General features: G+C 48.6%; 1 protein-coding gene across 4 annotated transcripts; it reads right to left on the minus strand.

Annotated features, from left to right (window-relative positions):
- Positions 1 to 1,237: 1,237 nt before the first annotated feature.
- On the minus strand, positions 1,238 to 44,403 carry KCNA6 (potassium voltage-gated channel subfamily A member 6). Of its 4 annotated transcripts, none has more exons than XM_061418177.1 (3): positions 38,690 to 44,403; positions 19,184 to 19,327; positions 1,238 to 7,117 (listed from the first exon to the last, which is right to left on the minus strand). In XM_061418177.1, the coding sequence occupies exon 1, from the start codon at positions 43,403 to 43,405 to the stop codon at positions 41,819 to 41,821; it is 1,587 nt and encodes a 528-aa protein (XP_061274161.1). In that variant the 5' UTR covers positions 43,406 to 44,403; the 3' UTR covers positions 1,238 to 7,117; positions 19,184 to 19,327; positions 38,690 to 41,818. The 4 variants fall into 4 exon arrangements, with proteins under 4 accessions (XP_061274161.1, XP_061274164.1, XP_061274160.1 ...); XM_061418180.1 differs by having other exon boundaries at positions 40,744 to 43,933; XM_061418176.1 differs by lacking the exon at positions 19,184 to 19,327.
- Between the last annotated feature and the right edge of the window lie 27,380 nt (positions 44,404 to 71,783).

Raw genomic sequence — 71,783 nt, forward strand, 5'->3', positions numbered from 1 at the left:
TCCAGTATTCTTGCCTGGAGAATCCCATAGACAGAAGAGTCTGGAGGGCTACAGTCCATGAGGTCACAAAGAGTCGAACATGACTGTGAGACTGGCACTTTCACTTCTGCTTAGTTAGCACCAGAGCCTTGTGAACAACAACGGGAGGGCAGTGGGGACCTTCCGTTTCCTTGGAGATTTAGCTGTGCTAGCATCCACGGCAGTGACTGTTCCCTATGAGTGCGACAATCCCGGGTTAGGATCTTCACAGGGCTCGCCACCCTGGGGGTAGATGACGCGTCATTGTGTCCTAGGCCAGTGCCACCCCCCAGCTTGGTGTCCTGACCTGCAGCCTTGGTGTTACCCAGAGCCTGAGAGAAATGCAAGTTCCTGGGCCCCTTCTCAGACCTACTGTTTCAGTAACTCTAGGAGTTGGAGCCCAGGAATCTGCACTTTAACAAGGTATCCGGATGATCTGGATCCACAGTGAAGGGTGAGGAGGCCTACCCAGGATCACGCATGCCCCTGGTATCCTGCTCCCATTAATGTCTGGAGCCTTTCTTGACTATTCAGGCACTAGACAGGGACGTCCCTGATGGTCTGGTGGTTAAGAATCCACCTTCCAATGCTGGAGGCGCAGGTTCAATCCCTAGATGGGGAACTTAGATCCCCTGTACCTCAGGGCAACTAAGCCCTTGCATTGCAACTACTGAGCCCGGGCACTGAAACAAAGACCCAATGCAGCCAAATAAAGAAATAATTAAAAAACAAAAACATTTTAAAAGCACTAGACAAAAAGAAAACTGAAAAAGCACGTCTTCCTTATTCCAATCAATCATGCGTTGCACAGAACAGTGTATTAATTGGAAGGAATTTCTTCTCCTTGCCTCTAAGGAAACCTCTTCAACCCCCTTCCATTGTCATCCACTTTCTTTTGCACCACAACCAAGTCTGGGATGGAGTCTTGGTCACTGAGGCATCTTTAAGAGACAAAGCAGTGCCTGGAAATCCAGAGAAATGAGGACCCTGTCACCAAGCCGTGAGGCAGCATCACAGAGCCCAGACAAGCTGGTCCCAGCCCCTCAGAAATCAGCAGGACCAGGGAAGAAACTAGACAGCAGGCAAGTGATTGTTGACGCAGAAAATGGAAACCCCGGCCCCTGCTGTTGAGCTTTTCCAGCCTATTGCCGTGAAATGATCAATTACTGTAGACATCTAAGCGCAGAGGGCTCAGAATCATTTTTGATGAGTTCACTGGTTCTAGGAGGTCAGTTTAATTTTATTTTTAGTGGGATTTTTAAAAGAAGCTCACATGGGGAAGGACAATGACTTTTAACAGCCTTTAAACCACAGAAAGCAGAGAGTTGGTGGCAAATGAACCACAGTGCAAGAAGGCAAACTGAACAGACTGCTGTCCGTTGCGGGAGAGACCGTATAGGGCATCGAAACACAAACCTAACAACATAAACTTACACCTGAAACAACTTCAGAAAGAAATATAAACCCCTGTTTGACCGAGATGGAAACTGAGGCCCAGAGGTGAAGACTTGCCCTGGAGCATACAAGGTTATGCGCAAGGTCACTTATCCATACTTCGCCTCCTAACCCTGATGGCAGGTAGGCATTCTGGATAATTCAGCCTGGTGGGATTCCAGACAATCTCTATGACCAAGTGGTATCTGAACTGGAAAATCACTTTTCCTAAAGACAGCTGATCTCTTTGCCACGTCATCTACTGGCCCCTGTGGATAATTTCCCATCACTGACAGCAACTCAGGCAGAAGTCCCTGGGATGTCAGGTCTCTGAGTGCAGTTTTCAGGGCAGTTTGTGGCTGCTCTGTTGCCTCTTCCAGGAAGTAGGGGACACTCCCAGGCAGGGGACCCCTCAAGTTGCCCACTGGACTTCCCAGGCCAGGGATCTGGGAGCCTTTGGAGCCTGTGCTCTCCCTGCATCTGCCCTGGCTCTCTGAGAAGCACTGCCTTGCGCTCTTGCATGGATGGACAAAGGGGCGGCGGGGAGGGGGTCATCCCCACTTCCTGGACATCCAGCAACATCAGGACTGCTGGGTAGAAACCCTGGCGGCCCCAGGAAAGCAGTGCAGACTCTCAGCCCTGAATGGACTCAATCAGCAGGTGTGGCTAGACACGCAGGGACCCCTCAGAGTGACCGAGAGCCAGGAGGTGTCCAGCTCCCAGGGCAGCCCCGGGGTGTCCCATCCCATGGATGGGAGAAACAGAAGCAGTGGCCACTTGGGAGAACTAGTGGCTCCCTCTAGTGGCGCTGTCTGCAATGGCAGGTTACTGGGGACCAGAAAGGGAGCAGCAAGGACCTGCAGGGTAGGAACGGAGCTGGTGAGCGCAGTCCAGATTCTCACAAGTCATCTCAAGTAGTAGATTTTGGAGGAAGTTGTTTTCACCTCCAGAACAGGAGACTTCAGGCCTCAGAATCAGCAACAAGCACAAGGGCCCTGAGCCCTAACCTGACACTCAGAACGTCTCTTCCAGCCACTCACGGCCCACCGCGGACAAACCCCTGTCACTTTTCTGGGGTTGTCTTCCTCCACGTGTTTGTGGGGGGCAGTGCGTGCTTGTCAACCAGCTGATCGCCCATCCCTGAGATGCTCTGAGATCCCCCGACTCTCTGATGAGCCCACGGTCTACCACTCACCTACGAGGAAGCACAGCGTTGCTCATAATCTCCTACGCTTGGAGGGAGCCTGACAGTCACCCAGCACGTCCAGGAAGAGCATGATGACAGTCTGATGCACCTCGGCCTCACCTCTCCCACCACCAGCCCAGCATCATAGTCTGAGGTTGAGCTGAGAGATGGAGGAGGCCCTTCTGCCACCCGCAGGGCCAAGCATTCCAGGCTAAGGAGTCAATCAGGGTTTGCACTTGGAAGCCTAAGAAAACAAGACCCAGGAATTCTCCTCCTTAGAAGATCAAACTAGTCAATCCAAAAGGAAATTAGACCTGGATATTCATTGGAAGGACTGATGCTGACACTGAAGCTCCAGTACTTTGGCCACCTGATACAAGGAACTGACTCATTGGAAAAGACCCTGCTGCTGGGAAAGATTGAAGGCAGGAGAAGGGAATGACAGAGGACGAGATGGTTGGATGGCATCACCGACTCGATGGACATGAGTTTGAGTAATTTCTGGGAGTTGGTGATGGACAGGGAATCCTGGTGTGCTGCAGTCCATGGGGTCACAAAGAGTTGGACACGACTGAGTGACTGAACTGAACTGAGCAGGAGAAGATGTCTATGTGGCCAGCCCATAACAGTCACGACAGTGACTAACTTTCACTAACATTCACACATGTGCTGATAGCAGCCAGGCTCTGCTTCTGCGTTAACTCATGTGATCAGGACAACCCTGTGTTGCAGGCAATCCATCAACAAGCCATTCCTGCCTGGATCCCAGAACAGACACAGCCCATTGCCTCGTTATCACAATGCCTGTGGGTATTTGTTGTGGTTCTGTCACTAAATAGTGTTCAAGTGTCTGTGACCCCATGGACTGCAGCACGCCAGGCTCCCCTGTCCATCACTAACTCCAGAGCTTGCTCAAACTCATGTCCATCAAGTCGGTGATGCCATCCAACCATCTCATCCTCTGTCGTTCCCTTCTCCTCCTGCCCTCAATCTTTCCCAGCATCAGGGTCTTTTCCAATGAGTTGGCTCTTCACATCAGATGGCCATAGTATTAGAGCTTCAGCATCAGTCCTTCCAATGAATATTCAGGGATGATTTCCTTGCAGTCCAAAGGACTCTCAAGAGTCTTCTCCAGCACCACAATTTGAAAACATCAGTTCTTTGGTGCTCAGCCTTCTTTATGGTCCAGCTCTCACGTCTGTACATGACTACTGGAAAATCGTAGCTTTGAATATATGGACCTTGCAGGTAGAGATGCTTAATAAGAATTGAATACATATGATCTCCCTAAGCAAGATGAGAGGGCTTTCGTCTGCTGTCAGGTATCCGGAAATCAATTCGCTCTCAGTTACTCAAGTGATGGAGTTAAACATCTCAGAATTCTAAGTGGGAAGAGACGTGGGAGATGGCTGGGTCCGGTTCCGCATTTCTCAGGTGATAAGGACATGCAAAGTCTCAACATGTGTCATGCAGTGAGTTTAGTGGCAGAGCGGGAACTGGGTCCCAGGTCTCGGGACTCTTGGCCTTCAGCACCTGCTGCTCTGCTGTGTTGAGGAAGCTAAGCTGAGCTGGAGGGCAGCCCCAAGACCCTTCATCTCGGATGGCACAGTGGGCTCCCCGGACACCAGCCAGCACAGCTGAGCTCAGGAAGCAGCGTTTCTCCTGACACCAGCCCCAGCGCCTGCAAGTGGCTCGTAAATCAGATTCCTGCTATCTCACCTCAGAACAAAGACAAGAGTTTGATGTATGATGCTGGGCACCCAAAGCTGGTGCTCTGTGACAACCTGAGCAGATGGGTGGGGAGGGGAGTGGGAGGGATTCAGGATGGAGGGGACACATGTATGCCTCTGGCCAGTTCACGTTGATATATGGCAAAAAGCCATCATAACGTGGTAATTATCCTCCAATTAAGATAAATAAATTTAAAAAAAATGAAGACAAGAGCCACCCCAGGAAATGGTGCATCCCAAGTGCAGACCAATGGCAGAGAGCAGGGCAGTCTGAGGGCGACCTGCTGTCCATTTCTCCACGCTGGACGAGGCCTCCATGGCCCTTCCAGGAGCCAGGAGAGAGGTGTTCTCAGCCTCTCTCTGCTGTTTCTTCTTTTCTCAGATCGATTTCTGGGTCTCCTACTGGAGCGCCCCAACCATCCCACCATTTCCTTCCCCAGGGTCTCAGCCTCAGGCAGTTCTGGTCTCCCATGTATCCACTCCGGCTTGGCTGCCCTGGGAGGCGACAATACCTTGATTGCCAAGGCCAAGGCCAGCCAGGTCCCCAGCCTTCCCAGCAGGGAGAGACTAGAATGAATCACAGAAATGCAGACGCAGCCTGTCCTGGACATGGGGTCAGGGAGACAGATGGTGGGGGCAGAAGCAGCTGACCCTCACCCATCCACCAGCGGGGGCAGTGGGGCTGGGGGCAAAGTCAGGCTGTGATGGGGGCAGAGTCTGGAGGGTAAGGTCACCCTTCGTCCCGGCTTCCGGGAGGGGGTTGCGGGGTCTCCAGCACAGCCACAGAATCCTCCAGCACAGTCCAGCCTCTGGTGTTTCGTCTCTCCCCCACAGGCTGGAAGTCATCCTTGCCTTCACTCTTTCTCTTAACCCCACACCCAATCCCTCCTGTGGGTTCTCTTTTCAAAGTTATGCAGAATCTCTGCTTCTCATCACTCCCCTCCGACTGCAGACAGCAGAATTCAACCACCGCTCTCACCTAGGTTATCCCACCAGCTTCCCAACTATAAAGTCTGTTCAATTTTAAGTCTGATCACATCCCTTCTCCACTCAGAACCCTGGAGGAATGGCTTCCCCTCCAAGTCCAAGTCCAGGCAAAGTCCTTTCAGTGCCTCCAAGGCCCTGCCTGGCTGGCCCAGCCTCAGCGCTCAGCTCACCTTGACCTCGTGTCTTGCGGCTCACTGCCCTCCGGCCACGCTGGCCCCCTTGCGCTCCTAGAACACGCCGGCCAGTCTCCCACCCCCAGGCCTTTTCACCCAGATCACCTCCCTCATTCCTTGACCACTTCTGCTCTCCACTCGAACATCCCCTTCCAGGTCAGCCTTCTCCTGTCTCCCTACATTAACCTGGTCTCCAGTCCCCTACTCTGGCTTCCCAGGTGGCTCAGTGGTAAAGAATCTGCCTGCCAATGCAGGAGACACCGATTCGATCCCTGGGTCTGGAAGATCCTTGGAGAAGGGAATGGCAACCCACTCAGTATTCTTGCCTGGGATATCCCATGGACAGAGGAGCCTGGTGGGCTACAGTCCATGGAGTCACAAAGAGTCGGATACGACTTAGCAACTAAACAAGTGCTAACTGAGTATATTAACCAGAGCCTACATTCATTCATTCACGACCTTACTCATTCACCGGATCCTTTGTGAGTGACGAGTCCACGTCTGGGGCTTTACTAGACATCAGGTGGCCATGTGGCTGAGAAGATGGTCCCTGCTGCCAAGACACCTGCAGTTTGGTGACCCAGCACTCAGATCTGGGAGGGCCCAGCATTAAAGCAGACAGTAACCCTGGCAACGCCTAATTAGAAAAGTAAGCCCAAGGCAAGAAAATCAGCCTCATGGGTTTTGTTACCAAGAAGACAGGACACTTGGATGAGTGGGCGCCCGTGGGAATGTCCCCCCTAGAGCACCCTGGACGGACGCTGCCAGGAGGGAGGGAGGTGAGGAGGAGGGACGTCCGGAAGTGGAATCGCTCTCCTTCCCCAGGGCACAGGCCAGGAGTGGAGTGGGTCACACACGAGAAAGAAGCTCCTGCCTTCCTGGGAGACCCCGTGCACGGCTTCATCACCTGGCCTTGACATCCGCCTGCAGGCAGACCACTCCTTGACCACGGGTGGCACACCTGGCCTCCTTGGAGAACGTCCCCTGTCCAGGGTGGGATCACCGCGGAGGGGACTCAACCACTTTTCCTGATGCCACCCACTTTTTGTGGGTGGCCCCTGGGATGCTGGCCAAGTGTCCTGGCACCTCGGGTACCTGCCTGCCTTTGTCACGACTACTTGATGCATCTGCTCAACTTAGCTGTGGGTGTTTCACACAGTGAAACACGCAGCCTCCGAGACTCCGGCTGTATTTATTGTGAGTCCTCCATGGCCACCCTTTTCCTGGACGGTCCTGCAGCACAGCCATGCGCTTGCCGGCGTCACTCGACCCCTGACCCCTCCACACCTGGTTTCTTCTGTCTGCACCCTCAGTTCTTCTGTCTCACCTCCCTGCCCCAGCCTCAGCCCAGTATCCCAAGTCCCATCTTTAAATGCCCATGGGTCCCATCCCAGTTTTTTCCAGCCTGATCATGGCTCATGGGAGGCCACTGGAGGAGCGTCAGGCCTGTCCACCCTAGGAGCAGGGGCGGGGGGTGTCTCGTCTTCTGGAGAAGTTGAGGGTCCCGGTCCTCTTTGTCCAGCCGCTATCAGAAATACAGGTGTAGTTCTCCTGGTTTGGAACTCTGGGCCAGCCTCTTCCTTAGTTCCCTGCCAGGGACAAATCAGAAGAAAAGGAGGTGAGTTAGTGATGGGAGGCTTGGCTGCATGAGGAGCAGCCCCAGGAGACCTGGGATGGAGCTCCAGCCTCTTTCTTGGTTTCTCTGCATGCTGGTCCCCCGCCTGCCCCATCCCTGGACTCTTTGGTTCACTCACTCCCACCCCACCGGCTCCACAAGAGTCCCCACAGCCCATCAGTAACTGCTGAGCCCTGAAGGGCTCCTGCAGAAGCTGCCTTTATACATGGCCACAAATACTCCACCTGTAACGGCCCCTCAGTCTCCAAACTCAAGTCCAAGCAATTCATTCAACTCCCAGGCCCAGGAAGATGAAGCTTCATACAACTTATCAGCTGAGCTCCCTTCTTTTGGATGCTGACACCGTTCTCCTGGGTTCCAGGGCTTGTCTTGACCCTTGGCATCCATCAGGCACACCATCCTTCCCTGAAAGCGTTCTTGCCACAGCCTGGCTACCCACCCTTGGCCCACCAGAATCTCCTGCTTCTTGGCCCAACCTCCCTCCATCTTCTCCCCATCCCTCCTGGCCCAGCCAAGCCCCAGAGCCTCCTGGAGCCTCCCTGGCCACACCAACACAATGGGTCTTTCTCTTCTCTGATTGCTGAAGCCTTTGCAGTCTGTCCCATGTGATATCAGACATCACTGTTTTCGACTGGAAAGCATGCGAGATTGGGAGCCCAGTGTTCCATGTTCAAGGTTTGTGTCTACTGTGCCCTGGGCTGAAAAAGCCATCTGGATGTGCCGGCATGTCCCTGTAACTCCCACAAAGCCCTTCAAGAATAGGCCAGGGTTGCCTTAGACCAATTCCTCCAGGTATCCTGCCCACTCCCACAAAACCAAGCCCCTACCCCTCTGCCACTCAGTCAGAAGAGGGGAAGTTTATCTGATTTGAAGAGGTACTGGCACCCCTATGTTTATAGCAGGACTATTCTCAATAGCCAAGACATGGAAGCAATCTGAGTCCATCGACAGATGAATGGATAAAGATGTGGTACACATGTACAATGGAATACCACTCAACCATACAAAAGAATGCAATAATGCCTCTTGCATCAAGAGGACGGACCTAGAGATGATCATACTAAGTGAAGAAAGACAGAGAAAGACAAATATCATATGATATCACCTATATGTGGAATCTAAAAAAAATGATGCTGGCAATGCAGGAAATAATATTTGATAGTGATCATGGTATGAACCCTGAAGACTGATTTAACCAAAAAGTATGCTGGAAGCAGGGAAAGTGGGAATATGGTTTCCAGTCAAGACATGAGGTGCCGTCCCATCACTCAGGGTAGAAGCTGAGGTCATTCCAGCAGCCCACAAAACCCTACCCATTGGGCTTCCCCACCCCTACTAAGCCAACCTCACCCCCAGGGCCCTCCCTACTCACCTCGCTCCAGCAGCAAGGGCCTCTCTGCTGTTTGGACCCTCAGTGACTCCCAACCTCCTCCAACCTCAGGGCCTCTGCAGTTGCTGTTGCCCTGGCCTGGAATGCCTTCTCCCCACACACCCACAGGGCTCTCCCCTCAATCCTTCCAGTCTTTGCTCAGATGCTGTTTCTCGGATGGGTCATCCCTTTCCCCCCTTCCCTTACTGACCTCTACATTCCTCCCCAACAGTGCCCACAGGACACCCATGGATGCCTATTCTTCACCATATTACCTATAACCATAAGAGCCTGGCGGGCTACAGTCCATGAGACCGCAAAGAGTTGAACACGACTGAGCGACTAGCACTTGCGTCCCTACAGAGCCCTGCCTCTATATAGAGAGAGGCTGACAGCCTTTTATTTAAACCTTTACGTGTCCTCCACACTGGCGTGATGGCTTCGTGAGGCGGGGGTTTTGTTCCCCACGTGTATTTGTACGGCGTGTGTTTTTGTTTACCGTGTATATTTTTCTTTACTATGCGTACTGTGCTCAGGTGCTTTATAAATATTTATTAGCTGAAAAGACAGATTAGGAAATAACGTAAGTATTACAGAGAAAAATGAAGGGAAATGACAGAAAGTAACTTAAAATAATTGAAAGCGCTAGCCTCTGAGCACTTGGATTCACGGTGAGAAGAGAGGTGGAGCCTGCCGGGTTTCCTTAAAAGCCTTACAGCATTATGTGGCTTTTCAAATTGTGTGTGTGTGTCTTGAATAAAAATGAAAATGTTTTAAATATGCTGTTTGCACCTCCCCCAGCTCTAATCATACTTCGTCACAATACTAAAGAAGTGAGTACTGGATTTCCTATTCTTTTGTATTATTAATCCTAAAAAATCACCTCCTTCCTCTCTTCCACCTCTTTCTCTCTAACTCACCACATCTCTGATTCACCCCGAGGCTGGAAGCGCTCACCTCCTCCATTGCTGTCAAATCTGTTCACCGCCTTCTGTCTCTATCATTAGGGCTCTAGTGCCCTCATCCACCTGGATGCCGGCAAAAATTCTGTGATCAGTCCACCTTATCCATACAGAGCATCCAACCCACTGCACTGTGGTGAGACCAACTTGCTCCGTGGGTACCCTTCCCTTGTTCCCTTGGCAACCCCATCTCTGCACTCACTGTGTTAATCCCATCTCAGGGCCTTTGGATACGGTTCACTCTGCCTGGGATGCTGTTTCTGGAACCTTTGCCTATTTAATTCCCTTCTCATCATTCAAATATCATGAAGTCAAATCCCCCCATTTCAGGCCCTTGTAGCTCAGGTATGTGGATATCTGTGATCTGTAACACTTGTCATGGTTGTAGTTTTATGTTGGGGTTTACTAGATTAACATCTGCTTCCATATGCCCCATCACCGCACACACACCTCATGATTGCCATCAATTCTGTTAAAGGAAGAATCATTTTTCATGATTTCACGTATCATTTTATTTATCATTCTCATGTATCATTCTATCCCCACTGCCAAGCACACACAGGAGCCCAATGAATAAATGCTGACTCTGTTGAACCACTACCTTTCGCTACAGCAGCAATCAATATGTATTGCTTGGGGGCGCATAACATTCCTCTCTGCCTTAAAACTCTAGGATATGGAGACTGCACGCTTTTTTTAAAGCCCTTCCGCTCACACCTCTCTAAACTTGCAGTTCCCATCTTCACACGTAATTTCTGGAAATGTGTATTGATGTAAAATGTGCAGAAGATTATATGTTGTGTGGGGTTTCTATCCCGGAGTGCTAAGGTCTGATGAAATCCTTCCTCACGCTCTGCCGGGCGGATACAATCATCCAGGTCTATTTGCAGCAGTTCACACATGACTTTTCAATATGCTTCCTCCCTTCATAATCCAACAGATGCAACGGGCTGCATCCCAGCGAACCACTGATTGAAGCTAAAGATACAGCACTTCCGGCACATCTAATGATTCTTATCTTGTCTCAGCTCTACTAACATCCTTGCTTGGTGCTCTTAATTTTTCCGCATTCCCCTCATTTTTCTAAAACAGAGGAAGAACGTGCAATGGCATGTTCTGAACTATTGCATGCACACGACTACACAGAAAAGACGGTGACACTGGCCAACAGCCAGGCCACCGTGAGAATGACCGTTCGTTGCAGCTAACACACAAAATTCCAAATCCAACATAAGATCCAACATTGAGGGTTCTAAATTTGAACACCTAATGCTGAGCACCATTTGCGCACACTTCCTGTGCAATTAGGGACTACCTGGTAATTCAGTATTAATTTAACCCTTTGCTGAGTAAAGCAAGTTTTAATTCATCCATTTCTTCCTACTTATTCAGAATCGTATGAAAAATCAAACATTCTTTAAAGTTCCTTTTAAAGAGTGAGGCTGTCAGGTTTAACTCCCCTTCAGACACAAGCTAAAATAATCAGGGGGAGTCTTAAATTCTTGTGTTTCCAATGTAGCACAGTTGAACAACTAAATTTGAGAATTCTCATGCATGTATTTTTCAAACACCCCTTCCTTTGCCCCTAAAATCAACTCTTGGCAATTTCTGTTGGCAGGGAGGGGGTCACATCTTCAAACGGGCTGCACTCTCAAGAACATGGACCATGCCACATGGGCAGGGGAAGGCAAGGACCAGAATCTGGACGATTCAGCTTCTTGCTGGACCCAGTGTGAACCACTGACCACTTCAATCTCGTGTCTACACTCGCTGGTCTTATCGCTGTTTTCAGAGGTAGGCTCACCAACTGTTTTCCAACCACTCAGCCTATCTGTGAGTGATGTGGAATTTGGCATCTCTTCAAACTTTGAGCTTGATCAAAGTTTCTGCTCCTCTGGGATATGTCACCAAACCCTGTGCATCCCCAGAGAGATAGAGATGTGGCTTGCAGCAAAGTGAGGGCTCCGTCATGCTCCAGACACCGACAGGGAGATTGCTGGACTCCCCCAGGGCTTAGAGTTCACCATTATTTTTAAGAATGTGTGGCCAGGACATGGAAGCAACCTAAATGGCCATCGACAGAGGAATGGATAAAGAAGATGTGATATATATATATATATATATGTCAGCCATGAAAAAGAATGAAATAATGCCATTTGCAGCAACCCAGAGGGACCTAGAGTTTGCTATCCTGAGTGAAGCCAGTCAGACAGAGAAAGAGAAATACCCTATGATAATGCTTCTATGTGGAAGCTAAAAGGGAATGATACAAATGAATTTATTGACAAAACAGAAACAGTCTCACAGACTTAGAGAACTTGCGGTTACAGAAGGGAAGGGTAGGGGGAAGGGAGAGTTAGGGAGTTTGGGACTGACATGTACACACTGGTATGTTTTAAATGGAAAACCAACAAGGACCTACTGTATATATAGCACAAGGAACTCTGTTCAGTATTATGTAACAACCTAAGCAGGAAAATCTAAAACCGAATCACTCTGCTGTACATCTGAAACTATCACCAGCTTTTAAATCAACAGTGCATGCATGCTAAGTCGCTTCAGTCGTGTCTGACTCTCTGCGACCCCATGGACTGTAGCTCACCAGGTCCTCTGACCACAGGATTCTCCAGGCAAGAATACCAGAGTGGGTTGCCATGCCCTCCTCCAGGGGATCTTCCCGACCCAGGAATCGAACCCACATCTGAGGCTCCTGCATTGCAGACAGATTCTTTATGGCTGAACCACTGGGGAAGCCCTAAATCAAGTATACTCCAATATAAAGTTAAAAGTTGTTTTTTTTTTTTAAAGAGCATGTGAACATTATAACTAGCAACAAAATACAAACTACACAAGATCCCATTTAATCCCCATCTAGTGAACAGCCACCCTCCCCAACTCAAAGCTGGTTGGTGACATAAACAGTCTCATATAGAGCTGGCGATTCCTTCTGTTTGTCCCAGTCTCTATCCATTGACCACGCACTATAATGTTTCAAGGTGGAAATAACCTTTCTGATCCTAAAACGTACATACTCATTTTAAACAATGGAGGAACTACAAAGGAAAATTATAAAAGGAAACAACTTCACATACATCCCTTCCACTAAGACAATCATTTTGCCTTTGGAGTCACACAGATCCAGGTTGAGCCCAGTTACTCACGTGGTGGCCTCGTCTGATGGGTGGCAATAATAATCATGGAGGCTGCCTTACAGTGTGAAGATTTATGATAATATTTTTGTTCAGCACAGTGTTCAGTAACTGGTAGCTATGACTATTATTGCTGTTAATACACCTCCAGTCTGCTTTCTATGCACATGTACATGTGTATAAATGTCCATGTGCACACTTCATGTCCCCACAAGGTGCTTTTGTGTGCCAAAAAGATGATTTAGGAGATCTGTTGCTTTGAGAGATAAGTATTCAATTTATGAAGGGTATATATCTTTAAATTGAGTTCTTTCTGAAGCTTTTGAGCTCAGCAGACAAACTGTACTATTCTATTCATAAGCAGAGGCTGCCTGTGTTGTTTTTCAAAAGCCTGAACTCCTTTAGACTTTGAAAGCAGTAAGAGGAAAGCATCTTTAAAGATACATGTTATAGAGGACTTCCCTGGTGGTCCAGTGGTTAAGACTTCACCCTTCCAGGTCAGTGGGTGCTGGTTCCATCCCTGGTTGGGGAACTAAGATCCCACATGCTGCACAGCATGACCAAAAAAAATTTTTTTTTAATTTTTTAAAAAGATGCATGAATGTATTGTTGTTGTTTAGTCGTTGTCACGTCCAAGTCCTTGCGACACCACGGACTGTAGCCCGCCAGGCTCCTCCGTCCATGGGATTTCCCAGGCAAGAATACTGGAGTGGGTTGCCATTTCCTTCTCCGGGGGTCTTCAAAACCCAGGGATTGAATCCGGGTCTCCTGCATTGGCAGGCAGAGTCTTTACCATCTGAGCCACCAGGGAAGCCCAGAATATATAATTGAATTTAAAAGGTAATAAAGTATTTTTTATTTTTAGCTAAGTGTTTTACATGTACAAGACACATATAAACACACACACACACAAATCATCTGGAATAATTATACTACGATGACAGGAATTACCTCTGGACTGTGGGATTACTGGTGACCTTTATTTTGCGATATACACCTCTTTGCATATACAGTCGAACTTTGAACAACAAAGAAATGTGGGGTGTCCACTCTCCACAAAATCAAAAATCTGACTATAACATTACAGTCAGCCCTCTGTATTCTCAGATTCAACCAGCCCCGAACTGTGTACTGGAGTACACATATTTATTGAAAAAATATCTGCATAAAAGTGGACCCATTTCATTCAAGTCCATTCAAGAGTCAACTATGTTATCTTAACAATCAGAATAAAATAGTAAAGCTATTACAAGTTGGGGGGAAATGTACCATTAACTTTTAAAAAAAGAATTATGCAAAAGCATTCTTTGATCATCTAAAAAGCTAAAGCAGCAAGCCCATGTGTGTGGTTGTTCCTTGTCCCATTTTGGCGTTGATTTACCTAAGCTATGATATTTTTCTCTTCCTAAAAGAAGCACAGAAGAACCTGGATGTAGTAGATAGTCACTATTTTTGTTTGTTTGGGGAGGGTGGTGCTTATATTTTTAGTTACCCAACATCTATGTTATCCCTTCTCTTCCTCATGGAGCACCAACTTTCCTCTAGAAAAACAGTCTCCACACTGTATACTCAGTCCATGTGCTTTGAATAAAACTGACCCCAACCTTGGCTCCAAGAGTGTGCATATGACCCAGATACGTCCAATTAGATAAGAAAATGAGCTGAAATTCTGACCAATGAAAATCAGATCATGGATTTTTTTTTCTGATCCATAAAAGACTCTGTTTATGGGACTAGGACCTGGGAGGATATATGCCTAGAGTTACTGGCCATCATATCACCATCTGCCGTCCATATGAACAGCAGAATTGCGTTAAGAGAAATGAAAAAAAAAAAAAACTCTGTCTCCTGGATCACACTGTACCTGAAGCCCACTTTTTTCAAAAGAATTGTATTATTTTCAACTAACATACGATGGACCTTAGACTTATTTTGAATGTTCCAGCACAAGCTCTGGTTAACTTAATGGATATGCTGCTGCTGCTGCTAAGTCGCTTCAGTCGTGTCTGACTCTGTGCGACCCCAAAGACGGCAGCCCACCAGGTTGCCCCATCCCTAGGATTCCCCAGGCAAGAACACTGGAGTGGATTGCCATTGCCTTCTCCAGTGCATGAAAATGAAAAGTGAAAGTGAAGTTGCTCAGTCGTGTTCGACACCTAGCGACCCCATGGACTGCAGCCTTCCAGGCTCCTCTACCCATGGGATTTTCCAGGCAAGAGTACTGGAGTGGGGTGCCATTGCCTTTGAGAATGAAATTAATTGAGTCTAATAGCACTAACTGAAAAACATCATTTATAGGTACAGATAGAATCTCATGGGTAGATATACCCTGAGCCTAAAGAGGAGGCTGACATGCATCAGCACACACAGAATGTGTCTTGTATTTAATGACTTTGTCCTGCTTCTTGCATTGGCCTCCTCAGGACAGCCTAAATATCTCATAGTCAGCTTTTTTTCAATACATTACAAAACTTCAGCAGTTAGAGCTATGCATTACATTATCTAGGCATTCTGGCACTTTCATTTTGTTAAAATTTGAGCCTTACTAAAGAAGTCCTCTCTAAGCCTTACATTCAGGCTTCCCTGGAGGCTCAGCAGAAAGAATCCACCTGCAATGCAGGAGATGCAAGAGTCGCAGGTTCGATCCCTGAGTTGGGAAGATCTCCTACAGAAGGAAATGGGAACCCACTCCTTGCCTAGGAAGTCCCACGAACACAAGTGGAAATCCCATGAACATAAGCATTATTGCTTGGCAAATCCCATAAACTGCAGAGCATGGGAGGCTATAGGCCATGGGGTGGCAAGAGTCGGACAGGACTTAGCGACTAAAGCACCAACAGAGTCATTCAACCCCTACAGCTGTCCATGCTTTGGCCTATTCTACGGTATCTCTGCTAACCAAAGCCCAACTTTAAATGAATTTATGAGTAGTAGATTTCCCTTTTGGAATAAATTAGTTTGAGCCAGACATTTTAGTCTCTTGTAACCCAAAGAAAGCTAACTGGACCCATTTAATTATAGAATCACTAACACCTACGTTCTGCAGCCCAATTAAAATAATAGCTATTCTTTGCTCATCACTTGGTGTGTTCAAGATATTTTAAATGCATTATCTCATGAATAAGCCCACTCGTCCTTTGAAATAGACATTATTTTCTCTGTTTCACGGATGAAGAATCTGAGGCACGACGAGCCTAGATAATTACCCTCAAATCACCCCGCTAGATGGACAGAATAGGAAACACCGGCCCCACATTCCACCACTATGCCACGCTACCATCTCGTCTAGACTTAGAATTCTAAATTCCAGTCTCGCACTAGAGACATAATTCTTTTATTGGGCTTGGGTGTACTACCAGTTGAGTTTAAAAAAAAAGAAAGAAAGAAAAAAAAATAAAAGAGAAACTTACTTCCCACAAATAGCCCTGATAGAAGCCAAGCATAGGAACAGCACACAAACAGAGCCTTGTTTAAAGTGGGAGGAGAGGCTTCACGAGTGGTCCAGCGGTTAAGAATCTGCCTTGCAATGTATGTGGGTTGCATCCCTGGTCTGAGACGATTCTGCAGACCTCAAAGCAATGCAGCTCGTTAGCCACAACTACTGAGCCTGCACTCAGCAGGCTCTGCAACTATGGAAGCCCGCGCACGTAGGGCCCATGCTCTTCAACAAGAGAAGCCACCGCAATGAGAAGCCTGTGAACTCAACAGAGAGCAGACCCCACTCTCTGCAACTAGAGGAAGCAGCACACAGCAGTGACGACCCAGCACAGCCAAAAATAAAATAAACGCTTAAAAAACTAAAAACTAAAGTGGATGGAGGAAGTCCCCTCAGTGCCACCATGCTCCTCTGATTTCCAAGCAGCAATAAAGATCTGAGAGCAGGTTCGGGGCTCACTTGAGTCATGCCAAATGCCCATTAGCATCGTGTAACCTCCGAAGCATCAGACTTTATTTCGGGGGGCTCCAAAATCACTGCAGACGGTGACTGCAGCCATGAAATTAAAAGACGCTTACTCCTTGGAAGGAAGGTTATGACCAACCTAGATAGCATATTCAAAAGCAGAGACATTACTTTGCCAACAAAGGTCCTTCTAGTCAAGGCTATGGTTTTTCCTGTGGTCATGTATGGATGTGAGAGTTGGACTGTGAAGAAAGCTGAGCACCAAAGAACTGATGCTTTTGAACTGTGGTGTTGGAGAAGACTCTTGAGAGTCCCTTGGACGGCAAGGAGATCCAACCAGTTCATCCTAAAGGAGATCAGTCCTGGGTGTTCATTGGAAGGACTGATGCTAAAGCTGAAACTCCAGTACTTTGGCCACCTCATGCAAAGAGTAGACTCACTGGAAAAGACTCTGATGCTGGGAGGGATTGGGGGCAGAAGGAGAAGGGGGCGACAGAGGATGAGATGGCTGGATAGCATCACGGACTCAATGGACATGAGTTTGAGTAAACTCCGGGAGTTGGTGATGGACAGGGAGGCCTGGCGTGCTGCGATTCATGGGGTCGCAAAGAGTTGGACATGACTGAGTGACTGAACTGAGTTGAACTGAACTGAACCTCTGAAGCATTAGTCAAAGCTGACTCCATTGGTGAAATTAGCTGGAAAGCTGCAGATTTTCCACTTTATAAGGACACTGTCTAAGCTGGACGTGAGCTATCACCAGATTTCCAATAAGTCACTTCTGTTTCATATAATTATATGAAAATGTAGCAAAATGGTTCATGCGCATTTACCAGGGACATGGCATCCCATCTAGTTTGTTATTTCTCACAGTAACCCAACTTCACTCCAAGAAACTGAGGTACAACAGATCCATAAAGATAGAGTGTTCACAGTCAGACAGGCCAGGAGCAAACACATAAAGTACCCTGCTTTTCATGGTGTTAGCTGCTAAGTTGTGTCCGACTCTTTGTGACCCCATGGACTGTATACCGCCAGGCTCCTCTGTCCATGGAATTCTCCAGGCAACAATACTGGAGTGGATTGGTTGTCATGCCTCTCTACAGGGGATCTTCCCAACCCAGGGATCGAACCTAGGTCTCCTGCATTGCAGGGAGATTTCTTCACTTTTCAGAGGCAACTAAGTCACCTGGTACATTGAATCACATTTTATTTAGGCTACAGAGCCATTGGAGGTCAAGGGAAGCAGTCTTGCTTTCCTCGGGTTCAGTTCCCCACTGAGAGCACTCACATTAATCCCTGCCGCCCACCCCCTACCCCGGGCATGGATGGCATGATGCTACAGCTCCCCAGGCAGCAAAGGTGGGAGTCGGCGCCTATGGAAGCCTTGGGGAATGGAGGCTGGCAGGCAAAGCTTTTCCTTCTGAATAACCCTGCTTGTCAAACACCTCCTCTTGATGATTTCCTGGCAGCCCTGACTCTTTTAGGGAGAAAGTTCCAGGGACAAAAGAGTGGCTGTTCCTTCCCACTGGCTCTCAGCAGTGGAGGGAGGGCTTCTTGGGCTCCCAGAGAGGGTCCAGGGGAGCCAGGATGGCCAGAGGAGATGGGGTTTGTGAGACCTGTGCCCCTGAGGTCAGCAGGATGGTGACAACTCCCCCCACCCCACTCCCACTCCACACCCTCCAAGCACACACACATGGGCAGCTTCCACCTTCAAGAAACTCTTGGAGGCAGACAGCTTCTGCAGCCTGGCACCACAGCACCCCAAGTACAAAGGCTCTTTTCAAATCCACCTCCGAACCGCAGAGCCAGTGCCCAGCCTGTCCATCCAAGAGCTCCCGGCACACATGACCAGAACCTCCTCTATGTACCTAGATTCCTGTAGGAGCCTTCCTTCGGGGGCACACCAGGAGCAGTGCATTAAGACAAGTCCGCCCTTGCACGGGCAATACAGGCCTGCCCTGTCCACAGTAATGAACCTGGCCAGAGGTCACCTGTGCCAGCAATGATGAACAATGTCAGTGATGAAACCTTGGCGGACCACTCCCACCACCCTTCCCCACAATGTGCCATGCCGGCCACTGCATAGCACTGGGTCTCGAGCCTCATTTCCACTCCGGTCCTCACTTCAGCCAGAGGGATCATTCCCAAAAGGCATCTCAGCAGGTCCTGTCTCTGACTGACAGCTCCTGCTGCTCCCACGGGTGTCAGAATGAATCCAGCCCCTAACAGTGTCACAGCTCGTCACCACCTGAGTCCACCCTATCTCTCCAGCCTCTGCTGCACACTCTGTCCCACCCTATGTGTCCCCAGCTCCCAGTTCCTTGAACACATCCTCTTTTTCTTTCTCCCAAACCTTTTTTTTTTTTTTTGCAACATGTGATATCTTAGTTTCCAGCTCAGGGATCAAACCTGTGCAGAGTCTAAACAACCTTTGCTCAAGTTATTCCTTCTATTGAGAATTTTCAATCCTGAAAACTCCTATTCATTTTGCAAGGCCCAGCTGATATACTGATTTCTTTGGGAAACCTCCCCTGACTCCCTCCAGCCTCCGGGAGAATTCTCTACCTTTCTTACCAGAAGCATCTTGCATATGATTTCCAAGGAAGGATTAAACCAGCTGGGAATGTAGACTTACTGCAATTTTCAGAGTCTTGCTCTCTCTCCTCCTTCTGCAAGTCACCTCTAAGAGAGCTGGTCAGATTCTGGTTTCCTCATTCTTCTCTTTCTGCTTTTGGACATGCTGGTATGAGGTCATGATTTCTGGAACCACTGCAGCCTTCTGTGGACATGAGGTAAGGCGGGGGGGCCAAGTGAGCCCCAGAGAGCAGGACCCCCTGAGCCTTGCATCATGAAATGAAAGTGAAAATTATTCAGTTGTGTCCAACTCTTTGCGACCCCATGGACTATACAGTCTATGGAATTCTCCAGGCCAGAATCCTGGAGTGGGTAGCCTTCTCCTTCTCCAGGAGATCTTCCCAACCCAGGGATCAAACCCAGGTCTCCCACATTGCAGGAAGATTCTTTACCAGCTGAGCCACCAGGGAAGGACAAGAATACTGGAGTGGGTAGCTTATCCCTTCTCTAGCAGATCTTCCCAACCCAGGAATCAAACCAGGATCTCCTGCATTGCAGGCGGATTCTTTACCAGCTGAGCTACAAGGGAAGCCCTCCATCATTGTCATGGGCAAAGGTGGTTCAAACTTCCTTCTCTGTCCTTTGCAATGTGACCTGGAAGCTCCTTCCAAGGTAGAAAGGAGTAAGAGTCCCTCCCCACTTGGCCTGCAGTCCCAGGCAAGTTTCAACTCAGCCTTTTACCCCGGCGCCCCGAGCTGCAGGATCTGAGTGCTGCTTTGGTGCTAATAAAGTTGTTCCTTGATTCCTGCATCAGTGTTTGCCTGTGCGTCACCGACCAGTGGACATGAGTCTGAGCAGGCTCCGGAAGATGGTGAAGGCCAGGGGAGCCTGGCGTGCTGCAGTCCATGGGGTCGCAGAGAGTCAGACACGACTGAGTGAACAACAACAGCAACACACAGTCAGAGCTCAGGGGTGATGAGAGGGAACGACAGGGCAGGACCTGGGCTTCATGGAAAGCCTGTCCCCCTAGCTTCCACCACTGAGCACACTGTGCTGTGGCCAGCTATCTACTCATGTCTGCCACGTACTCCTTCCTCAAGATATTAAAGCCCTGCTCACCTTTGATTCTCCAGGGTTTGGCTCATGTGGGCCCATTATAAATGTCTGTTAAAAAAGAATGAGTGGGTACCAGACACTGAATAAGGCATTTCCTCCATCCTACCAATTCCCAGGACTGCTGCCATCCCCTGCCCTGCTTCTCTGTGCCCAGAAAGTCAGTTTTGTTCAAGTTTTTAAGCACGATGCTCTCCATGTTATAGCTGAGGAACACAAAGCATCAAAGAAGAAAGAAGGCCTCAAGGCTCGCGAGTCAGAGAGGCAGGGTTGGAACTTGCTCTGATGCTGCAGCCGCTGCTGGTATCTGCCAGGGGGTGCCGTCACCTGTCACAAGGATGCTGAGCAAGTAAAGGGAAGCAGGGCCTCTGCACCTGCACCTCCTCCCGGGACAGCTCCGCAGCCTGCAGCGCAAAACCCCGCCTCCTCCCTACCCCCTCCGCCCTCTCAGCGTCCCAGGGACCAAGGATGCAGGGTTCTGACACGGAGCCTGCAGTCCCTGGGAGCTGGTCCAGGATCCTGCCTGCATGAGGGGAAAGGTTTGAACAAGGGAAGGAAGAGGAAAGAGAAGCAGAAGTCGTCGCTTTGAGTCGGGGGAGAGTGTGAGCCAATAGCTGGTTCCTGGGTGGAGGATGGATAGAGAAGAGCGTATACAGGTACCTGCTTCTGTCCTCCTCAACCTGGTCCACGTTGTCAAGCACCAGTCTGTCCCAGATGTCCAGAGAGGAGACCCGCCACTGCAGGGGCTCACAGGAAGGACTCAGGTGGGCCTGAAGGCTATCCTGGGGGCGGGGGGTGGTGGGAGGGGAGTAGGTGCAGGAGAGAAGCTTTGGTGGTGGAGGGAGAATTCAGATGGGAGGTGACAGCAGGGGAAAAGCAGAGGGAGTCCCGGGCAGCTGCTGCTGGATGCGGCTCTGCTGGCTCCTGCCAGGCACTAATGCAGAGGATCAGCCATGAATGGCTAGGTCTGGGGCTGGGGGTCAGACCCCTTTGTCCTTGGGGCCATCATCTGTTACGTGGGGGTGGAGCTTGGGGAAAAGAGGTGACTGGCACCATTTCACGAGGAGCTCTCTGAGGAGGAGGCAGGGCTGCGGTAGAAGGGATGTGGGTGAGAAGGCAAAGAGGGAAGCTCCACAAGAAGGGGGCTGAGATAATTCCATCCTGCAAGATCTTCAGGGGAAGAGAGGCTGCCCCTTCCCAAAGGGTCGGGCGGGACTGGCCGGGGCTGGGCAGGGAATCTCTGCTCTGACTGGTGGGGAAGCTGTGCCACTTCGGGCAATTCAGTCAACCTCTCTGGGCCGAGGAAAGTCATAAAAATGCCTGCTCTGCTGGTCTCGGTGAACTGTTGTGATGTCCTGTTGCGATAGAGTTTTATAAAATGTGAAGGGCACTTAAAGGTGAAGGTATAAAAGCATGAGCGCCAGAACCTCCTAGACCAGTGGTCCCCAAATGCGGCTGTACCCTACAGTCTCTCGAGAAGCTGTTTTTTTAAGTGTTGCTTCTTGACTGCATCCTAGATCAGTGGTTCAAACTGGAGAAGCGAGAAGGTGTTAAGACAGCAAAGGGGGCAGAAAGCGGTACTTTTAAAAATAAAGCTCCCAGGGTGATTCAGGCTTCCCTGGTGGCTCAGAAGGTAAAGAATCTGCCTGCAACGTGGGAGACCTGGGTTCAATCCCTGGGTTGGGAAGATCCCCTGGAGGAGGGCATGGCAACCCACTCTAGTAGTCTTGCCTGGAGAATCCCCATGGACAGAGGAGCCTGGCGGGCTACAGTCAACGGGGTCGAAAAGAGTCGGTCATGACTGAAGTGACTAACACTTCAGGGTGATTCTGAAGCACTGGAAAGGTGGAGACCCACCACCTCAGATCTCCTCAGGTTTCCTGAAGACAGTCATGAGGCACACACGTCTTAGAGAAGCAGACCCTCAGCTTCCCCCAGACCTCCTGCGTCGGGGTTTCTGGGAGGCCAAGGGGTCTCTGTGTTGAACACCATGATGAGGCAGCCCAGACCATCATTCTGTGACGTGTCTGTGATCCCCTCTTCCTTGCAGGATGAACAGTCACACCTGCGGGCATCACCTTGCTCTGGGCAGAGCCGCTCGGGGAGGGGACGTGCCCTCTTCAGGGAATACACACAGACATGTGCTTTGGGGACGGGGTGGCGCTAGACAGCGCTCCCCACCCCATTCCTGCTCCACTGGACTGACAGCCCAATTCTAACGTGACCAGTTTCCCAGCCATAGAGGCTGAGATGAGTTATCCTTGACGAATAACACCGAATAACCGTGTTTCATTATTTTGTCAACAGATATCCAGGCTTTTCTGCCCCATACTCTCTCTGTTGGCTCTGCTCCATTCCTAAGATTACGTAAGTGTGTGTACGTGCGCACACACACACACACACACACACACACACACCAATCCCACGAAACACACAAATGCCAGGGTGAAGAGGATTCAAGGATTTAAGGAGTCAGGAACTCACACCAGGCAACCATGTTACTTGGGAACACGGCTAACGTAGAAATAAATGAGGTAGATGACCTTAGGACTGGATAGAGACCTGGGGACTGTTCCCTATCTCACGGGGAAGTTAAGAGCACGGATACTACAGCTAGAATGCCTGGACCGTGAGACTTGGACCAGCGGTCCTCTGGGGTGGAGATTCTCACAGTGCTGCTGGGAAAGCAAACAAGTCAGTGCAGGCGAAGCTCTTAGAAATGTGGCTGCACCCGCCACGCTGGTGCAGTGTCTCCTGCTCTTACTCGTTGTTGTTTCTGTTGCTGCTTTATGATAGGTGAGGAAGCTGAGGTATAGAAAATAATTTGCTCAATTTATCTATGGTACTTGACTCTTGGAGGAGCACAACCTAAGGAGAGAATCATAAATGTGAACACTTATATAGAGGAAAATGTCCACTGTAGCATCACTTAGAACAAAAAGCTAGCAAACAACCAGAATGACCCACAGTAAGCGGTAGGTTACCAGAATGATGGTGGATCTATGTGATAATTGCATGAGAAAATGAGAGACAAAATATGGAGCTTTTTTTTTTAATGAAATACAAAATGGGTCTCAATGGAGAGAGACGCAGAGACAAAGCTGGTCTGGAAGGAAAACCAGCAAAATACCAACACTGAAAGTCTGGTTATGGGACTGTGGGAACTTTTATTTTCTTCCTTATGCTTTTCTAAATTGCACTAGTTTTCCATAATGAGCAGATACAACTTCTAAAGTCAGTAAATAAAACTGTTTGTTTCAAGCCGTTTGTTCAGTGTGCTCGGAGTGCACATGGGCTTTCTCTATCTCTGGCCAGACCTCTGCTGCTTGTTGGGCTGCACCAGCAGTAGGAAGCGAGGCAAAATGGGATAAAGATGATGCACAAACACCAGGAAGCACCAGGACTGGGAGCTGGGCAGGACCGGGAGCCAGCTCAATAGGGACCCTGGTCCCGAAGTGCAGCCCCAGCTCCCGGGATTGAGCTGAAAGGGCAGAGCTGGACAGACCTTCCTATCAGAGAAACTGCATGGCCAGTGGGAACATCCCAGCAAACAGTCCAACACCCGCCCTCGGGGTTACCCAGAAACAGAAAGAGTCAGCCCTACTTTGAAGACACCAAAGAGCTGTACCTACTTGGCTTTGTCTTTTCTACAGGTTCCCTCTGCAAGTGGGGAGCCAGAGACCCAAGAGGATACTAGATCAGCATCTCTGCTGGTCTGCATTCCCTGCTTCTCCTTAACACAGAAGCGTCCGTCCACACCCCATGTCTTTCCAGTCATAAAGCCAAGATTCTGACACAGACAACACCAAGGAACGCTTATTTTGCTACTCTGAGATTTAAAAGATCTGGAAATCACTTAATGACTAAGAAAGACTTCATCTAAGAAAACAAGAAGGAAGGGAGGGAGGGAAGGAGGAAAGATGGAGAGGAGGGAGGAGGAGGGAAGATGGAGAGAGAGGGAAAGTAACTGAGAAGCAGAGGGAAGGGATTTATCATACTTGGTATCACATAAAAAGCTATGACCGCTTCCAAGACTTTGCTATAACCAACTCAGTGTATTTTTTAAGTGTTAAGTTCTGATCTTTGTAAAATAAGAGACTGGAGTAGATAACCTCTGAAACTGAATGATTCTATGTAAAGTTGAAATTGTAAGTTAACGCCCACTCTCTCTTTAAAAGATCACTCTAGTGGCGAAAGTCAAGCAATAAAGTTGGCCAAGTGATCAAGGGAACCAGCTGTACATTTAATGAATAGGCTTGAGCGCCCACAGAATTTTCCAGCAAAAGCTCAAAAATTGTCTAATGCAACCACCTCACTGTACAGATGAAGACTGGGACAGAATCATACCGACAGTTAATACCTGCCCAATGCCAGGCAGGCGACCTGCTCAGGGTCACAGCAAGCCAGTGACACACCCAGAATTAAATGTGATTCCCACTTTTTCCACAGTCTACTTGTTCTGACTCTTGGTGGATTTAAAGATGAAACCATCAGTTATCAGAAGCTCCTCCTCACGGTCCAGGATGTTCAGAAGAGGAGCCGAGACAAAGGCAACAGCAGGTCAAGAGCAACCACATCCTCTCCTTTTGTCTCCAAGCACAAAAGGGACTTCCCCAGTGCCTCCGTGGTAAAGAATCTGCCTGCAATTCAGGAGACCCAGGAGGCCTGGGTTCGATCCCTCGGTCGGGAAGATTCCCTGGAGAAGGAAATGACAACCCACTCCAGTATTCCTGCCTGGAGAATCCCATGGACAGAAGAGCCTGGCAGGCTACAGTCCGTGAGGTCGCACAGAGTCAGGCACGACTGAAGCAACTTAGCACACACACGTGCAATCTCTGATTTGGTTAACAATGTGCATGGAAATCAAACTGGTAGCACCGTAAGGCAACCCTGAAGTCAGTCATCCACTGGCAAAGTGTATCTGAAGTGTGGCCACTTGTAAGCAAAGCAGAACATAAACTTCACCTCTAATGAAGAACAGCGCTTACAGTTCTTTTTCTCAAGGACTTCTACTTAAGAGAAAGGTCACCAGGGGAGGGAATGTCTCCTTTCACATTATTCAGAGCCTTATCAACTCACTGATTCTGTAAGCCTCTGCACAAACTTAAGAGGAGTGTGGAAAACTTGAAGAGGGTTGCTAAGGAGGTCTACAACGATCAATTTGAGAAGACCTTATTTAAAGGGCTGAGGTTTCACGGACTCAAATCCATTGCCGTGAGTTTCAGATCTCTTTGACTTTCTCGAAATGTATTAATATTCCTTGGATTGCAGGGTTTTTTTGTGGGACATGAATAGAAGTTCCCTCCAAAAAGAGGTGGAGCTTCTGCAGTTAAAAATAAAAAATACTTTGAACAGCACTGACTTGAGAAGTGAAATAGCTTTACTTGTTGCAGGACTTCTCAGAGGCTTTAATCTTCTGCACATATGCCTCTGTATCTCTCAGAGGCAGTGCTTGTTTTCTTTTCTTTTCTTTTTTTTTAATTTATTTGGCTGGGTTGGGTCTTAGTTGCAGCACTTGGGATCTTCCTTGTTTTGTGAAGGATCTTTTGTTGCGGCCCACAAACTCTCCAGTTGCTGCTCGTGGGTGCCGGAGCACGCGGGCTCAGTAGTCGTGGCGTGCAGGCTTAGCTGTCTCTCGGCATGTGGAATCTTAGTTCTCTGACCAGGGATCAAACTTGCATTCCCTGCATCACATGGCAGATTCTTAACCACTGGGACGATCATTTCTGAAACGGGCATCATGCCCAGAGATTCTGTTCCCGTGGGAATGTTGGACTGGTGCTCTGCAGATCACCTTGAGGAACTGACAGAAGGAGCTATTCTAGGTAATGCGGTCAGCTGAGTATACATTGCAGCAGAAGAAAAAACACAAGGAAGTTAAAATACCACAGGCGATGTGTAACTGACATAGGAGGGAAAAGTCCCGAAAACAAAGGCTGTGAAGCCCAAACGCATGTCCTGGAAGGGGTGTAGGATACGGATTCTCATTGGGGAAGTCTCAGAAGAGGCCTGGGGGACTTGCCTGGTGGTCCAGTGGCTAAGACTCTGGGCTCCCAATATAGGGGGCCCAGGTTCGATCCCTGGTCAGGGAACTAGATCCCACGTGCCGCAACTAAGACCAGGTGCAACCGAATAAATAAATATGAAAAAGAAGAAGAAGAGGCCTGGGATAATTAGGAGCTTACTCAAGTGCAAGGCGGAGTACTGGATTCCCTGACTTCTGGAAGTCTCTTCTTATTCAATTATTCCACGTCATTTTGTCTTATTTTCTACGTATTTACCATGGAGCTCAACTGACTTCCATGCAAATGAAACACACTCCTGAAATGCTGCATACAAAGAAATACGTTCTCTGTAAATTGAATCATATTTTCCACCAGTTTGTGTTGTAATTTCAAAGAACATCGACTCCAAACACATAACAAAAGGCACGTCAATGAGCTGCTGGGCACCCCAGGTAGCACCCCACCTGGACCCACTAGCCAGGCAGGTAACCAGCTGAGCCCCAGATCTGTCTACACTCGCTTACTCACACGTTCAGTTAATTCCTAAGTGAGCTGGAGGCTCTCACTGCTCCCGGGGATATGTTGCCTCATTGCTTACATCCTTTTCAAAGGGATTTACTAGAATCCTTGGATACTCTCTTCTGCTGGCATTTTTAGCCTGGAAGTAGTTTTCAAGTCAAAAAGGGCATTAAACCACTTTCCATGAGTCTCCTCTGTGACAGTCAAGTATCTGATGATTGAATAGCTGGATCGTGGTCAGCCAATCTAAATCTACAAAGCGAGAGAAACTATTATATATACTCATATCTCCCAAAAGACTAATTTATGAGAGCTCTGAGTGGTTTCCACCATTCCGAAAGGTTGGACAGTTTTCAGACGCTTGCCGATTGAAGCCTCAACACCCCCACTGAACCAGGGAAAGAAAAGAGAGACCATGGAAACAATACTGCTCTCTGATTGGATGCTTGCCAGGCCGTGTGACACATGGGTCAGCTCTGCCTCAGTGCATTCCACTGGCCACCATGAGGGATGTTTTTACAGGGAAGAAAAGGCTCGGAGAGGTTCCCAACACACCCAAGGCCACACAGCGGCAGAGCCAGAGGGTGGCAGCACTGGGCGCTGACTCCCGGCTTGGCTGAGATCACCTCTTCCGACTGGGCTTACAGAGGAACTAGGGGCTCAGAACTGTGTCCTCAAATCTCCCATCCTGCCTCACCTGACACTGCCTCAGGGACAGAAAATGCAATGCTGCAGGTGGCGCAGCGGTAAAGAATCCGTCTGCCAACGCACGAGACCCAAGAGATGTGGGTTCAATCCCTGAATCAGGAAGGTTCCCTGGAGGAGGAAATGGCAATGCCATTTCCTGAGCCTGGCAGGCTCATGAGGTCACAAAGAGTCGGACAGGACTGAGTGACGAAACTCGCACACGTCGGAATCCTGGCAGGTTCAGCACCTAGAGTCAAAATGCAGTAAGAAAGACATGAAAATGGTCAGAGTCTCCTCAAGTTTCCACTTTTGAAGATGCATTTTGAAAACTATCCCCTGCTTCTGCCAACAAATAGAGACGCTCTTTCTTTCTCAAATCTTTCTAATATGAGAGTATCCCTTTACCCGCCATTAGAGAAAGGAAATCAGGATGGTATTCATAGAAAGCGTGCCACGAACTAGTCAAGGTTCCTTTTTCTATAGACCAAATAGCCTCGTGTAAGTTTAGCTATACTGTGATTTTTTTAATGCGAAAAGGCTCCTTACCATTGAAAACACCTCTGACAGAAAGTGAATCTATTATTTTTATACACACACACACACACACACACACACACACACTCACACAACAAAAACAGCAACTTTTTAGAAGTGCACCTATTAGAAAAAGTGAGGCAGAGAAGCATTAAGATGGAAGGCCCATGATGGATTTCCTTTAAGTCCAACCTGATTTCATTTTTTCCACACTCCTGGAAACAGCAGATATTTTAAGGGGAATGGAAGGAAGGGTTATAGAATTCTTTTCAACTTGGGTTTTCTGCAGTGAAAGCTGTCCCTGGTAAGGGATGACCTCACCTCTCTTGGAATCCGGAGGAATTTGAGCTGATTGCAGCTCAAATTGCTTTTGAGACTTTCCATTTGAATTCTAGCCCTGAAATATCGCAATGAAATTACCCGTAAAGCACTGAAAAAAGGGAGACTTTCTTATCTGCCTCCCAAGGCGATATGTTGGACATGGATCCAATTCTACAATGATTTAACTTTCGGCCAGTAAATCTCACAAACACAAGAGTTCCCCTGGGAGCCAAAACTCACTGGGAATAATCTCAGAAGGACAAGAAGGGGTCTGGGGCTGACAGCAGGGTCATGATGTTCCAGACAGCCAACAAATGCAGAGTCCGGGCTGCGAACAAGTGATGACCCAAGAAAGCCATATGGTCCCACTTTAGGAATGCCCTCTCTCAATTTTCTCCCGCTCCCAGCCGGCAGGCATGGGGGACACCTAGTGATCTGACATCAGAGATGCAGGAGGTCATCTTCAAATGGGAAATATCCCAACACCACAGTTTTCCTTTTTTCTCATTCTAGTCATTTTGATGGAAACCCTTTATTGCTGTCTCCTTGCCCACATAATTGAACAGAACATGTAACTTAGGGTGTTCTTTTTTCCCCAAATTGAATGGTCTTATTGCAATAATTCTAGGCTTCCCTTGTGGCTTAGATGGTAAAGAATCTGCCTGCAATGCAGGAGACCTGGGTTCGATCCCTAAGTCGGGAAGATTCCCTAGGGAAGGAAATGGCTACCCACTCCAGTATTTTGGCCTAGAAAATTCCATGGACAGAGGAGCCTGGTGGGCTACAGTCCATGGAGTCACAAGGACTCAGACATGACTGAGCGACTAACATTGCAATAATTCTAACATTGGGTGCTGAGAACCTACACAAGGGTGATGGCAGAGAGCCCCAGGGTGTTATATTTGTACATTATATTTGCACATTAACTGAGCGTGTTCTTGATTGCTGGGAGGTCCCTGCTCCCCTGCAGCCACACCTCTCGTCTGGAGTTGTGACTGTCTCCTCCCCAGCTGCCAGCCCTCACTTCTACTCCCTCCCACTGTCTGTGTCTGATAACTACCCTCCTCCCACCCCGATCTTACAGTCTGCTGTGACTCAGTCCAACATGATCCCGCAGGAAGGCTCCCAAGAGTGGCCACACCAGATGGAGGAGGCCAGGGCACCATGGTTCAGTCTCTGATGTTCCAGCCCGGGGTTCAAATGCACACGTAGGAAGAGGTCTTCCTCCCAAGAGAAGCCCAACACTACAGGCACAGTGCCTCCATGGGCACCGGGCAAGAGCGCCTTAGTCCAGTGACTAAGACTCCACACCCCCAGTGCAGGGGGCCTGGGTTCAATCCCTGGTCAGGGAACTAGATCCCACATGCCTCAACTCAAGACACTGCATGCTGCAACAAAGACTGAAGATCCTGCGTGCCGTAACTAAGACCCAGTGCAGCCAAATAAATAATAATTTTTTTAAAAAAAGGGATCACTCCGCCCTTCTGAAGCAGTGACTGTGTTCAGTGCTTCTGACCAATGTTAGAAAACTGAAACACAAGCCCAAGGAGACCAGACCTATTATTCTTCAGAAGAAAACAAAAATCCAACACTGCATGTGAACTCTTCCAACATTTCTTCTGTTTTGTTTATTTATTTCTATTCTTTCCAGCTTTACCAAGACATAACTGTCGTGTCCAGTATTTCTTAGTGTCCCATCATCTTTGATTTAGGACATGTGGTCAGAAGTAGCTGTGAAATCTCAGGTTAGGCGCTTTGTGACAGCTGTTTGGAATCCTGCACATATGTAAAACCATGTACCAGGGCAGTGCAGATGCGGAAAGAAAAAATAAAGAGTAAATTAAAATACAAAAAAGATCTTCACGACCCAGATAACCACGATGGTGTGATCACTCACCTAGAGCCAGACATCCTGGAATGCAAAATGAAGTGGGCCTTAGGAAGCATCACTATGAACAAAGCTAGTGGAGGTGATGGAATTCCAGTTGAGCTATTCCAAATCCTAAAAGATGATGCTCTGAAAGTGCTGCACTCAATATGCCAGCAAAGTTGGAAAACTCAGCAGTGGCCACAGGACTGGAAAAGGTCAGTTTTCATTCCAATCCCAAAGAAAGGCAATGCCAAAGAATGCTTAAACTACCACACAATTGCACTCATCTCACACGCTAGCAAAGCAATGTTCAAAGTTCTCCAAGCCAGGCTTCAACAGTAAGTAAACCATGAAATTCTAAATGTTCAAGCTGGATTTAGAAAAAGCAGAGGAACCAGAGATCAAACTGCCAACATCTGCTGGATCATCCAAAAAGCAAGAGAGTTCCAGAAAACATCTACCTCTGTTTATTGACTATGCCAAAGCCTTTGACTGTGTGCAAAAAACTGTGGAAAATTCCTCAAGAGATGGGAACATCAGACCATATTACCTGCCTCCTGAGAAACCTGTATGCAGGTTAAGAAGCAACAGAACTGGACATGGAACAACAGACTGGTTCCAAATTGGGAAAGGAGTACATCAAGGCTGTGTATTGTCACCCTGCTTATTTAACTTCTATGCAGAGTACATCACGTGAAATCCCAGGCTAGATGAAGCACAAGCTGGAATCAAGATTGCTGTGAGAAATATCAATAACCTCAGATATGCAGATGATAGCATCCTTATGGCAGAAAGCAAAGAACTAAAGAGCCTCATGATGAAAGTGAAAGGGGAGAGTGAAAAAGTTGGCTTAAAACTCAACATTCAAAAAACAAAGATCGTGGCCTCCAGTCCCATCACTTCATGGCAAAAAGTTGGGGAAACAGTGGAAACAGTGAGAGATTTTATTTTGGGGGGTCCAAAATCACTGCAGATGGTGATTGCAGCCATGAAATTAAAAGACACTTGCTCTTTGGAAGAAAAGCTCTGACCAACCTGGACAGCATAGCAGAAACATTACTTTGCCATGTCTAGTGATGTAAAGGTCCATCTAGTTAAAGCTATGGATTTTCCGGTAGTCACATATGGACATGAGCATTGGACTATAAAGAAAGCTGAATGCCGAAGAATTGATGCTTTTGAACTGTGGTGTTGGAGAAGACTCTTGAGAGTCCCTTGGACTGCAAGGAGATCAAACCAGTCCATCCTAAAGGAAATCAGTCCTGAATATTCATTGGAAGGACTGATGCTGAAGCTGAAACTCCAATATTTTGGCCACCTGATGTGAAGAACTGACCTTGATGCTGGGAAAGACTGAGGGCAGGAGGTGAAGGGAGTGACAGAGGATGAGATGGTTGGATGGCACCACCAACTTGATGGACATGAATTAGAGCAAGCTCCAGGAATTGGTGATGGACAGGTAAGCCTGGCGTACTGCAGTCCACGGGGTTGCAAAGAGTCAGACACAACTGAGTGACTGAACTGAACTGAAAGTAAAATAAAAAGTAAGGCATGTACATGAGGAGCCCAGGTTCCCATTCACTCCCAGACTTCAGACGGGGACTTCTTGGCAGTCCAGTGGTTAAGATTTCACCTTCTCGTGCAGCAGGACGCGGGTTCAATCCCTGGTCGGGGAACTAAGATCTCACATGCCATGAAGGCAAAATACCAAAACATAAAACAGAAGCGACATTGTAACAAATTCAGCAAAGGCTTTAAAAATGGTCTACATCCAAAAAAAAAAAAAAACTTTTAAAAAACAAAATAAAACAGTAAAGGAACACCCTTCCAATGAGCAGAGGGCAACTGCCTGAGGTCTAGGAGTGAACGAGAAGCTGGGCTCACCACACACAATGTAGCTCCTGAAAAGCCTGACACACCCCCTACAGCAGAGAGCAAACCTCACAGCCCACACGATTTTTCCCAAGCACACCAGACTTTTCTCTCTTCCCAGGGATACCAAATTGCCTTAAAGCAGCCGATGAGTGTCTGTCTGATTTATGACTCAGCTACCATGGCCTCTGGAAACTTTACTCTGTCTGACTCTGGTCCTGTGATTTTTGTTGTTTGTTCAGTCGCTAAGCCACGTCTGACCCTTTGTGACCCCATGGACTGCAGCACGCCAGGCTTCTCTGTCCTTCATCATCTCCCTGAGTTTGCTCAAACTCATGTCCATTGAATCGGTGATACCATTCAACCATCTCATCCTCTGTCACTCCCTTCTCCTCCTGCCCTCAGTCTTTCCCAGCATCAGGGTCTTTTCCAGTGAGTCTGCTCTTTGCATCAGGTGGCCAAAGTACTGGAGCTTCAGCTTCAGCATCAGTCCTTCCATTGAATATTCAGGGTTGATCTCCTTTAGGATTGGCTGCTTTGATCGCCTTCCTGTCCAAAGGACTCTCAAGAGTCTTCTCCAGCACTACAGTTCAAAAGCAACCATTCTTTGGCACTCACCTTCTTTATGGTCCGATTCTCACATCCGTACGTGACTATTGGAAAAACCATGGCTTTGACTATGAGGACCTTTGTTGGCAAGGTGATGTCTCTGCTCTTTAATACACTGTCTAGGTTTGTCACAGCTTTTCTTCCAAGGAGCAAGCATCTTTTAATCTCTCTATATTAAATCATGTCTTACGCACAATTTATTTAGAGATTCTGCAATGAATCCTTTAAGAAAAGAGCCTTCAAGCTTAAAAGTTTATATCCTGAGTCTATTTTTTATGCTGTATTTCATTTCAATGTTGGTTTCAGAGAACGAAAATGAAATCACCTGGGATGCCCTTTCTTTGAGGTGCAGGTGGCTGGTCACTCTGGGTGGCCGATCAGTGTCACTGAATCCCCATCGGCTGCCTGGCAGAGTGGGGAGCCAGGCTCTCTTGAGAGTGTGTGGCCTGGGAAATGTTTTCGCTTGCAACCTCGCAACCACCAGGTGGGCTGAGTGGAATTTGCTTCCTTATTTTGCAGATGGTAAACAGAAGCATGGAGAGATTTAAACAAGGTACAGCTAACAGATGGTTCAGACCTAAGTTCTCTGACTCTGAAAGCAAGGAAGCCAGGAAGTTCTGAATTCAGGATGGGGAGGGCAGTCCCATTTCCTGTCTGGGGCCAGGTCCCCCACGGGACACTGCAGTGGCCTCAGGAATGAGCTAAGGATGTGTACAGCTGTTGGCCCGGAACTGAGACCCCCAAGCCAGCAGCTGCCCTTCAGTCGCAGTGGAAGAAGACCAGAAAACCAAAGGAGGTGGGGAGCAGCTTCTTTCGACCCTAGGGTCTCCTGTACCCTCTGAAAGGAGGAAATTGCTCAGACACTCAGTAATGTCCAACTCTTTGTGACCCCATTGGCTGTAACCCACCAGGCTCCTCTGTTCATGGGATTCTCCAGGTAAGAATACTGGAGTGGGATGCCACGCCCTTCTCCAGGGGATCTCCCCGACCTAGGGATGGAAACCATATCTCCTGCATCTCCGGCATTGGTAGGCAGATTCTTTATCACTAGCACCACTGCGGAAGCCCTTGAAAGGAGGAAAAAACAGTGGAAAACAACTAAGGAATGTCAGCAAGTACTCCACTGCAAAGGAGAAAGGACACGGTGGGACAAAAAAGGACGCTGAGGGTGAGGACCAGGGAAGTGGGATTTTGAAAGCCGCTAGAACTGTAGACAAAAACTCTGAGCCAGGGTCCAGCTTATGGGTTCTGTCCTGAGGGTCACCTGTGAGACCCTGCATTTGTCCCAAAGAAGAGGATTCAAAGGAAGTGTTAGAGGAAGGCTCTAGAAGAGAGCCACTCCCACCCTCCCAGGCTGCTAACACACGAGGGGAAGAGAACAGTGATGGGTGAGGAAAGACCCTCTAGAAAGATGCATGAGCAATTCTGTGCCTTCAGAGCCCCAGAAGGAAAACAGCATGGGAAGCCTGTGGATTTTCAGTCAAAAGACAAACTGGCAAGTAAATAAAAGCCTATCGGGAACTTCCCTGATGGTCCAGTGGTTAAAAATCTGCCTTGTGATGCACGGGGCTCGGTTTTGATCCCTGGTCAGAGAACTGGGATCCTGCATACTGCACAGCGAAGCCAAAAATTTTGTTTAAAAAACAAAACATGGGACTTCCCTGGTGGTCCAGTGGTTAAGATTCCATGCTTGCAATGCAGGAAGAGCAAGTTTGATCCCTGGATGGGGAACTAGGGATGCTTCGAGACGCAGCCAAACAAAAAGCTATGTGCACATTCAGGAACCATGATTCATTCTCTCTTCTTGCTGAATATCCATTGGACTTTTCCTAGGTTCTGCTCATCACGTCTCACCTGAGGGCGGTGGACCACTCAGTAGCCAGGTGCCCTTGAACTTGCCCACTGAGCCTCAACTGCCTTCTCTGCCAAAGAGGAAAACAATGCCTAGCCTTCCCATTGCATTTGGTTGTTGAAGGATAACAGCACTGATAATATCAACCTCTGTGTGGTGCTTGCTTACATCACACTGTGTGCATAGTGTTACTTGGTGTTACATAAATAGGGTACTCATATCAACTCATCTAATCCTCGAAACAGCCCTATGAGATTGTCCCCTTTATGCCTCTATTTTATAGAGAAGGAAACTGAGGCACAGAAGGTTCCAGAACTTGGTTTACATCACCCAACTGGTGAGCGGCAGAGGTGGGATCTGAACCCAGCCAACTGGCTCCAGAGTCCAGGCTCCTAACCTCTGTTATAAGACATGATGTCTGAAAGCACTGAACTGAGATGCTTTCTTAAATGAAAGATGCCATTCTCATCCCTGTTAGGACTACTCCCACGGGGCAGGATGGATTCCCAGATGGCGGTGCCGCCCCAGCCTCAGACTCACCACCCCACTGGCCGGGTGCCAGCCTCCTGGAGGAGCGGGAAGGCACAGCACCGACCACTCCCGGCTGCAGGACTGTCTTCCCGTATTCTTTTCCAAAGCAAAATGTCTGCTGCCAAAAGCAGGGTTTGTCTGTCTCCTGGAGACAGCGGTTGTCAGGTCCTGGGAGCAAGCAGGCATGTCAAAAATAGCAGCGCCGTAGACAGCTCGGCTGCAGGCTCCTTGGAGATGGTGGTTTCACTCTCGCCAAAGAGACAGGGTCTGTCTGCATTTCCTGCACCTGTGATGAAGGCCACTTAAGGCTCCAAGACATTTTCTAGGGCCAGGCAAAGAGTGTCCGCCGGGCGCGTGACAGACGAAAGGAAAACCCTCTCCATAGCAACAAGGATGAGGTCAGAGCCGTGCTCAAAAAAAAAAGTCATAGATAAACCATGATGAAAAAGAATATTAAAAAGGATGTCTATATATGTATAACTGATCATTTTGCTGTACAGCAGAAATTAACACACTGTAAATCAACTATACTTCAATAAAATAATTTTTTAAATTGTCATAAATTCCACCAGGGCTAGGCCTCCAATAGCTAATGCTGATAGCCAAGGTTAGACCAGTATGGATGGCCAAGGTGAGATACCAGTATTGAGGTGTCTGCCTCTTTTTCTTTCTTGTTCTAAAAGAAGCAGTCACTCATTCTAGAAAACCTTTCCAAGGTACTCACTGATAGGTTTTCATCTCCTTCCTAGGGATGAGCACCAAGATAATTCACAAGGACCTACTTATAGCACAGGGCACTCTGCTCAATACTCCGTAATGACCTATGTGGGAAAAGAATCTTAAAAAATGAGTAGATATACATATAGGCATAGCTGAATCACTTTGCCGTACACCTGAAATTAACACAACATTGTAAATCAAGTAGTCTCCAACAAAAAGGTTTTTTTAATATATGGAACAAAGAGGTGGCAAGAACGCCCTTCTCTAGGAGTTCAGAGCAAAGGGAGGGGAAAGAAATGACCGTCTCCAGCCCCGCAGGGACCTCAGGCCCAGATCAGGAAAGTGCTTCATCACGAGACATGATAACACAGGAACTAGGAGCCCATCTGTCTTCATTCCCAGTGGCTTGCATCTAGAGGCTCTCTCTCAGGAGAAGCCCCAAGCTCCAGCCCAATTCTGCCCCAAGAGAGCCTCGTACCCTGGGGCAGCCCGGCGTCAAGTGGGAGTGAGAGAGGAAATCCTTCAGTTTAAAGAATGGGTTTCTTTTCCTTCCCTAAGTGACCCTGACAAGCTAGAATTAGACCAAACTTTGCTTCCCCAGGCAATAACTCACAGTCAGAACCAATCAGAGCCGGCCCGGCAGGTTCCAGCCAGATTGTCCCAGGAGGACCGCGTTCCTTGGAAATCTATCTTGGCATTTATGGAGAGATGCCGGGGGACAAAACATTGCCAAAAGCAAGGGCTCAGCCAGCCGAGAGAAGGCATGATAAATAGCAGGACTGGAAGGTGTCACGTAAGGAAAAGCACCAAGGGCGGGGAGGGGAAGGAAGGGATCAGTGAGGGGAAGGCAAGTGAGAGCAGAGAGCAATGGCATCTGATGAGCACTCCAAGAGGAGGACTGGCTAAGGGAAGACCCTCACCCCCGCTTCTCCTGTTTTCTGAATGAGCCATAAGCCTGCAACACCCGATCAGCCGCTGGAGGGTGGGGAGCAGACCAGGAGAATAACACCTTGGCCCCTGTGTAATTTCTCAAGGAACTCTGAGTTTCCAGGGAAACAGAGATGAGGTGGAATTTTCTGCATTTGTTTGTGAGGTTTTGCCAGTGAAGTATAAACCCCTTAGCTTTGGGTGGGTGGGGAGGAGCGGGGGCGGGGGGGGGGGGTGGCAAGTTCATTGTCTTTGTGCTGTCACGAGTCACATCCAACGTGTTTATCCTAGTTCAAGACAAGCTGCCCAGGCTCTACATGGACTAGAAATGGCTTAGTCTGTCTTCAGAGCCAAAAGAAAGGAGCACGTCAATCCCACAATGGTCTCATTGTCAAAATTCAAAACAAAACAAATGGTTCCTAGCACTGGATGGGAGCAACATGAAAGCTCTCAAGTGTCCCCATGCGGCAGAGAAAAAAACTGTCATCCTTCTCGAATATGCAATCTGGTCCATCTTTAGAGAGGCTTAACGTCTAGATTCATAAAACCAAACCATCTCCCAGACAAGACATGAAAGTCTGGGGTTATTAGCCTCATGTCACTTAAAAAAAAAAAAAAAAAAAAAACAATTCACTGACTTTTGTGAGTTAACTTATGAAGTACAACTGTCACTGCAATCCTCTTTTAGAAAATGTCCATTACCCTCATTGGAAAAGACCCTGATGCTGGGAAAGACTGAAGGCAGAAGGAGAAGGGGGCAGCAGAAGATGAGATGGTTGGATGGCATCACCAACTCCATGGGCATGAGTTTGAGCAAATTCCAGGAGACGGAGAAGGACAGGGAGGCCTGGCGTGCTGCAGTTCATGGGGTTGCAAAGGGTCGGACACAACTGAACAACCCTCCAAAAACCTAATATCCTGATACACGTGGGACTCAGTCTACATGACCTCCAGCAAAGAGATGCACAAAGAAAAAGCCTCCTTATAGACCGGTTGGTGAATCTCAAGCCATCTTTCTAAGGAGAGTCGTCCCCTGAACTTCACACCACTAGGATTTATGAACTCTGCTTTTGTTCTGTTTTCAGGATTTGAGAGAGACAGCTCTGAGAACCTTTGAGTGAATTCAGGGCATTCAGAAGGCCAGCCTTAAATTAAGGCTTTTTCTAGGTTAATTCCACTCTATGCTTTCCTCCTACATCCTCTTTCCTGTGTTTATTTCACTGTATCTATAGTGCATTGTCCGGAACTCTTCTGCAAGCTTCTCAAGGTTGGGGACCCAGAGTGAGCAGAGTCCAGTGCTACACAAGCGAAATATTTATCTGAAATATATGAGGTTCTCTTTCTTCTCTCCAACCCGCCTTCTCTATTTTCTACTTGCAGATTCAGGAAATTTCATCAGAGATGTTTTCTAAACCCACAGCAATCTCATCTTGCTTCAGAAACTCAGGACTCCGCCCCCAGAGGTGAGCACACTAGGACAGGATGCTGTACTGGCAGGAAAACAGAGAGTCCACCAGCTGGAGAACAACCTTCTGAGCAAACACCCAAGGTCACAGCCATCCTCGAATGCAAAGAGTGAGCCCCACTGAAATGCCCCAAGGTGCTCCCAGCTCCCGAGAAAGTGAGAGAAAGATGCACAAAGAAGGAAGAAGAGGTTCAAATGGCAGATGAGGGAAAGCCAGAAAGGTGAGAAGAAAGCAAGGCAGAGCAAGTGAGACTGCAGAGAAGAAGGAAGGGGGGAAAAATGCAGAGGAAAAGGGGGGGTGATTTAGAAGGGGGAGTGAAGGGAGATAGCAGTGTGCAAGCAGAAACAGAGGAGAGTAATATAGATGGAGACAGAAACACACGGAAAGAGAGAGAGCGAGGAGGCTGCTTAGGAAAGACAGTCAAAGGCTTCACTCTCCCCAGATGCACGCTCTCCCGCCCCCTTTCTGCCCCTCCCCACTCCTGTTCTCATTTGACCTGAAAGACTGAGCCAGAATGAAATTCCCCAGCAGCAGAACCTACCTCGGGTGCAAAGACGGCCAGCTGTCCCCTTCTCTCCTGGGGCTTCTCAGGCAGAAGGAATCCCCCCACGTCTCAGCTGAGCCTGACAGATCCAGGAAGACCTCTGGGAGCTCCTGCCGGCCCAAGTCAGGTGTAACAAAGACCTGAACCCCTCTGCTGACAGCTGTGAAAACGCCACCCCAGCTGTCATGGCGACATGGGGCACAGATTCCCTCGGTGCTCAGGGAACAAAATCCACATCAAGAGGCTCAGAGTCAAAGGGGGTCACTTGGCGAAATCCATCAGAGGAAGTAGATCAGGTCACAGCCTCCCAGTTTGTCTTGGATGTCTTTAAGAAGAACCATCTATGAGGTCCCTCCCAGGAGCTAGACATTTCCTTGGGAAGAAGCATCATCTCTCTGTCTTAGAGCAGGGAGGGGCCGACGTGAGTGCTCCATGGTGCTATTATGGACTAAAACTAGTAGCAGCTGCCTCTTGAAAAGCTAGTCCCCTCCAAGGCCATTTCGAAAGAGAGAATATGGTCTAACTGGCAGTTGCCTAGCATTCAAGTTTCTGAAGACTCGAGTGAGATGAGATAGCTCCAGTGATGGGCTGGGGAAACCAGGAAGAAAGGTCCAGATAGGAAGCTTTGGGGATCTGCTTACCCTCATTTTCCAAAGGCCACACATCCCTGTCCCAGCCCTGCCAGCCCCTAAACAACGTTATGTGAGAGGCGTCCCCATTTCAGAAGCTGGGAATACATCGTCTCTCGTTCTCCCTGGCTGCCCAAATCAGAAGATAGAACAGTCTGGAAGGTTGCTACGGCAACCAGAATCCCCAGAGAGCCCAGCTCTTCATAAACCCTTTCCACTCGGGCATGCTCTGACTTGAAATGGTGAGGACGATGAAAACACACACACTCCCATTCTGAGAAGGACACATCCATGTTTCAACATTCACTCTCGACGTGAGCATCCCTTTTGCCTCTGGGTGGGCCTTCTCTTCCCCCCTCCCCCTGAACTGTCAGGAGTAATATTCCAGAACAGATGTGGAAAACTGGCACTTCATAGCCTCAGAGCAGGTGTGTGAATCATGAGCATTTTCTACTGCATTTCAGATTTGGAGAAGCCAAACTCCCAATCAAGATGGTGCTGGCCCTAAAAGGATGCCACTGAATCGCTCCAAAGAGCATCTTCCTTGCTGAAGGGGAAGAAGCAAAGAATAAGGCCCAGTTCAAGAGGCAAGGGAGGGATTTAAAAAGCTAAGGACCCAGAATGGCCTGGATGTGGGCTTTGGACCCAAAGCGGGAACCCTGGGAGGAGGCTTGGCCTATGGGACAGGGGGAAGCAGGGTAACGAGCTAGAAATCATTACAGAAGTTCACGCATTTGCATAGCATCACCCCCAGGATCCAAGCTGAGTTCCTGGGCCATTCCCCAAGAAGTGGGGGTGGGGGGACAGACATCAATGTTCCCATCAAATGGGTGGGGACACCGAGGCACAAAGTGGAACTGTGGCCCCCAAGTTACCCTGTAAAGTGCGGCAACATCCAGACACAGTGTCTCTCAAGAAAACCCTCAAGAGGCTGTACCTCGTAAGTTGGCTCTTCGAGAAAAGCTTTAGAAAAAAAAAATCTCATCAAGGAGTCTTAAAGCCTAGATTATAAAACTAAAAACATGTTAACAGTCCTTTCGGTTTCTGAACTGCACCCAGGAGAGCTCAGAACAGTACATCACAGTTGATCAAGGCAGCAAATGAATGGCAGTGCAAAGAGGAGAAAAAGGGGACGTGGGCAGGTGGTACAGGAAGAGCAGTTCAGTTCACCATGGAAGAAGATGGCTCAGACCAGGTGGGGGCACCACCGGGCATCTCCCCGGTGACAGCCAACGGCTGCATCTCCAGGGCTGGAGCAGGACAATGTTTACCTGACTCAGCAAAAAAAAAAAAAAAAAAAAACCCTCTACCGGTGAGGCTGTCAGCAAAAGAACAATGCTTCTTCCTTACTCTAAACCGCCTGTCTCATTGCCCGCAAAATGCAAACAGAAACCCACGCTAGCATCCAATGTGTGCTTTTACCTGGCGGCAGATTTAAGCTGGAGTCTGCTTTAGCAAGCCTTCAGCTGCAAACCTAAGTCAGATTCCCAGGAAGAAGGATGGAAGGCTAGAGAGGGCTGGGGGAAGTGAGGGAAAGGAATTTGCTGTCAGCAAAAAGACTCCTCCACCGCTCTGAGATGGCACTGTCTAAGGGACACTGCTTCTCTAAGAAGTGGTCAGGCCAGGTACTTGGTTCCGTTCGGCCATTTCTTGCAGCTCCGTGGTTCCCCTTTGTCAGTTCCTCCGCACAGGAAGGCACCTGAACAGACAGAGTATTTGGCTCTGAGAAGGAGGAGCCTTCCTGGAAGCCAGAGAGTCAGGGGAATCAGAGTCGAGAAAGCTAAGTGGAGACCAGAGACTAACGTCTGTCGTGCCAGGTCACGCTAGAAGAATCCACTGGCGCTTTTGGTCCAGGACTGACCTCTCACGTCCTCCAAATGGCCAAGTGTCATCGTAGTTTCTCTAATTGCATCCAAGATTAGAGACAGATAACATATGTTCAGGCTGTGCAACTGAAGGCTCTCCTAAGGCTTCTCTGCAGAATGACCAGCCGACCTTACAGGGCACTGGAGGAAAACAACAGGATGAGTACTGTTTCTGTCCACCGGCTTCGGCTAGTTAGCATGTGGCCAGAAGCTACGATGGGAGGGTGCATGCCCCAAAGCCAAGGATGCTAAGGAGAAACAAGACCCAGGTATGCCTGGTTTCCAGCCTGTCGACGTCACTCTTCCTAGAGACATCACAAGTCCCAAACGTGAAAAATCAGAGTCTCGAGGGAAGGTCAGATGGAAATCTCATCCATGTGACATAAGATGGGCACGAATGGGTGGCACCATTAGAATTTCAAAAATGTCACTTAGATGGAGAAACCTGGGATGCTGCAGGGGTCAAGTAACAAGGCTGACAGTCCAGGTGTATGGTCCTGGCGCCAACCACTGTGGGGTGAGGGAGTCAGGAGGTCACCTGGAGCTGGGGTGCGAGTAGTGGAGGATAAGAAGGGTCCCTACAGAAGGGTGTGTTTGGTGTCTTCCTTCCATGCAGGCACTGCCCGCATCCATCAAACCTCAGTGAGCATCCTTTTCTCTGCATACCCTCGATGTGGTGTGGGAAGGTAGCTGGGTCTCCGCTCCCGGGTGGCCTCTGAGAATTCAGGCTTGCCAAGTCCGCTGTCAGCTGCCTTCAGGTCCGGGGCAGGCTGCCCACAAGTGACGTGGGTATACTGCCCTTGCTCCTCCTGCTCTGTCTCTCGGTGGTAGAAGTAGTTGAAGTTAGAGACGATGACGGGCACGGGCAGGGCGATGGTGAGGACCCCAGCGATGGCACATAGCGAGCCCACGATCTTGCCCCCCACCGTCATGGGGTACATGTCCCCATAACCTACGGTGGTCATGGTGACCACCGCCCACCAGAAGGCATCCGGGATACTGGGGAAGAGCGAATCGTCGTCGTCAGCCTCCGCGAAATAGACGGCGCTGGAGAAGAGGATGACCCCGATGAAGAGGAAGAAGATGAGCAGGCCCAGCTCCCGCATGGAGGCCTGCAGCGTCTTGCCCAGGATCTGCAGCCCCTTGGAGTGGCGTGACAGCTTGAAGATGCGGAACACGCGGACCAGGCGGATCACTCTGAGGATGGCCAGGGACATGGCCTGCTGCCCGTTCTGGCCGCCCCCACCAGTGGCCGACTGCTGCTCCTGCTGCTGCACCAGCTCGGTGCCCAGGGTGATGAAGTAGGGGAAGATGGCCACCAGGTCGATGATGTTCATGATGTTCCGGAAGAAGGCTGGCTTGCTAGGGCAGGCGGAGAAGCGCACCAGCAGCTCGAAGGTGAACCAGACGATGCACAGCGTCTCCACCAGAAAGAAGGGGTCGGTAAAGAAGGAGCCCCCGAGAGTACTTAGTGAGGATGAGCCCCCTGCCACCATTCCCCCGGGGGCGATGCCAGGATGGAAGGTATAGGAGTCACCTTCATCCTCCTCTTCCTCCTGACTGCCCCTGGACCCTGGGGAGACGCCGCCACCGTTGCTTCCACCTCGACCGTCTGCACGGAACTGGGGCAGCGTCTCCAGGCAGAAGATGACGATGGAGATGAGGATGACCAGGACGGAAACGATGGCGATGCCCCGGGCGGGCCCCGAGCTCTCCGGGTACTCGAAGAGCAGCCACACCTGGCGCTGGAAGGGCTGAGAGGGCAGCGGCTTCTCGTCCACGCCACCCTCGGGCAGGCAGCCCTCATCCTCGCGGAAGGCCGCCAGGGCCTCGTCCCCCAGCTGGTAGAAGCGGATCTCCTCCAGGAAGATGTCCAGCGGCACGTTGACCGGCCGGCGCAGCCGGCCCCCGGACTGGTAGTAGTAGAGGATGGCGTCGAAGCTGGGCCGGTTGCGGTCGAAGAAGTACTCGTTCCTCAGCGGGTCGAAGAAGCGGACGCGGCGGCCGGGGTCCCCCAGGAGCGTGTCCGGGAACAGCGACAGGGTGCGCAGCTGCGTCTCGAAGCGCAGCCCCGAGATGTTGATGACCAGCCGCTCGCTACTACAGCAGCCGCCGCCACCGCCGCCGGCCTCCGGGAAGTCTCCCGCATCCTGTTGCTCGCCCTCCGGCCCGCGGACCTCCCCCGGCGCCGCCAGCGTCAGGGATTTCTCCGATCGCATGTCCCCTCCGCGCTGCGCTCCCCGCCGCTAGGACGGCGCCCACTACACGACCACCACCCGGGCGCCGCGGCGCCTCCCAGCTCTCGGCGGCGCCCTCTTTGTAGGGTGGGGCTCGCAGTCCGACCCGGCGGCGGGTCCCTGAGTTCCGAAGCCCTGGTCTCTGCCGGGCTAGGTCTGGGGAGGCGACCAGGGCGCGGAGGGTTCGGCCCCGCGCCTCCAGGTATCCGCGCCGGATGCCAGATGGAGCTTGGAGTACCTGGAACCGCAGCCTGGCGCGTGTGCAGCTGGACGCCCGAAAAAGACGCGTGGCTTGGCCCCTCTCGCCCCGCCCCAGACTGGGCTCCGCGACGCGGGGGTCCGCCCTGGGTGTCAGCACGTCCCAGCTCCCACGGCTCCAGACCCCCTGCCGCCGCTGGGACTCGTGCCCCAGATGTGCCTCCCTCCGACTCGGCCAAGACGCCCGGCGGGGCTCGGCCTCCGCCCAACGGCCACTGCGCGTTCCGCTGGCCAAGGTCGCCGTTCCCGCCGCCACGGCCGCCACTGCCTCCCTCCGAGCCGCGCCGCCGGCCTGCGAGAGGGGCCCTGGGGCCGCCCCGGAGGCCGGGGCGCGCGGACCCACCTCCCCAGCGCTCAAGCCTTCGCTGCAGCCGCCGCAACTGCAGCGGCTCGGCTCTCCGCTCTGCCCTTCCTTCCCAACACACTCTCTCCAAGTGACGTGGCAGGCCCCGCCTGCTGCCCCCTCCCACCCCACTCCCGCATGACACCCCTCGCCCGGCCAGGGGCTGCGCGAGCCCGGGCGCGGCGAGCAGAAGCACCCTAGCCTCTCCGGCAGTCTTTCCCGCGCTCTCCTGGCACGCCTCTCCCTTAAGCGCGTCCGCATCCACGGCCCTCTGAACAGGCGCTTATCCCCCTGCCACACCCCCCCGCCCCCGCAATCCGATTCTCCCTTTTCGGTTTGCGGAGTTGACCTGCGCAGTGCATTTCATCAATAAGAAAACACCCCGCCCCGCCATCCGGCGCAGAGCTCCGTGCCTCCACTCACCCCGAAACTGAATGACCAAAAAAAAAAAAAAAATCAAATCATCTTTTCTCCTTCTGAATTTACAAAGACCCATTTGCCAGTTTTTTCCAGTCTCTACTTAAAAAATAAAGGAAGCACGTTTTGATGTCCTGAGAGCTCCCAATTTAAACTGTACTCGAGTGTTACTCCCCAGAGAATCCCATGGGTCTTTTTGCAAACCGAGGAAGGCGGGTGAGGCTGCCCTTCTTCTAGAATTGCAAAGTGAAAAGGATGGGAGGTCGCCTGTTGCCTTTCCCAACAGAGGTTTTCCAAAGGAGCTTGGGCAGCAATCCCAGGGGGAAAAGAACCAGAAGATGCTGGCATCTCACAGGTAGCATAATCTAAGGAAGCATTATACATCCTGGAATTCATAAGCTCCCAGCCTCCCTGGGAACGAATCTGGAATGTCTGAGAAGGGCGTGTTAATTAAACTAATAGCTGTGCTTCCTGGGCACCTAATATGTGCCAACCACCTTCTGGGTACCTCACCTGCACCATCTCATTCACTCCCCCACAATCTTGTGAGAAAGATGGCCTCTGCTCCTGGGCAATGTTACAAGGAAGACCCACCTGGCAGTATTTGGGGAGGGACCCCATTTGGTTGTAGGGAGTTTCCAGGAGGGAGGAGGTAAGAATGGTTTTCCACCCATTTCAGTCAGAGACCATCACTAGATCAGACAGGTTAGGGTCTGATCATTTCACACTGCCTACCTACCCAGCAGGGTTGATGGCTGGCTTCTCACTGCCTCAGTTTTCCCCTTTTGGGGTGGCTACCGCCAAAAGTAAGTTGGCTGACAACCAGAACAAGAAGGTTTTTTTTTAGTACCTCCTGGTGCTCTTAGAGCACTGGTACGAGTTCATGGATGATCATGATGGGAAGGGTACATGGAGCTACTCTCAAACCACAAAACTCGCGTGAGAGTTCTTTGCATAAAGCGTGGTGTTGTAAAACCACAGTGGTTCATTCCCAGCAGGGTGCTGGGGAGGAAGGTGAGTGGGGAACCAAGTGTGCTAGATGTGTAGGGCAGAGGTCAAGTGATGAGAGAGTAGGAGACAGATGGCCACACCACTGCGTCTTCGTTCTCTAGTCTGGTCGCTCACCACGTCTTCCAGGTAGGTGTTTCCATTTCATTCCTGGTCGTTTCTGCTCCCTTCTCCCAACGTGCGTGTTTCAGTGAATGGCGAGAACGCAATTATATCACCCAGTCAGTATCTTTCTTTTTCACAAGCTATTGTCATTAATCAATTTAAACTTTGCACTAGTAGGTTGCTCCATTAAATTTTTTTTTTTCTTTCAAGAAAGAAAAGGAAACCTACAAGTATAACACAGAAAGTACTGGGGTTTTTTGCTTGTTTTTACCCCTGTCCAATTATCTGTAGTTCTTTCCTGAGTGGTAAACTGACTTACTCACGATTCCCTTTGTTTTTGGTGATCAGTTTTTACCATGAAGTAGTCATGGGTGTGTTTGTTTTCATCACTGCCATTTTTACGCACGAGGTTGTCCACTAGGTCAGTCACTCTTCCAAGCAAACCTTGGAGAAATGTGGGGAGGAACCTGAATTCTGTCTAAAATGTGATGGGAACAGACCTTTGAGTATCGCCTGGGTTAAGGCTTCCAAGCTACAGGCAAAGAGAAGCTCCATAGTTCCCTTGACATGCGGCAGAAGGCTCTGCCCCAAGAGAGGTTTCACTGTGCACAGAAAGTTTCCCCCCGAGGGAAAACCCATTAGCAAGTTCATGAATCAGAGTTCTGTTTTTAGTTCTTGTGTGAAAGAGACTCATTTCTTAGCCACAGAAAAGCCCTTTTCTCTAGATCATTCCTCTCAAGCCGATATTAAAAGGTGAGTAAAATCACACCTTTAGAAGTGCCAGTTCCCACGTGAAGGAAGACAAGAGGAATAACCCCATCCTCAGACTGCACAAGTGAACATTTCTCCAGAATTCACGGAGCCCCAGTTTCACGACAGCATAGGGTTTCCTAACTCTGTCTAAAGCCAGACGTTTTCACTGATGGTCGCTATCATTCATTTATTTAATCTTGCATTGAGAAGTTATTGGGTGCTCATCATGTGCCAGGTGCTGGGGTTTTAGGAGCAGCCTGGACAGACCGTCTGCTTTTATTTCTTGCAATAAATATATGACATTCTAGATAGAAAATTTTCACAGTAAACAATAAAGAAGATATTTATATATTGTACTGAAGGCTCTGAAGAAAATAAACTGGATGCTGAGTTAGGCACGAACCTGGGAATTCTGCTTTGAAGCATCAGGTGGTTGGGAAAGTTCCTTCTGAAGAGGTACTGATTTAACTGAGATTTCAAAGAAGAGAAAGAACCAGACTTGCTACAAGCAGGGAAGATCATTCTGGGCAGACAAGTTCCAAAGCTGTGAGCTAGACAGGTCATGGGTGTGTGTGTGTGTGCGTGTGTGTAGGAACATGTGCGCTTGTCGTTACCCCAGCAGTGGGATCTTCATGGTTTTCCTCTGGGGAGACTTAGCCTTGCTTCTCTGAGTAATCTCTATGAATGGGCCTCTCCACTGCCCTTTCAGCCACAGACCTCCGTGAAAGGAGAGTGGTAAGGGGTCAGCTCTCTCAGTTCCTACCTGTCTATAGGTGTGTATACACACACTCTCCCTAAGAAGAATCACCTCTCTCTGTAGCTTTTCACCGTAGATTGTTGAGGACAGGAATAATAAGTCTAACACCGTGTCCCATGACCATTTCCTTCCCTCTGGGCTTTCCCTGGGACCAAAGTGACAAGAGGAAGGACAAACGCAAATACATCTTATAGATAAGGATCATTTATAATTAGCTGCTTAGGTGAAGTTTTTGACGATGATGGTGATGATATCAGCTACAGACTGGTGATGGAGATAATGATGCTCCAGAATCCACCAGAGAAAAATCTAACAGTTTTCAGCTGAGTGAAGCTATATATTGGAAAAGGAATGCATTAGACATCTGAGTCGTGCAAATCAACAGCCCTAGGAGATGACTAATCCTGCCAAGAAATAAATCTATAAAGAGCATTTTATCATGCAGGGAGGATCCCAAGAGCACTTGTTAGTTCTGCAAGTTTGCAGCCTGCTTTTTCATCCCATTTCCCTACTGTGGCATCATCAGTGATATTTTCCAAATGTCTCCAACTCTCTCCATTTCAGGAAGGTGGGGAATTGTACACTCTACCTCACTTATGGTTGGACCAGGCCAGTAGTTCTAACCAATGAGCTGTAAGCAGAAGCGATGTGTGCCATTTCTGAACCAAAATATTTAATTAAAGGTTCCAGAGCTTTCTTTATCATAGCCACGTGGTTGGCATCATCCATGATGGTGACTGCTCTGGCAGAGTGAGATGAGTCCCAGAGTGAGGTGACCTGAGACAGGGCCCCCAGACAAAGCAACAGGGATGAAGCGTAAGAAAAAATCTTTTGTTGTTCTGATCTCTGATATCTGGGGATGGACTTGTTACCATGGCCTAATGTGGTCTACCCACACTTACTCACTGTAATACCCAGAATTGAGAAACTACTATAACCAAAACCTAAAATTCATGGCCTGGTACGTTGCCTGGAAAATCCCATGGACAGAGAAGCCTGGTAGGCTGCAGTCCATGGGGTCGCAAAGGGTCGAACACGACTGAGCAACTTCACTTTGACTTTTCAATTTCATGCATTGGAGAAGGAAATGGCAACCCACTCCAGTGTTCTTGTCTGGAGAATCCCAGGGACAGCGGAGCCTGGTGGGCTGCCGTCTATGGGGTCGCACAGAGTCGGACACGACTGAAGTGACTTAGCAGCAGCAGAGGTGGTTTAGACAGTAAAGAAATTGTCTGCAATCCAGGAGACCCTGGTTTGATCCCTGGGTCAGGAAGATCCCCTGGAGAACAGAATGACTATCCACTCCAGTATTCTTGCCTGGAGAATCCCATGGACAGAGGAGCCCAGCGGGCTATAATCCATGGTATCACAAAGAATTGGACACAACTGAACAACTGCCACAATAACAATCAGGGGCCAAGTTATGGGCAATAAAGACACTTTACTGGAGGCTGTTATGGGCCATTTATGTTATGAGTGGAAAAATATTTGAAAAATCGTTGCTGGTGATAACTTAGAAGGCAGATAATGTACCTAAAAACTCGCATGTCTGTGAAGAAGTTAGAAACCAGATTGTTAGTATCACATGGTGGCTACTATTGGCCAGCAGAGATGAGACGGACAAGAGAAGAGTCCTGAAACATGGGGATTTTCAGGGTTGGTGGAGGCAACTGCTTGTCAATCAGAAATAAATAAAAATTAAAAGACTTCTGTGCCAGAAGGCATGACTAGGATTCCGGCTTGCTTCATGGAACAAATCAAGCATAAGACAATTATGCCCCTTGCTAATACCTCTGAAGAAAATAAGGTGTTTTACAGAAGTCTAATTAAAGTTGTGGCTTTCAAAAGATAAGTATTTGAATTAGACAAAGTGACTTGTGGGGTAAAGGGGAGAAGCTAGAGGTGTATAAGCTCCAATTGAAAACCGATAAACCTGGGACTTCCCTGCTGGTCCAGTGGTTAACACTTCACCTTCCAATGCAGAGGATGCAAGTTCGATCCCTGGTCTGGGAGCTAAGATCCCATATGCCCTATGGCCAAGAAACCAGGACATAAACAACATAAGCAATATTGTAACAAATTCAATAAAGACTTAATTTTTTTCATTGTTAAAAAAAAGGAAACTAATAGGCTCAAATTATCCACTGTTAGGTTCATTTCAAGAAGAACTGTGGATGTGGTTATTGGCCCCAGGATGTATGGCTGTATTTCCAGAGAGCTGCCTGGACAGGTAGGAGAAAGTCTAAGATGATTTACACCAGTCATGCCACCAAGGGAAGCACCATCTGGACTAACCTATGCAGGACTGTTCAAGACTTGCAACAGCCTTTTTTTTAAATTATATTTATTTATTTTTAATTGATTGATGTGCAACAATCTTTAGTGTCCTAAATCTTTATGTTCAAGAAGCAGGCAGAGAAAGCTGCTCTGTCTCCAAGGGGCATATCACTTGCAACACCCATCTCAGGTAGGGCCAAGGAAGATGACAGAGAAAAGAGGGGGAGAAGTCGGGGGACAAAGAACAGTGACCTGGGAATCCCTCCCAAGCAGCCACATGAGGACCTCATTCTGTGAAGAGCTGTTTAGAACCATCACGACCACAGTCCAGGGATGGCTGCACTGCTTCCATCTCTCCCCTTTCTGAATGGGAATATTTATTAAGGTTGTGTGTGTGCATGTGTGTGTGTGTGTGTGTGTGTGTGTGTGTGTGTGTTAGTCACTCAGTCGTGTCTGACTCCTTGCGACCCCCTTGACTATAGCCCGTCAGGCTCCTCTGTCCATAGGATTTCCCTGATAAAATACTGGAGTGGGTTGCCATTTCCTTCTCCAGGGGATCTTCCCTACCCAGGGAATCGAACCCAGGTCTCCTGCACTACAGGCAGATTCTTTACCGTCTGAGCCACCAGGGAAGCCCCAAATCAATCTTTGTCTATTGTGCTGTAGACGAGGGAAAGATAATCTATCTTTTTGTTTCCCTGAGGTTTTGAACTAGGAGGAGCCACGTCCATATCTGATTTAGAGACCAGAACATGTCCCTTTTCTAAATGCATTTATTTTTAATTGGAAGATAATTGCTTTACAATATTCTGTTGGTCTCTGCCATACATCAACATGAATCAGACATAAGTATACATATGTCCCCTCCCTACTGAACCTCCCTCCCACCTCCCACCCCATCTCCCATCCCTCTGGGTTGTCACAGGGCACCTACTTTGAGCGCCCTGCATCATGCAGCAAATTCCCACTGGCTATCTATTTTACATATGGGAATATATATGTTTTATGCTTCTCTCTCAATTTGTCCCTCTTTCTCCATCCCCCGCTGTGTTCACAAGTCTGTTCTCTATGTCTGCATCTCCATTGCTGCCCTGAAAATAGGTTCAGCAGTTTCATCTTTCTAGATTCCATATATATGTGCTAATATCAAACATGTCCCTTTGAACACAAATACTACTGCCCATCACTGGAGGTCCTGTACTTTGAGCTTGATATCTGAACTGGATAGGACTTTTGCGTTGTCTCCCTTAGAAAGTACGTGTGTTTCGCCTGTGATGGTCAAACATTTTTTATCAGGAGTGCAGACAACGGTAGTCATTGCTGCTATTTACCAAATATTTCCATCTTCTTACCTTCTGAGTGCATGGTAGGATTGTGTCCTTCCTGGTCCATGGTCAGCAGGGTGGGGTCACGTGACTAGTTCCAGCCAATTCACTGTGACTTGTGTTCCATCTATGGCATCACTGACTCAATGAACATGAGTTTGAGTAAACTCCAGGAGTAGGTGATGGACAGGGAGGCCTGGCATGCTGCAGTCCATGGGGTCGCAGAGTCGGACATGACTGAGCGACTGAACTGACCGACTATGTCCTATCTGGCCTGCAGCACTGAAATACCGAGAGTCTTCTCCTCTGCCATAACAATCCTGAGTGCTTGAGAAGGTGGCCACTCCATCAACCTGGGCCCCGAGAATGCCAATGAAGTGTGCATAGTCTGAGAAATAAGTAATCCTTCAGTGGAACCCACTGAGAGGTGTGGGATGTTGATCACTACAGCTTAACGTAGCCTCTCCTGACTCATTCACCTACCTGTTTTCCTTCTTGGAGATACATACAACAGACATCATTTTTATTTTTTGGCTGTGCTGGGTCTTCATTGCTACACAGGCTTTTCTCTAGCCATGGTTCACCAGCTTCTCATCGTGGTGGTATCTTTTGTTGCAAAGCAGGGGATCTAGGGCAAGCAGACTTCAGTAGCTGTGGCTCGTGGGCTCAGTAGTTCTGGTTCCTGAGCTCCAGAGCACAGGCTTAATAGTCGGAGCACCTGGGCTCAGTTGTCCCATGGCATGTGAAATCCTCTTGGACCAGGGACCAAACCTATGTCCCCGGCATTGGCAGGTGGATTCTTCACCACTGAGCCACCAGGGAAGCCCAACAGAGATCATTAATGTTCTACTTTCTATGGCCACAAGAAAAACATTGAACATAAATCATGAAATTCATTTCAAAAGCTTAATTTTGGCCAACCTTTTGTTCTTGGTGTTCTTGTTGTTAGCTATTTCTTCCTCCACCATATCATCCTGCAGAGGGGATGCTCAGAAAAGATGGAGAAAACATTTCCCTGCTTCTTCCTCCACTGGAGTGAGGTTCAAGTTCCTGAAGAGATAGATCTGGAAGCTTTGACACAGTTAAAGGAGTTGTTTGTCTAGTTGATTTTGCTAACTGGGGACTCCATGGAGTAAAAAGTTCTTTTAGTTCCAATGACAAATGAAAGGATTTTTATAATTAAGAGTGGTGAAACTGAGCCGGTTTGTGATGGGAGCTTAAGGCAAAGGAAATTCTATTGCTTTGCATCAAAACAGAAGTAAAATGATTTTTGATTGTCTTCCCAGGGTCAGGAACTTGCAGGAAGCTAAAAAGGAACAAATTGGGACTTCCCTGTCGGTCTAGTGGTTAGGATTCAGCACTTTCATTGCCCAGGGCATGGTTTTGATCCTTGGTCTGAGAACTAAGATTCCACAAACTATGCAGCACCACCAAAAAAAAATTTGTAAAGGAAGAAATAAAGAGAATAAAAAAATAAAAAGGAAGAAATTAGAGAAGGCTGTCTATCAAGGAGGACAGGTCCCAAAACAGGGTGGGGAGGCAAGGTCACAAAGACTTTGTAAGGCAGCCTGTCGGACACAGAGATTGAAACAGAAATGTCCGGTGTGCACTTTTAGCCTGTTTTCTCTTCTGGGCTTGGCTTCCCCTTGGATAACGACAGAGCTGCTTTGGAGAAAGAGATGGAGGAAGTTAGGGAGGACTCTACAGAAAGAGGAGACCCCACTAACATCCACCACTCCCCTCTCTCTCTTTCAGATACAAACAGATAGATGGGAGCAGTAGGGGAGGCCAGATGGCTGGTGCCTGGTTCCTTCCAAAGCACATATGCCTCCCACCCCCCAAGTGTAAGGATATATGGATGTGAGAGCTGGACCATAAAGAAGGCTGAGTGCCAAAGAGTGCCAAAGCATTGATGCTTTTGAATTGTCCTGGAAAAGACTCTTGAGAGTCCCATGGACTGCAAGGAGATCAAACCAGTCAATCCTAAAGGAAATCAACTCTGAATATTCATTGGAAGGACTGATGCTGAAGCTGAAGCTCCAATACTTTGGCCACCTGATGCGAAGAACTAACTCATTGGAAAAGACCCTGATGCTAGGAAAGATTGAAGGCAGGAGGAGAAGAGAGTGACAGAGGATGAGATGGTTGGATGGCACCTCTGACTCGATGGACATGAATTTGAGCACACTCTGGGAGAAGGTAAAGGACAGGGAAGCCTGGTGTGCTGCAGTCCATGGGGTAGAAAAGAGTCGGATGCGACTTAGCGACTGAACAACAACAAAGCCCCCAAGCGCCCTGCAGGCAGAGAGCCACTGTCCCTTGCCCAGTGAGTCTCAGTTAGATGTAGTTGGGCCTCCAAGGTGCTGCTTCCTTTCCTGAGGAGCTAAGAGTGTGATTTTCATGTTCTGGCTCGTCCGCTTCCCCGAGGGAATGAAATAGCTGGGGCTGAATAATGCAACACTCCCAGTCCAGCGATGGTAGCCTCTCTCTTTTTTTAACTACAGCCTCTAATTCACTCCCAGGAACAAATTATATTTGATGGCCTTTTACTAAATTATTCATCCCTCCTCCCACTGCTCTCAGTGGTTCAGGAAGCCTGGAGATGGCCTGGGGTAGGGAGGACCTCATTTCCACCCATATACAGTTCCCAGAGGCAGCCAGGCTCTGACCACAGTGGGGGCAGGATGCTGGCTGCCAGGCTGGGAGCAGGGATTCCAGAATCCCGCTCCATAGTGCTGGTCTTCCAGGACACCTGGAGGTTGGGGGCCTTGGGGGCCTCAAGGGCCATACGGGAGGAGAGTGAAGGGGAGTCATGCCGCTCGCCTGGTTTCTCCACGATTCGTGAATTTCTTCTGAAGACCTGGAAGGCCAGCCAAGCAGCCTTCACGCATGTCCTTCGTCCTCCACACCCTCTTTTCTAAAATGTACGTGTTGCTCCCACCCAGGCCCAAGGCCAGGACACCAGCAAGGGGGTCAGAGTCCAGAGAAGGGGTGAGGGGAGGCTGGTGGGAGGTGGCAGAGGGAATTTAGGGGAGAAAAGGGAGGGGTGATGGCTGCTTTCTCTCCATGTATGTTTCCCATCCAATGACCAAGGGACACGTGTTCATAATATCATGAATAAGGCCCTCACTTGCTCACAGTGCTTTACAGTTGGCAAAGAACAGTCACATTCAGAGCCTTGAGCCCTGAAGTCAAAGTTGGGGAGCTTGACTTCCAGATCCGGGGTGTCTGTGTTCAGCCCACATCATTGCACTTTACCGGGCCTCAGTTTCCTCGCTAGCACAGTGAGAGGTTTATATGAGAGGTCTTTGGGGTCTAAGGTAAATTCTAACCCTGGTTCTACAACCCTCACTCTCTGTCTTGTGAGCTCCTAATCCTAGGCTGTTACCATTTTAGAGGGTCTCTGGGCATTTGTTCACTGAAGGTAGAAAGAACTCCATTTTCTTCCAAAGCAACAGCATCAGTAGAGAGAGGTTTCCCAATGCCAGTCTCACATCGTGATCCCTGGCATCACCCACTAGGTCCTTCCCTTAGTGGGGGGAGAGGTGGACTCTAGGCACCCCTCCCAGCTGGCCAGGGACCTGATTCTCGGAGGTGGTGCCCAGGAGAATGTTTATCACCAGCTGCAGTGCACAGAGCCAGTGAGAGAAAAGGCAGACACCCCCAACACCCAGAGGCCACTTCCCCCCATTTTCCTGAGCAAGCCTGGTCCACTCCGCATGGGGACATGCTCATGAGGACAAGAAGAAGGATCTGACACTAACAGCAAATTACAGTAGAGGATTTTCCCAACTAATTTGTCATCTCGAGATCTCAAAGTACTCTGTGTCTCTCAGTTATTCCCAGAACCTGTTCATGTAAAAAGACTAGATTAGTTAATGTGCACATTTTCAATTATATGAGACAGAGTATGGATAAGAATGTGTGAGTCCTGGACTCCTCAAGCTGTATTAGCTGTCAAATAGAATTCTCCTAGTCCAGAGTGACCTGAGCAGTGTTTCTGTGTGGGGAGGGCACAAGTGGCTCCTTGAGAGGGCTGTCACCATGCTCACTCATCTTGTCATTGCCCCCTGTCTTGGTCATACATGTTGGTAACCCAAGAGGCAGTCATTCATCTATTCAACAAATAATCATTGAGCGTCTCCTGTATACCAGTACTGTGTTACATGCTGGGTTGAGAGTGTTGAATGAAATAGTCATAAGCATGACTCTAACCCCCAGGACAGTCGACCTAACTGGGGAGGGGGAAGTATATACATACAGGTGTACAGGCTTCCCAGGGGGCTCAGGGGGTAAATGAGAAGCAATGCAGCAGATGCAGGAGTCACCAGTTAGATTCTTGGATCAGGAAGATCCCCTGGAGGAGGGCATGGCAACCCAGTCCGGTATTCTTGCCTGGAGAATCTCATGGACAGAGGAAGCCTGGCATGCTGCAGTCCATGGGGTCGCAAAGAGTTGGACACGACTTAGCAACTGAGCACGCATGCATGTACAGACATAGGTGTATAGACACAGGTGTACACACACCCTCACACACACACATGCACACACACATACACGTTTAAAGAGACTGAGAGACTCCTCAAGCAGCCCTAGCTGTTTCGGGACTCGGTAATTCACATCATCCCAGCTGAGACCCCAGACACCACAGAACAGATACAGAACAACGCCACTCTGACTTTTCTGGATTCCTGAGCCCCAGCATCATGAGCTATAATGACAACAAATCAATATTTGAAGACACTAGGTGTCAGCTGCCTTGTCATGCAGACAGAGATAACTGAACCCCTCAGAGAGGCCACGTAACCTGCAGAGAGTTGCTCAGCTACTAGGTTTTACAGCGGAGGTTCCAACCCAGCTGAGTTGTGACGATAGATTACCTCCTGGGGAGTGAGGGGGGGTGGTAGAGTCCAGGGGAGCCCAGAACTTTCCTCAACGTGGGACTAGCCCTCTGCACTTTCTCGTCACACACACACACACGCGCGCGCATGCACACAAACACACACGCACACACAAACATATGTAGGCACACACTTGCACACACATGCACACGTGTGCACATGCACACACACGCACACACACGCACACACACACACGTACTCACTCACCCCTAGGCATCACATTTCACCATCTCATCACCAGAAGGGAGTCCATGCAGGAAAAGCACCGGCAGAAAGCCCCTCCTTTAGAGAGAAAGCTGCAGCTCAGCTAAGCCGAGTCAGCAGACCTGTGGAATCCGAGTCTGGCTGGTGCAGGCCACACTCTAGCCCTGCTCTGCAACACATAAGGTTCCAATTTGAATTCCATTTCCATGAAAAACACGTCCAGCAGAATCCTCTGGTCCTTCCCAAAGCCAGGAAGGGGCCCCGGGCTAGGAAAGAGCCTTGCATCCTTACAAAACAGGTTCCTGCTCTCTTGTCAAAAACAAGGAGGTTGAGAATGGGGGATGCAGAGGGGGCAGGGGAGGTGGAGGGTGGGCCCCCACTGTCTGGAAATTCTGCTTTCAGAATTTCTCAGTGTATTTCTCAGGTATTCTCAGTGTCATTTGCTCAGGAATTGGCAGAGGAAGGGGCAAAGCAACATTATGGAAACAGGAAAGGGAAGTTGCAACTTTTGATACTTATCATATTTTGTTGCTTAGTTACTAAGTCCTTTCTGACTCTATGACCGCATGGACTAAAGCCCACCAGGCTCCACTGCCCTTGGGGTTCTCCAGGTAAGAATACTCGGGTGGGTTGCCATTTCCTTTTCCAGGGGATCTTCCCAACCCAGGGATCAAACCTGCATCTCCTGCTTGGCAGGTGGATTCTTTACCGCTGAACTGCCAGGGAAGCCCACCTTCCATATGTCCAGATTCTATTCCCACTTGGGGAAATATCAAACCACACGGGCATCCCCAGATTCCCCTGGAACCCTGGGTGGGTGGGGACTGAGCATATGGGGCTTGCACCCCGAATTGTAAAGGGGAACCAGGCAGGGTGTGGACTAATTTACAAGGTCAGAGAGAGGCCCTCGTGATCTGACTGCAGCCCCCATACGTCACTGTCTAAATAATAGACATTCATACTTTATTGAATGAGTGGAAAAAGAAATGATCTCCATACAACTGCCCTGATGTCAAGTCCCTAGAATATTAGGAAGTGGGCGGCCTGCTCCCCATTCAGATGCCCTCTGATATTCTGAGAAAGAGGGGAGGCTCCTTTGCCCACTGGCAGGGCCCAAGCTCAAGGGAGATAACGAGGAAGGAGCACAGGCCAGACGCCATCCTCCAACTGTGTGACCCTGGATGCGTTTCCCAGCCTCTCTGAGCCTCTGTGTTCTCATCTATACGTGGTACTTATATAGAGAGGAATATTACTTGGCCGTAAAAGGGAACAAATTTGAGTCAGTTGAATTGAGATGGATGAAACTAGAGCCTGTTTTACAGAGTGAAGTCAGTCAGAAAGAGAAAAATCTCATGCTAATGCATATATATGGAGTCTGGAAAATTGGTACTGATAAGCCGGGGCAGGGCGGGTATACCAACGCAGACATAGAGAATGGACATGCAGACGTGTTGGGGGATTAGCACTGACATATATACTCTACCATGTAGAAAGTAGAGAACCAGTGCAAAGTGCTGTATAGCCCAGGGAGTGCAGCTCGGTACTCAGCTGGAGCGGTGAGATGGGTGTGGTGGGAGGGAGGGAATAGGTGTGCACCTCCAGCTGATCCACTTGGTTGTACACCAGAAACTAGCACAACATTGTAAAGCAATTGTTCTCCAACTAAAGATAAAAAAAAAAATTTTTAAGAAACATTGACCAAAGGGGAAAAAAATGAAGCTAAAATGTCTTTCCTCCCCAAACTAATGAATGTGAAGACATACGGGATACTTTTCATCAAGCAGAAACTTCGTAACTGTAGTTCCTTTCACCTTACCTTCTGTTGGCACAAGGAATAAGCTTTGCCATGGAGGTCGGTAGCCCTCGTTTCTTCATCTTCCTTCTACCTCCTTGCCCTTGCGGTCTGGGTACATTACAGCCCAGGTATGAAGATTCTGTTTGGGGTGTGAGGTTGTATATTGGGTTTAAATCTCATCTGCCCCACTCCAGGGAAGTTACTCAACTAATAGGGACTGCCTACTTCTCATCTGTGAACTAGGAGTCCTGACAGTACCCGTGTCAATGGCGTTAAAAGGACATCGTCATGAACTGGCATCCTATGGGGCACCCTGACCTGGCTGCTCACTTCCAGAGAAAGGGGCATCTTTCTCTAATGCGCATGATGTTCTCTATGGGCTAAAGCTGGCTCTGAGCTGGTGTGTGGATGAAATGAGATAGAGCAAGAAGGTCACTCACCCTAGTTCATTACAGGAGGAAGCTTTAAAAATATGCCCCAAATCTGATGACTTTTTCTCACCTCTTTAGAGTTCTAGGAGTTTCTCCACTGGCCTCCTGCCAGCAATGTGCTGGTACTCATACTGATTCACAAATGTCAACTGCTAGCAACTCAGGTGTCCATCCACAGATGACTGGAGAAAGATGAGGTGCATATATACAATGGAATAGGACTCAGCCGTACAAAATATGAAATAATGCCACTTGCAGCAACATGGATGCACCTAGAGATTATCACACTAAGTGAAATAAGTCAAACAGAGACAGACAAATATATGATATCGCTTACATGTGGAATCTCAAAAAGGGAAAAAATGAACTTACCTAGAAAACAGAAACAGACTCACAGACAAAAAACAATCCTTTTTTTCTTTGCTTTTTTAAAAAAGTGTTTACAATGTTGTGTTGGTTTCTGCCATACAAAAAAAGGGTGTTAGTCACTCAGTCGTGTCCAACTGTTTGCAACCCTATGGACTGTAGCCCACCAGATTCCTCTGTCCATGGGATTCTCCAGGCAAGAATCCTGGAGTGGGGTGCCATTTCCTTCTCCAATACAAAAAAGGGAATCAGCCATAATTGTACATATATCCCTTCCCTCTGGAACCCCCCTCCCTTCCCTGCATCCTATCCTTCCAGGTCATCATAGAATGCCAGGCTGGGCCCCCTGTGCTGCACAGCAACTTCTCACCAGCTATCCATCTTAAACCTGATAGAGTATCTTTGTTGATGCTACTTTCTCCATTCATCTCACTCTCTCCCTCCCCTACTGTGTCCACAAGTTTCTTCTCCGCATCTGTGCTTCCATTCCTTCCCTGTAAGTAAGTTTGTCAATACCATTTTTCTAGATTCTATATATATGTGTGTGTTAATATACGATATTTGATGTTCTCTTTCTGACTTACTTCACTCTGTGTAACAGGCTCTAGGTTCCTCCACCTCACTAGGACTGACTCAGAACACTCTTATGGTTACCTGAGCTTCTAGTACATTCTCTCTCTCCTCCTCCATCTCTCACTCCCGAGTCGTCTTGTCTCTGCTCCCAGCTCACCCACCTGTGACCCCTCATGTTTGACTAGACGCTTGCCTTTCATGAGTTGTCTCCAGTTTTTCTGATGACTCCCATGGAACCCCATGCAGCCAAGAAAACCCTCAGCATCTTCCTGATTTCTAACAAGAAGGCCTGCTCTTGAAAGGTTCCAGGTGGCACAGCTTGTCAGTGGCGGCACCATAACTAGAACCCAGGTCTCTGAACTCCAAATGGGGACAAACCTCATGAAAAATGCCTTCAGATTTCCATTTGCATGAGGACAGCTCTATCACACTGTCTGAGATGTCTTTCCCATATTCATCTCCTTGATTAAACTAAGAATTTTTCACACCATCAGTTAACTTTGACAAGTGATTGCTAAGAACCAGACACTGTCGGGGTTTTACATACATTATTCTTTTAATCCTCACTGTTCTTTGAAGCTCTGAGAGTTTAACAAACTTCTCCAAGTTCACCAAGTTGACAAATGGTTGAGTTGGAATTTAAACCTAGGCTTTTTTAAGAAAAAAAAATTTTAATATTTATTTATTTATTTGGCTGCACCGGGTCTTTGTTGCAGGATTTTTTTTTAAGTCACAGCATGAGGGATCTTTTAGCTGTAGCATGTAGGATCTAGTTCCCTGCTGCTGCTGCTAAGTCGCCTCAGTCATGTCCGACTTTGTGCAACCCCAGAGATGGCAGTCCACCAGGCTCCCCCGTCCCTGGGATTCTCCAGGCAAGAACACTGGAGTGGGTTGCCATTTCCTTCTCCAATGCATGAACGTGAAAAGTAAAAGTTAAGTCGCTCAGTCGTGTCCGACTCCCAGCTACCTGATGGACTGCAGCCCACCAGGCTCCCCTGTCCACGGGATTTGCCAGGCAAGAGTACTAAGAGTCCCTGCAGTGGAATCTTAGCCACTGGACCACCAGTGTGTAATACCTGTGTGCATGCTCAGTCATGCCTGATTCTTTGCAACCGCATGAACTGTAGCCCATCAGGTCCCTCTTGTCCATGGGATTCTCCAAGCAAGAATTCTGAAGTGGATTGCCATTTCCTCCTCCAGGGGATCTTCCCAACCCAGGGATCGAACCTGTGTCTCCTGTGTCTCCTGCCTTGCAGGTGGATTCTTTATCACTGAGATCCCATCGAAACCCCACTGGACCACCAAAGAAGTCCCCAAATCCAGGCTTTTAACAACACACATGGGGACCCCCTTTCCAGAGGAGATCCACCACCAGGAGAAGAGTCAAAGGGAAGAGCAGACAGAGATCTTTCACCCAATGTCTTCACCCATCATCTCTCTTTGGTCCTCACCCCTAGAACAGGGACCCTGGGGCCTCTAGGAGAGAAATCCTGAGTCCTGGGTTCTCTACTCACCACCAGGTGCCTTCTTCAGCTCCTCCTCCTCCGCTCTCCTCTGGCTCCTGGGCAGAGCGAGCCTTAACCTCCAGTCTGCCCCCTGAGCCCCAGCCCAGCACCCTCTCTTCTCTTTCACATCCTCCGTCTAAAGCAAAAGCAGCCTCCAGCCCTCTCCCCACCCCCAGCAGAGCAAGAATAGCTCGAGGCTGGATAAGAGCTCTGAGTCCTGAGCCACAAACCTCATTTCACTTTAACTCATCGTGTCCTTTCTTTCCAACGACACGCATTCATCACTCTCTACAGCCTGCCCCGCAGCCCTCAGCAGTTCTCTTTGGATGGCTTCTTCTTGGGCATCTTCAGAGACAGACTTGCTTCCCAAGGCATCCTTAGAAGGCCCCTCCCAGCCAGCCCCCAGCCTTCGGATCACAGGGTTCATTATCGAGCTCGCTGCAGCTCTCAACAACCAGACGCTTGGTGGAGGCGCGTCTGTCCCCCGGGATGGCTGTAAAAGCAGCATGCTTGCTTGGTGGTTGCTTCCTGATGCTTTTTCCAAGGTAGGGCTTGAACTGACGAAAGGGAGAGGAAATAATCTCCACCTTATGTCTTAAGAAAATAAATCCTTGCCCTAATAAAATCAGCAGTCCTGAAATAGGCAGGAAGGGAGATGGAAGGTCCTCCATTCCTAATTAAGTTTCCATCCTGACATGGGAGCTGAGTAGGATGGGGGATTGGAAAGGCATTAGGGCCCTAGCACTTGGAAGAAACAGTCTTACTTTGTTATAAGACGTTAGGATGAGCTGTCCCTCTGCTTTCTGTTCAAGCGATGTGCATATTCCCTTGCACAAGCGTCTGAATTAGTCTGGACCTTTCTCTTAGGCCAAATGCCACTTCATTCTCCTTTTGATAACTGAGCGCTTAGTCGCTCAGTCATGTCCAGCTCTTTGTGACCCCATGGACTGTAGCCCACCAGGCTCCTCTGTCCATGAGGTTTTTCAGGCAAGAATACTGGAATACGTTGCCGTTTCCTTCTCCAGGATATCTTCCCAACCCAGGGATTGAATGTGTGTCTCCTGTTTCCTGCATTGCAGGCAGATTCCTTACCTGCTGAGCCATTGATGACTGAGGTTGCCTTATTTATTCCTCTAAATTATTTGGTCCAGTGTAACCCACCCATCTCCTGTGTATCACTCCTGAGTCAGCCCCTATTAATCCTCCATGAGGGGAAGTAGTGTGGGTGTGGGAGAGCGGTCTGAGGATGGGAAAGGGGGCAAGTCATTGAAGAAGCAGCAGCAAAGGAAGCCGAAGAAGCCTAGGGACTCTGACGCCATCAGAGCAGACAGGAAGAAGCATCTCCTGGCAGACAGCATCTCTGTCCTAAGGGTGCCAAGGCTAATGCAGTTTTCCTTTGAAGGATGTTTTACTGCTGCTAATGGACCGTTTCTTACTGAATCTTGTTTCCTGGTACATTTAAAGCAACCATGAAGGAGGAGAGCTCTCACAACCCACAGTTTACATTTCCTTCCTGGGGTGTTTGTTTTCTTCAGAGACACACTTTTCTGGGCACAAAAACCACATTCAGAAAAACAAATAGCATACATTAATGCGTATATGTGGAATCTAGAAAAATGGTACAGGTGATCTTATTTGCAAAGCAAAAATAGAGACACAGACGTAGAGAACAAACATATGGACAGCCAGGAGGTAACAGTGTGGAGGAGTAGGATGACTTGGGAGATTGGGATTGACATATACACACTACTCATGCATGCGTGCATGCTAAGTCGCTTCAGTCGTGTCTGACTCTGTGCAACCCTGTGGATTGTAGCCCACCAGGCTCCTCTGTCCATGGGTTTCCCAGGCAAGAATACTGGAGTGGGTTGCCATTTCCTTCTCCAGGGGAGCTTCCTGACCCAAGAATTGAACCTGTGTCTTCTGCACTGGCAGGTGGACTCTTTACCACTGAGCCACCAGGGAAGCCCCAGTGTATGTATGTGAAAGTGAAGTCGCTCAGTCGTGTCTGACTCTTTTGCGACCCCATGGACTGTAGACCACCAGACTCCTCCGTCCATGGGATTCTCCAGGCAAGAATACTGGAGTGGGTTGCCATTTCATTCTCCAGGGGATCTTCCTGACCCAGGGATCAAACCCAGGTCTCCCACATTGCAGGCAGACGCTCTAACCTCTGAGCCACCAGGGAAGCCCACATGTATGTATACGCAGAGCTAATTCGCTATACAGTAGTGTATACTATAGCACAAACTAACAATATTGTAAAACAACTAGACTCCAATAAAAATTCATGGGGGAAAACCCCACATTCAACCCTTACCTGCCCAAGGCACTGCTAGAGGCACTGATCTATCAACAATTTAACTCTAGAACATTTTGCCCATAGAGTCAGATGGGGGAAAGACTCACCCAGTGTGCGGTGAACCGTTTCCTTCTCATCCTAGGTTCACGACTGGACTACATTTCCCAGCTTCCTTCGCAATTATGTGGATACACCCATGTGACTGGGTTCAGCCCAGTGGAATGTGGATAAAAAGGATGTGGGTCACTTCCCAGGCTGGCCCATGGAACCACACAAACCTGAACACTCTCTCGCCTTCCCGTATCTATTGACCAGATAAGGAGGATGCCGAGGACTGCAGGGTGGAGGGGTTGAGGGAGCCATAATGTAGAGGCTGGCTGAGTCCCTGAGTCACAAGGTGGAGGAGAGCTAAGCAGAACACCTGTGTGGCTGTTGTGTGAGTAATTCATAAACTTTTATCGAGTTAAACTACTAGGTAAACATTGGTTACCACAGTTAGCCTACCCTGGCTAATACAGGGCTTCCCTGGTGGCTCAGACAGTAAAGAGTCTGCCTGCAATGCAGGAGGTGTGGGTTCGATCCTGGGTCGGGAAGATCCCCTGGAGAAGGAAATGGCTACCCACTCCAGTATTCTTGCCTGGAGAATTCCATTAACAGAGGGGCCTGACGGGCTAATACATCCCCCATTCTAAAGATTATGCAATTGAATTATAGCCGATTTTCTGTGACTTGCTCACTGTCGGATGCTGTTCAGTGGCAGAGCTGGGATTCACAGGCAGATTTTCTGACTAACACTGGTGCTTTCAACCCATCCCACAGCTGCTCCATCATCGCTTCTGCTCCTGCTCTCAGAGAAACAACAAATCTGCTGAGACAAGCGATCATCTCCTACAGCTGCATTTACAGCTCATTGATGCTGTCCTAATTAGGACCTTAATGAAGATAGCCCCTTGGGGTGGGGGGAGGTGGGGAAGACACTGGAAGCAGGGAGGTAATCAGAGCCTCGTCCTGGACATAATATGGGAAGAGATTCTGCAGAGTCACCTTTGAGGACCTTGTGGCAGCCTTAGCAACAGCAGGCACCAGGGTTAACCCAGAGGGTGGGTTGTGCTCAATCCCTCATTCATGTCCAACTCTTTGCGGCCCCATGGACTGTAGCTTGCCAGGCTCCTCTGTCCATGTGATTTTCCATGCAAGGGTACTGGAGTGGGTTGCCATTTCCTTCTCCAGGCAATCTTCCCAATTTAGGGATATAAACCCACATCTCTTCTGTCTCCTGCATTGGCAGGCAAGCTCTTTACCACTAGCACCACCCGGAATGCCCCAGAAGTTGGGTTAAGAGGGTCGTAAAGGGCTTCACTGTGCTCATTTTAGAAACAGGTAGAGTGTGTGTGGCCCCAGGAGGAACCCAAGGAAGCCCCAAGCACACACAAGAATCCCTGGAATGTAGTGATACCTGGCCAGGACATCAGCACCACTGCTGCTCTGTTCAGAAACCCTTCAGTGGCTCACTCGTGGCTACAGCATGAAGTCCAGCACCTTAACTGCACCCAAGGTCCCCCGAGATCTGCCCGTTCTTACCTGTCCATCTCAGGCCCCCTCCTCAAGGACAACACAGGCAGAGCATGGAGAAGTACCTTATGCTCCAGCAATGTAGACGGTCTTAACTACCATCCCACCCAGGTCTTTGCAAACTCTGTTTGTTTTGCATGGACCCCCAGCCCCGTCCCACCCCCTTAAATCTCAGGCCAGCTGCCTTCTCTTTCTCCAGTCTGGGGGGATGCTCCTGTTTTGTGCTTCACAGCAGCCTTTGCACACCCACATGTCAGATTACAGTAGATGGCTGAATAAGCAGAATCTTGACATAAATCCACTTGGCACGGTAGTAGGTAGAATAACGGCCCCTCCAGTGGTCTCCACATCCTGATGCCTGTAACCAGTCACTAAGATATGTTACTCAGCACAGTACAATTAAGGTGATCAATGGACCTTAAGACAAATAATCCTGGCGACTTCCCTGGTGTTCCAGTGGTTAAAAATCCACCTTCCAATGCAGGGGACACAAGTTTGATTCCTGGCCAGGGCACTAAGATCCCACATACTTCATGGCCAGAAAAACAAAACCTTAATCAGAAGCAGCATTGTAACAAATTCAATAGAGACTTTAAAAATGGTACACATCAAAATAAAAAATCTTCAAAAAAAAAATAAATAAATCCCAGAAAGGAAAATCAGATAAGCAGAGACTTTCCAAACCGAGGGACCAAAGAAAAGAAAGAGATTGGTAGCAATGTTTCTTCAATAAATACATATCATTTATAGAGTCTGGAGGAAAGGTGTGTTTTAACAAAAGTGATTTGAAGTTATGTTTTTTGTTTATTTCAAAGGCTATAGTTTTCAATCCTGGTACACCCTGGAAACTCATTTATGGTCCTCATCTGACCATTCACCAGTTGTGTGATCATGAACTGGTATATTAATCTCTGAGAGACTTACTTTCTGCCTTTGTAGAGTGGGCATAATGCTTACGTGGTCAGGTTGTTTGGAGGATGACGAACAGCATTTGCACAGCCCCCAGAGCCCAGCACCTAGTAGGTGATCAATAAATGTCATCTCGGTTGAGGAGCATATTCCAAGGTGGGGGGCTCCTTTTGCTCTCGGCTGGGAGGTGCAAAGAAAGGCAATGCCAAAGAATGCTCAAACTACCTCACAATTGCACTCATCTCACACGCTATAATGCTCAAAATTCTCCAAGCCAAGCTTCAGCAATACGTGAACTGTGAAATTCCAGATGTTCAAGCTAGTTTTAGAAAAGGCAGAGGAACCAGAGATCAAATTGCCAACATCTGCTGGATCATCGAAAAAGCAAGAGAGTTCCACAAAAACATCTATTTCTGCTTTATTAACTATGCCAAAGCCTTTGACTGTGTGGATCACAATAAACTATGGAAAATTCTGAAAGAAATGGGAATACCAGACCACCTGACATGCCTCTTGAGAAATCTGTGTGCAGGTCAGAAAGCAACAGTTAGAACTGGACATGGAACAACAGACTGGTTCCAAATAGGAAAAGGAGTACATCAAGGCTATATATTGTCATCCTGCTTATTTAACTTCTATGCAGAGTACATCATGAGAAATGCTGGGCTGGAAGAAGCACAAGCTGGAATCAAGATTGCCGGGAGAAATATCAATAACCTCAGATATGCAGATAATACCACCCTTATGGCAGAAAGTAAAGAGGAATGAAAAAGCCTCTTGATGAAAGAGAAAGAGGAGAGTGAAAAAGTTGGCTTAAAGCTCAACATTCAGAAAATGAAGATCATGGCATCTGGTCCCATCACTTCATGGGAAATAGATGGGGAAACAGTGGAAACAATGTCATACTTTATTTTTGGGGCTCCAAAATCACTGCAGATGGTGATTGCAGCCATGAAATTAAAAGATGCTTACTCCTTGGAAGGAAAGTTATGACCAGCCTAGACAGCATATTCAAAAGCAGAGACATTTGTCAACAAAAGTCCATCTAGTCAAGGCTATGGTTTTTCCAGTAGTCATGTATGGATGTGAGAGTTGGACTGTGAAGAAAGCTGAGCGCCGAAGAATTGATACTTTTGAACTGTGGTGTTGGAGGAGACTCTTGAGAGTCCCTTGGACTGCAAGGAGATCCAACCAGTCCATTCTAAAGGAGATCAGCCCTGGGTGTTCTTTGGAAGGAATGATGCTAAAGCTGAAACTCCAGTACTTTGGCTACCTCATGTGAAGAGTTGACTCATTGGAAAGGACCCTGATGCTGGGAGGGATTGGGGGCAGGAGGAAAAGGGGATGACAGAGGATGAGATGGCTGGATGGCATCACTGACTCGATGGACGTGAGTTTGAGTGAACTCCAGGAGTTGGTGATGGACAGGGAGGCCTGGCGTGCTGTGATTCATGGGGTTGCAGAGTCGGACACAACTGAGCGACTGAACTGAACTGAACTGGGAGGTGCTGACTCCATCATTACAGACCAGACTTAGTCCTGTGGGTCTATAGTCACTCGAGAACAGTCCTAGGAGAACACACACCTAGGAGAACAGAACTTTCTTTCTAACGCACCTGCCTCTGCCTTCTTCCTCTTGGAGCAGCAGCCCCGGTGCTGGCCTGGTTGACGCAGGAAGTGCTCTGTCCCACCTACAACTTGTGTCTGAAAGATTCGCCCACACCATCATTCCACAGAGTCATCTTCTAAAGCCTGTACTAGAAACATCTGTCTTTCAGCAGGTGTCTCCTCTATATTCAGAAATACTGAACTAGTGAAAAAGGCTGGATTTCTTTAAAGTATTAAATTTAAAAATTCAAGCTACACCTGTGTATAAAGTATGATCCTAATTTTAGAAAATGTATATCTTCAGACACATAGATTCAAAGAAAAAAGACAAGAAGGAAATAAGGAGAAATGTATAATTACTACCTGAAAGTGGTTGAATGATGTAGGCTTGTTTGTTTGTTTTTCCTTTATGTGTTTTGGAAATACTTACAATGAAAAATAAGACCTGAGTATTATTTATCCCTCGGAGAAGGCAATGGCAACCCACTCCAGTGTTCTTGCCTGGAGAATCCCAGGGACGGGGGAGCCTGGTGGGCTGCCGTCTATGGGGTCACACAGAGTCAGACACGACTGAAGCGACTTAGCAGCATCAGCAGCATTATTTATCCTTTTGCTTCTCTATGCATCCCTGAAGGAGAAGGCAGGGTGGAGGATGTTTCTTTTCTTTTTCTCTTTTATATACATTCTTTTTCATCAATCTTCTTTTCCACTATGGCTTACCCCAGGAGGTTGGAATATAGCTCCCTGTGCTATACGGTAGGACCCTGTCCGGCCGTCCTGAATGCGACACTTTGCATCTGCTAATTACAAACCCCCAGCCCAGCCCTCTTCCTGCTCCCCTCCTCCTTGACAGCCAGGAGTCTGTTCTCTCTGTCTGCGAATCTGTTTCTGTTTCATAAATAGGTTTATTTGTGTCATATTTTAGATTCCACCTATAAGTGTTATCATATGGTATTTGTCTCTCCCTTTCTGACTTACTGCAGTGGGTTACCATTTCCTCCTCCTGGGGATCTTCCCTACCCAGGGATCGAACCTGCATCTCCTGCATTGGCAGGCGGGTTCTTTGCCACTGAGCCACTGGGGAAGCCTTGTAAAAGGACTTTTAATACACTGTTTTCTTTTATTCCAGCTGTGGCTTCAGAGCTGATTTGCATTCCTAGTCTAGAAGTCATTTTTGATCACAAATATCAGGAGTGATGACAGAGTTGAAAGTCTTACTTATCAGAATAAGAGTCCCAGAGAACCCCTGATTGACTCCAAAGCTTCCCCCTTTTAAACTTGGGATGTTTGTCTCTCTTCGTGCCGCTATGTCAGGGGAAAGCACTGCCAAATGGAGTTTTTCCATATTTGACTCAAAGCGGGTGGAGGGTTGAAGTTGATCCTTGTTATAACGTTGGTGCCAACAGTTGGCCAGGAATAAGCATTCACAGCCAGATTTTTGAATTCCTGTAACCAGGAGCCCATAATAAAAAGACTCCTACAAACCCCCACCTCTCTTTCTCTCTCTCTCTCTCTCTCTGAGGCCTCTGGCCAAGAAAAGCAGGAACCTCTGGAGCCAAAAGGATTCAAGGATGGAGTGGAGAGAGATGAGAGTCCTGGCAAAGAACTCGACGGGGTGCACTTATTCCAAGCATGTCTGAGACAAAGTCTCTCCATTGCTGGACCGGCCAGGCCACTCCCACCTCAGGCCCGGGCAAGTTGGACTTCAGAACGGTTGCTGTTTCGACCACATCGCACTCAGTTGGTGACCAGCCAGCTGGTCTATTTGCCCAAAGAGGCCCAACCCAACCACAGCCACCACCCCACAGAGAACTTGGCTGATTCTTTAAGAACCTCCCTTCCTTGCCTTCTGGACAGAACAGATTCTGGACTGTTTTTATTTTTTCAACACCCCTGCCCTCCCTCCAGACATAAGCGGGATGTTTAGAAAAGCTCAAGATGGCCAGGGGTCTGCGGTGTTGGCCACTGGTCCCCACTTGGAAAGTAGTTCTGATCAATATCAGTGGATCTACTTCTGCTAAGGCTTTGGATAGAGCCCAGGACTCCTGAACCTCTCTCTCTCTTTCTCTCTCTCTCTCTGTCTCTCTCTCTCTCTCTCCCTGAGAGAACTTGGCTACAGGGAGTTCTACAGGGTGAGGTAGAAGATATGCCTTCCCTTTTTAAGGATTTTTCTTATTAGACTTTTAAGAAATCTTTCCCAATCCCAAAAAGTTCAAGGGAGAAAGTAAGTCTCATTTTGCTGTTGTTTGTTCACTAAGTCCTGTCCAGCTCATTGCAGCTGCATGGACTGCAGCACACCAGGTCCTCTGTCCTCCATTATCTCCCAGAGTTTGCTCAGATTCGTGTCCATTGAGTTGATGATGCCGTCCAACCATCCCATCCTCTGTGGCCACTTTCTCAATCTTTCCCAGCATCAGGGTCTTTTCTAATGAGTCAGTTCCTCACATCAGGTGGCCAAAGTATTGGCGCTTCAACTTCAGCATCAGTCCTTCCAGTGAATATTCTGGCTTGATTTCCTTTAGGACTTTGCTCTCTTTGCAGTTCAGGGGACTTTGAAAAGTCTTCTCTAGCACCATAATTTGAAAGCATCAGTTTTTTGGTGCTCAGCCTTCTTTATGGACCAACTCTCACATCCATACGTGACTACTGGAAAAACCATAGTTTTGACTATAGGGACTTTTGTCAGCAAAGTGATATCTCTGCTTTTTACCATGCTGTCTAGGTATGTCATAGCTTTCCTTCCAAGGAACACGCATCTTTTACTTTCATGGCTGCAGTCACCATCTGCTGGGAGTCTGAAGCCCAAGAAAATAAAATCTGTCACTGCTTCCATTTTTTCCCCATCTATTTGCCATAAAGTCATGAGTCTCATAGCTGGGGGTCTTACCCCTTGCAGACCTCTTCTCAGTCTCCTAAGGGCTGGGGTAGGATCCGAAAAAAAAAAAAAAAAAAAGAACTCCTCTACGGAAAACAACCTGTCTGATTAAAGGTCTGTTGGGCAAAGTGTCCATGAGTAAAGACCCCCTCTTGCTCCCTCCAGACTGAACAGAAAGATGCACAAGGGCAAATTCACCACTGATGAATTGAGCCAGTGTCTGCTCCTCTAGAACTGAGTTCATCCCAGAAGCAAAGGTCCTAAGATTTGAGGATGGAGATTGGGAAACCTCAGGCACAGTGAGAAAGCCAGAGCTGCCCTGCAGGAAATGGACCAGGAGCAGCGGCAGCCACACAGAGGCCCCCTTCTTCCGGCGCTTTCACACGTGCCTGCTTGGCCAATCCCCAGGCTTAGCTATCAGTGTTTTACTACCTGCCACTGCCAGAGCTCCCTGGGGGCTGTTCAGCACCGTGGGGGCTCCTGCAGCAGCTACTAGAGGCAAGAGTAGTCCCTGCCCACCCTGCACCTTCCATCACCCCACAGGATCTGCTGCCCTAGGACGTGCAGGTACCGTTGATGCCCACACAGCCACATCCATCCCCCAGGTCCTCCATCACCCAAACTGGCTTTGCAGTGGCCATGCCTTTTGCCCCCAAGTCAATTCTTTTCTGCCCCCTCAGTCCATCCTCCTGTTCCCTAAGCCATGCTGGACAATTCCCAGTGATGCTGTTCCAGTCCAGCAGAGCAAGGCAGGCTCGGCAGTTAGCCAGTTGCCAGAGCAGCAGCCCTCCCAGGACCAGCAACTGGTTACAGTTGTGGAAGATAAGCCATCATCAGGATGGCAGGACCCATGCTTACAGTGGGCTTCCTTGGTGGCTAAGACGGTAAAGAATCTGCCTGCAATGCAGGAAACTTGGGATCGATCTCTGGGTCAGGAAGATCCCCTGGAGAAGGGGATGGCTACCCACTCCAGTATTCTTGACTGGAGAATGCCATGGACAGAGGAGCCTGGCAGACTACAGTCCATGGGATCTCAAAGAGTTGGACATGACTAAGTGACTAACACTTATGGCTTAGAGTGCGGAGCATCCATCCTGAGGCATCTTCATAGAATCCATAACATGTCCCCTGCACCTTCTACCAGTCAGTGACAAAAAACTCCAGCAGCCATTGAAGGCATCCCTCCATAAGGCCGGGGCTGGGACTTTTGGAAGAAAGAGGTTCCCCAAATTATGATACTAGAGCTTTATGTAGAGTCCCCTTTTTTGCCACTGTCGTTGTAACCCATATTTCTAAATTTTTCCCCTTTCCCGCATGGATCAGAGGAAACTGGGGAAGTATAAATACATTTGACTTTATTCAGCCTTCAGCAAAACTCTCCTGCCCTGGAGAGAAGCCCTGGAAGATTAAAAAGTCACAGGGAACCAATTGCTTAAGATGGTTACAATTGTGAGAACCACTGTGCACCCGTGGGAAGCCACCAGACACCATATCCAGGCTGCTCCCCATGGGGCCATGGCTCCCCTGGCCGCCCACAGCACAGGGGTACATGGACACGAGAAGAAAAGGCTTCTGGGAAAGTAGCTTTGTCAAAGGCATTTTGGAAAGTTTGGCAAACGTGTGACAACATGGCTAGACCTAGAGGACATGATGCTAACTGAGATAAGCCAGACGCAAAAAGACAAATACTGTATCATCTCATTTATATGTAGAATCTGCTGCTGCTGTTAGGTCATCAGCCATGTCCAATTCTCTGCAACCCCATGGACGGCAGCACGCCAGGCTTCCCTGTCCATCACCAACTTCTGAAGCTTGTTTAGACTCATGTCCATCAAGTCGGTGATGCCATCCAACCACTTCATCCTCTGTCATAGAAGGTTAGTTAGTTTCAGATGTCATAGGTTAGTTTTCTAAAACTAACTAAATTTATAGAGGTAGAGAGTAGAATGGTGGGTGCCATGGGTCAAGGAAGGAGGACACAGGGAGAGGATGGTCAATGGGTATAAAGATGCAAGATGAGTGAGCTCTGGGGATCTCCTCTACAGTCTAGTGTCTATGGCTAATCATTCTGCATTT

Source organism: Bos javanicus, chromosome 5, assembly GCF_032452875.1.
Source record: "Bos javanicus breed banteng chromosome 5, ARS-OSU_banteng_1.0, whole genome shotgun sequence".
Lineage (NCBI taxonomy): Eukaryota > Metazoa > Chordata > Mammalia > Artiodactyla > Bovidae > Bos > Bos javanicus.

What these genes read in the sequence shown, in the direction of transcription:
- KCNA6 (XM_061418176.1), bottom strand. Translation starts at nt 43,405, where the DNA reads ATGCGATCGGAGAAATCCCTGACGCTGGCGGCGCCGGGGGAGGTCCGC.